This window comes from Cibotium barometz, chromosome 10 (assembly GCF_041138505.1).
Source record: "Cibotium barometz isolate CiBa-2024 chromosome 10, ASM4113850v1, whole genome shotgun sequence".
NCBI lineage: Eukaryota > Viridiplantae > Streptophyta > Polypodiopsida > Cyatheales > Cibotiaceae > Cibotium > Cibotium barometz.
This window is the reverse complement of record NC_141055.1, coordinates 46,589,076-46,661,164: the sequence shown is the minus strand read 5'-3', so window position 1 is coordinate 46,661,164 and position 72,089 is coordinate 46,589,076. Positions and strand designations below refer to the sequence as shown.

Sequence of the window (72,089 nt, the reverse complement as noted above, 5' to 3'; positions counted from 1 at the left end):
AACCAGCCAGGCCTACGCAGGCGCCCCAGCCAGGCCTACGCAGCCTAGCGCAGGCGGCCCAGGCCAGGCCGGCCAGCGCTCACGCCAGGCAGGCCAGCGCCTAGGCAGGCGCCCCAGCCACGCCATGTAGGCGGCCCAGCGTAAGTAACGCCTGGCGCACACGCAACCACAGGCGATGACGGCAGCAAGCTGACGGCGAAGGTGACGCCTGCAAACAGCACGCCGGCAGATTAATCCTGGAGGGGAAAAAAAAACACAAGGCAAGTACGTTTTTTTTAGCTTTCGTTTTTTTAGAGTTTAAAACTTTCAAAGTTTTAAAAGAATCCTCCAAGGTTTCAAAGGTTTCAAAGGTTTCAAGATGTTTATTTTTTTTAGAAAAGAGAATATATATATCCATATATATATATACATATATATATATATATACATATATATATATATACATATATATATATATACATATATATATATATATATATTCCCAAAAAAAAAAAACACAAAAGCTAAAGCAAAAGCTAAGCTTCGCTTTTGGAGATTTTTGGCTTTTGGGAAACCTTTATAAACACCCTAAAGTGGGCTTCTTGCCACACATCTCTCAAGTTCTCAAGTTTTCAAGCTCTCAAGCTCTCGAGTTCGCTCGCACTTTCGTTGTGCAAAGATCGAATTTTCTCTCCGCGTATACTCTTCACGATGTCGACCCAAGAATCGGAGTTGGAGCCCCTTGTGGAACGCGAAGGCTTGCCGGCTACGGAAGGTACTGATGCCGAGCTTTTTGACGATTTTGTGTCAAAATCAGATTTCCAAGAGTTCAAAGTAGCTCTCGAAGCTTCTTCGTCGGAACGTCAGGCACAAATCGACGCTCAAATGCAAGCTTTGCAGAACTCCATTGCTCTATTGACCACTACCCTCTCTACTTTCTCGGGTATGGATACCTTGGCTTCAGCTTTAGGCCCCAATATTACTCCGGAACCGTTCGGGGGCGAGCAAAAGCAGCGAACCAAGGAGATCGTGGACACGTGGCTACACAAGTGGCAAGTTCACTTTCAGTTTCATCCATATGATGATGGAAAGAAGATACAGTTAGCAGCAGGTTTCCTGTCCGGTAAAGCTTTGCTTTGGTGGAAGGAACTGAACCCTAAGCCAATGACTTGGGCACAATTTGAAGACATTTTCAAGAAAGAATTCCTCAAGAAAAGGGGAGTATGTCATGTGCACAGTGGGTATCTACCGTGTGCTATACGGATGCAAGACTAGTTTCGAGGCTTGGGGAAGCTTGGAACTAGGCAGGCTGATTGACGAGCTGAGTTAGGGAAATACTAACGGGCGGGCACCCAAGTATGGACGGGCGGGCGGCCAAGTGTGGACGCCCGATGACCGGCCAAGAGCCTATAAAAGGGTGGCCAAGGTTAGTTATTGTTTCATAGAGAGTCTCGCGAGTTTGTGAGAGCTCTATGGTCTTGGAGCCTGGATCTAGTGCAGACGTGCACCTGCTTTGTGCAGTCGAGGCCGGCAGCAATCTCGAGGCCTGGGAGGGCAGCTTCGTGGCGGTATGGGACGTTGCGAGGAGGAGATTGGTCGGTACATCATCCTAGTTAGCTCAGCTCGTGGCTCGGTGGGGACAGCCAAGACTGTGGGCTTGCCCACGGCTGTCATGGTTGGGAGGTGAGTCAGGCCTGCATCCCCTTGCTTGTTTGTTTGTTCGTTTGTTTGTAGGATTCGAGTTTCGAACCTAGATCGATCACGAGGGGATCCGTGGGGATTTGACAGCTGCACACAACCAGGCGGCTGAGGTCTATATAAGTGGCTGAATTTTCTCCACTACAAGCAACAGAGGCTGCAGACGACTTCTACAAACAAACCACGCCTCTGCTCTTCCACAGTCGGCTGCTCCTCTACGCCATCTCCAGCAGGCAGCAGGCGACTGTAAGTGGCTGCTCCTTCTGTCCAGCAGGCTGTAAGTGACTACACCACCTCCATCTTCTCTTTGTAGCCAAGGTGTTCATCTACAGCCAGGCGACTGTGTGTGAATTCTTACAGTCAGGCGGCTACATCCCTGGTATCCTCCACTAATAGCTGCACACAGACAGATATCTCGGGTATGGGTCTTCCATCTATCCACAAGTAAGTGAATTTTCATATTTAAATAAAGTACTTTGTGTTAAATCTGATAAGGGATTCATTCCCCTCGGTAACACCCGTTCGGTGCCGGGTAGTCCAAGCTCTATTGGAGAACCTCGGTCCAAAGGTGCTGAGATCTGGAGAGCCAGGCGTTAGTACGAGAGCGCCTGTTTGTGCGTGGTCTCAGAACACCAGTGAGGCGCTCTCCGCGGAGTCCAGTGAAAGCACAGGACCGTAGAGATTGGACCACGCTAGTGGTCGTTCTGCTTCGAGCATCTACATCGAATTTCGACTTCGAGCCTATTTGTTTGGTACTGTTTTCATATGTACATGGACATCATCTGGTTCTTGGAACCCATGGAGCATTGTATTTGTTAAATACTCCCAATAAATATATCATATATTGAGGGGGGGGGGGGGTCGGCCCGTTCCGGCCCCAGTGCTGGTGTCCATCTTTCCTTTTCATTTCATTTCAATTTCAAGTTGTATTAAGTTGTCCATTTCAAATTGTGGTTTTAAAGTTGTGCTATTAAGCGTGTGGGTGTCCAACGGAGTCTTCCCACTTGACGGGATTGGTTTCTACAGCCATACAAAGGCTGCATTTCCTGAATGTCTGCCTTTAGACTGTCCCTAGGGTTGTCCTACAGCCCCTCCATGGCTGGTGGGTTCAGCCAGGGCCAGGAAGGCCCTTATGGGTGTCACCAACCTGGACATTTCCAAGTATGAAAGGGGTCTGGTGGACTCTAGGATGTCTAAATATTTGGAAAGTACAAGCTTTGGGAATGGGGGATTATCCTAGAATACAAAGGACCACACTCCTAAAATTTAGGAGAGTTGCTATTTTTGGCCCGACTCCGATGGAAATTCTGTTTGCGTCATTACATCTGGAATTGAGTAGATACCAAGAGTTGGCAAAGTGCCTATGACAGAATGTCTACTAGTTGGGATATTTTTAGAGATAAAGTTTATGGAAGGACCCATCTCTTAGATTGGGACATGTGGCAAGAAAGTGGACCAAAGTGAGACAAGTGGCCTGACACTTGTTAGAAAGTGGATCAAAGTGAAACAAGTGGCCTCACACTTGTCACTTCAGCTATTGTGTGGCTCTCCACTTGTCATTGTAGCCTTCTCTTGCCATTTTAGCTCATGGGAGGCCCAAATCTATAAATTGGAGCCCTCTCTCTTCATTAATAGAGGCTCTCTTGCTGCACACTAGCCTCTACTACCGTTATAGGCTGCCCTAATGATGGCTACTCTCTTTCTCTCTCACTTGAAGGCTGCCCATGAAGAATACCGGCTGTTGGAGACTGTTTTGGAGGCTTCCATCGCGAAGAAATACTGAAGGCAAGGGTATTTAATCATTTATTATGATTTCTAGCCATTGTACTTGTTGTATCAGCCCTTGTACCGGTTGTACCAGCTTCTGTACTTGCTATACCACACATTGTACCGGCTGTATCAGCTTTTGTACTTGCTGTACCACCCATTGTACCGGCTGTACTAGCTTCTGTACTTGCTATACCAGCCACTGTATCTGTTGTACTAGTCACCGTACATGATGTACCAGCATTTGTACTTGCTATACCAACCATCGTACTGGTTGTACCAACCAATGTACTTGATGTACCACCCACTGTACCGGCTGTACCAGCCATTGTACCTGCTATACCAGCTGAATGGAGATTTGTACTTGCTGTACCAGCTCTATTGCATGAAGACCTGTGGTTTCTGGGGAAGAATCAGTGCCCACACAGAGGTATATGGATTATATTGTTGGCTCGGCATTTCTACAGCTTATGTTCCGGCTTGGTTGCCTCGTGTTGGGCTGTGTTATGGCATTTGTATATGGATAATCCGGCATCTCCCGTGGGGAGAGTAAGGCCCTCAAAGCTTGTACATGATATTATTCTCCTTGGGTAATAAAATACTCCAAGGGGGGGGGTTGGCCCATTCCGGCCTCTATGTGGTGTCACATGTGCAAGCTCCATTTTCAGCATTTGTGGACGTTTTGTCCAGCTTTTATCAACAAGTGTGTCAAAGGCCGTAGTCCCCCAGGCACCCGCCGCGAGTTACAATGGGGGTGGTTTCACACCATCCCCATGCCCACACTAAGACTTGGGGTGGCCCTATGGGCTGGCCCCTTGTTCTAAAAGCAAACCCTAACTAACTACTTAGTGATCTGGCATCCGGTACCATACCAGATACATAGAATCAGTGACATCATTCCAGAGGGAGACTTACAGCGCGGGCACTTCATGTGCAGGACAACGCACACTTGACCTTAGACTCCTGTGACCTTAGACTCCTGTGCAGGACAATGCACACCTGACCTCGGACAACTGAGATGGTGTAATATGCGGAAGCTTCGGAGAAGGATCGGTACTTCAAAACTCAGAAATCAGCACTCTTTTCGCGACGGAAATCAACGCACAAACTGAAAGGAGATGTGCAGAAAATAGAGAGAGAAGGGGGAGATGGAGAGGACACAGTATTGGGTCCCAATTACCCTCTGTAGGGCCCCCACCACGGATGGTGTATTTGCTTTATTAGAATGATGTAAATCTGAAAACAAATACAGAAAACTTGACCTTTTCTTGGCTGGAAAATCGTGCCCTTGACCTTCAGAAGTCCACCCCTTTGCTTGGCAATCTCCTTGGCTTGACTGGCCCTTGATTGGCTTGAGCACTTGGTGAAAACTGAGATGAATGATGGGATTATGGCCTCCACTATTTATACTCCTCCTGAGGAGCAGTCGGCCAGCTGAAAAAACAAGCTATGTCCCACGACTGGTGAAATTCAGCAATAAATGCTGAATTAAATCCCAAAAAATACTACCTTTTTTCCCTAACAGGCTGAAAGTGATGCGCCTGCTTCTGATTGGCTGGACACCACTTTTGTCCACAATCCCAAGGGTGGGCAGCCTGTATGGGCTGCCCCATACATGCCCTACAGCCATATAAAGGCTGTAATCTCCTGGAGATTGCCTTATCTGTGCCTTAGGGCTGTCCTACAGCCCCTCCATGGCTGGTGGGTTCAGCCTGGGCCTTCCTGGCCCTCATGGGGGTGGTTCTACACCATTCCCATGCCCACACTCAGATTCGGGGTAGTCCTATGGGCTGGCCCCGTCCTAAACATAATCTACTTAGTGATCTGGCATCCGGTACCATACCAGATACACAGAACCACTGACATCATTCTAGAGGGAGACTCACAGCGCGGACTGGCACTGTTTCATGTGCAGGACAATGCACACCTGACCTTGGACTCATGTGCAGGACAATGCACACCTGACCTCGGACGACTGAGATGGATCCCTGGCTGACTCGTCCCGGACTGGGCTCACATGGGATCAGTTCACCATCCCAGGTCCTGCACCTTCTGTACAGAAATGTCTACGTGGCATCCAAGTGCGGGATGCACGTGACATCCCCTTCTGCTTAACTTGACGGAAGCTGCATAGCCTCCAAATAATCCGTCAATAATGCCGGATAGTCTTCGAAAAATTCTTTGTCGAGCCATACCACTTCATGAGTTCCTCGGTCCTGAAACTTCGTGAGGAACTGTCGTAGTCTTCGGCCTGAGCCATGCTTGAAACGGTGCAGAAGGATCTGTTCTGGAACCATTACTTCTGCTTCATCAACAATGTCTGGTTCCGCTTCGTCTTTGACCTCTGAAGGGGGTGGACCTGCATATGGCTTTAACCAACTGACATGAAATACATCGTGCATACTCCAACTCGGAGGTAGCTTTAACTGCATAGACACCTCATTAATCTTTTTCCGGATGGGAAATGGTTCGAAGCTCCTGAAAGACAACTTTGGGCATCGCTTGCCCACCTGCTTCAATCTTTGCTTCATAATCTGAAGATACACCCAATCCCCTTCCGAAAACTTCATGTCCCTATTGGCCTGTCGAGTGTAGGCCTCTTGCGCTTTAGCCAATCTGTATTTAACGGACTCTAGGATCTCCTGGTAAGACTCCGTCACTCTGTTCGCCTCCGGTACTGAAGACGAAGTCCTGGTTAACAACGATTGGAAAGGCCTTCCAAACGCTGCCTCATATGGAGTCCTGCCAATAGCTGAAGAAAAAGAGTCATTCAAAACAGCTTGAACTAAAGGCAAAAACGATTCCCACTTACCTTGCTGATCGTGGACATAACACTTCAGCACATCAAAAGCCAACTGGTTGTATATCTCTGTCTGGCCATCTGTCTGTGGGTGGAATGCACTGGAAAAATTCAACTTAGTACCAAAATTATCAAACAATGCCCTCCAAAAATGACTGGTAAACTTGGCATCTCGGTCTGACACTATGGTTCTAGGAATCCCGCCAATCGGGTACCAATGCCGAATGAATAGCTGGGCAACATCCTCGGCGGTCACATTGGCCCTGCAAGGAATAAGCATAACAAATTTGCTGAACCTATCAACAATAGTTAAACACTGCGTATTACGCTTACTCGGACTGGGAGGCAGATTTGTGACAAAGTCCATCGAAATGTCTTGGAAAGGACCCTCAGGAATTGGCAAAGGCTGTAACAACCCTATCTTCTTTCCACGAGGAGCTTTCACCTTTTGACAAATGTCACAGCGTTGTACATATGTAAACACATCATGCCTCACATCTTTGGCCAATAGTATTGCCGTTCTAATTTCTCCAGAGTCGAATTCATGCCCCTATGACCACCTGTAATGGCGTCATGGGCATCATGGAGAAGAGCTGCCCGGAATGATTTCATGACACATAGTCGACCTTTGTAGAAAAGCCAACCATCGCGTATCAGAAAATGGCATGGTCCTGTGGCATCCAATGCCTGTTCCCACTGAGTACCGAATTCCTCGGAATCCACGTACGTGTGCTTTATGTCTTCTAGTCCTGTACCAACAAGGTCAAGTCTAGTGGTCTGAATCGTAGATACTTGTCCCTTCCTGCTCAAAGCATCGGCCACTGGATTGGCCTTTCCTGGAAGGTACTCAATCATACCACCGAACTGCTGGAATATCTGACTCCAGCGGTGTTGTCGATCACTCCATTGTGCACTTGGCATCGTTTGAATCCAGCGCAATGCCTGATGGTCAGTGCGAACCTCGAAGTCACGGCCATACAGGAAATGTTTCCAATGTTTCAAGGCCTGTATAACTGCTAGGAGTTCACGATCATAGACTGAGTAGTTCTTCTCGGCGGGCAGTAACTTACGAGACATGTAAGCTACTGGATGACCATTCTGTTGCAATACACCTCCAATTGCGATGTTACTCGCATCGGTGATCACTTGAAATGGTTCGTCCCACGAGGCAAGGGCTAAACAAGGCGCTTCTGACAAAGCTACCTTGAGGTTCTGGAATGCCTCCAACGCTCGTGGAGTCATTCGAATCTTTTGTCTTCTTGTTTTCACTCCCTTTAGCAGATCGGTGAGGTCTGCCGAGAGGTCGGAAAACTTGTCAATGTGGGTGGAATATGCCTGGCATATACCCACAAATGATCTAATGTCATAAGCTGTCTGTGGTACTTCCCAGTTAACAATCTCGACCACTTTAGCCGGATCCAGTCGAATGCATTCAGCACTAATTATATATCCCAAGTAATGTACCTGGAACAGATAAAATTCTGATTTCTTTTCATTGACGTAGAGCTCGTTGCTTTCCAGCAACTTAAGGACTTTCTCCACATCAATGTCATGCTGCTCAACTGTAGCTGAAAATATGAGTATGTCGTCCAGAAATATGAACACACACTCTCCAATCAACTCCCGGAAAATACGCATCATCATGCGGTTAAATGTAGTTGGGGCGTTCGTCAAACCAAATGGCATGACCACAAATTCATAGTGGCATTCTGTACGGAAGGCTGTTTTGGGGATGTCCCCCTCTACAATCCGTACCTGGTGGTACCCACTCTTTAAATCCAATTTAGAGAACACCTTAGCTCCATTCAGCCTCTCGAGAATATAGTCAATTCGAGGCATTGGGAATCTGCTCTTGATAGTCAGCTTGTTGAGTGCACGATAATCGACACACAACCGAGAAGACCCATCTTTCTTCTTGACAAACAAGATCGGTGCTGCAAATGGCGACACGCTGGGGCGGATGAAGCCAGCTTGCAACAATTCTTGGAGTTGGCGGTCCAACTCCGATTCCATTGCCTTAGAAAGGCGATACGGAAACTTGCTCGGGGGTTCCGAGCCTGGGAGGAGGTCAATCTTGTGATCCTCTGGTCTGGACGGGGGGAGCTGGGGAGGGAGACTGTCCCGGAGAAAAATCTTCTGGAACTTTTCATGGAGAACCGAGTACTTCTCGGAAGCACTGGCCACTGTCTGGGCTGTCTGGATGTAAATCATCGCACACTGTGCGCCTTTCCTGACTGCTCGCTTAGCGTGCAAGTGGCTTATGAGCGGAAAGTTTGGAATACCTGGCTCACACTTAATGGTCACCGGGGTGTTTGACACATTCCGATCGATCTGGAACGTGTGCTTGTCCCACTTGACATCAGGAAGAAACTTGTGAAACCACTGGATACCCAAAATTATGTCTGCTCCTACAAGAGGGGCAACCATAAAGTCACGCACAAACTCTATGCCCTGAATCACTAACTTAGGACCTCGAGCTTCATACTCGACGCTCGTTGTCATACCTATGCTAAAACCCTCAACCTGTTTGTCCACCGGAGTCAGCTCGAAACGGGCACGCCTAGCGGCCTGTTCCGTGACCACATCCTCCGTGCTGCCGCTGTCAAACAAGACAATGACTCTCTGGCCACCTATGTAGCCAAAGGATTTGAGCAATTCGTTAGCGCTCATACTCCTGGTCATGGGCGCCCTTCTGCTTATCTTTGAGCTCCCGGCTAATAATTGCTCCAACTGAAGCACCGGGGGTTGAAGAACTAGGGGTAGCCGCTGGGGTCTGTGTGGGAGCTGTGCTCACCACGGAAGCTGTGGAGGCGGCGGCGGCTTTTGGAGGCTTCTTCGGACAATCCCGAGAAGTATGTCCTTTTGTGTGACAAAAGAAACATCTACCCTCCTCCTTGTACTGAGAAAGCTCCTCAGCACTCAACTTGCCACCTGTCTTGCCTGCCTCCGCTTTCTGGTCTGAAGTAAGCTTAGACGCATTTTTCGAGTTCTTGGAGCCAGAGGCTCCCAGGCTCTGACCTGGGGAAGACCCCGTCTGGTTCTGGCTTTTGCCCCCCGAGGTGTTAGCCTTGGGAGAAGCCGGCTGGGAAGTCTTGGGCTTGCCACCATTGTGTTTCATTTCTGCACTCTGCGCAAGCGAGAGTGCGTCCTCAAAGGTGGCTGGCCTAAACATACGCACCTTCCATTGGATTTGCGTGTCCAAGCCATACAAAAACTGCCCTTCCTTGTCCGAATCAGATAAGCCTAATTGCAGACACAAGGTCGAAACAAGCTGAAGGACTGGTTGCGCGTTCTGACGCGCTCCCCTGAACTCGTCTTCGAGTCGCTCAAGGTAGTGGGGCGGTAGAAACCGCTGCTTCAGGTCGCGGACGAACTCGTCCCATACATAAGCTGCCATACCTGCTCTGGTGTGGGCATGAGCCCACTGAGTCCACCAAGGAATGGCCTCACCTTCCAAGTACCAACTAGCTAAGATCACTTTGTCAGTATCTGTTTTCCTAACTGCGGCAAAGTAAGCTTCAAATTGATGTAACCATGAATAAAGAGTTGTGGGATCGAGTTTACCATTATACTTACTGAAATTCATTTTCTCGGGAAAATGATTCGAGGGCGCCGCCGGTGTCAATCTGGCGTCCAAAGCTCTGAGAGGTAACGCTCGTGTTCCACGCGTCGCATGGCGTCGTCTTCTCGTTGTCTAATCTCCAATGCACGCATCTGCAACTCAAGCAAGGAGCTTGGCTGCGGCTGTGACCCCGCGAGAGGGTCCCTGTGTGACGAGGATCTGGTATCTGGGATACGGAAGGAGAAGGAGGAGGAGATGGAAAACGCGACGCTGGAGAGCGAGAACGCTTTTCCAGAGCCAAGATCCGCGCCTTCTGCTCATCCAACTTGGCTGTCTGGTCTGCGATTGCTCGCATCATCTGCTGGAACATGTCTGTGACACTCAAGCCGGGTGCCCTAGCTGGGCTGCCTGGTGCACTCTGGTCCCATGGTTCTGGTTCTCTCTCGTCGCCGAAACTCGCCATAGCGGGAAAATGCAATTCCTTTCCGGAACGCAATCTGACCATCCACTATCTGTGTGGGAGACTTCCGGAGGCTTCCGGAGGCTAAAAACCAACTGTCCTTCGAGGGACAGGAGTCACTCCGAAAGGGGTAGTCCACCGGTGTCTAAAAACCAACCACACGAGTGAAAAAATTTTCTGGTTTTCTTTGCTGAATCTTTGTCGTTGAAGTAGGCTCTGATACCACTGTAATATGCGGAAGCTTCGGAGAAGGATCGGTACTTCAAAACTCAGAAATCAGCACTCTTTTCGCGACGGAAATCAACGCACAAACTGAAAGGAGATGTGCAGAAAATAGAGAGAGAAGGGGGAGATGGAGAGGACACAGTATTGGGTCCCAATTACCCTCTGTAGGGCCCCCACCACCACGGATGGTGTATTTGCTTTATTAGAATGATGTAAATCTGAAAACAAATACAGAAAACTTGACCTTTTCTTGGCTGGAAAATCGTGCCCTTGACCTTCAGAAGTCCACCCCTTTGCTTGGCAATCTCCTTGGCTTGACTGGCCCTTGATTGGCTTGAGCACTTGGTGAAAACTGAGATGAATGATGGGATTATGGCCTCCACTATTTATACTCCTCCTGAGGAGCAGTCGGCCAGCTGAAAAAACAAGCTATGTCCCACGACTGGTGAAATTCAGCAATAAATGCTGAATTAAATCCCAAAAAATACTACCTTTTTTCCCTAACAGGCTGAAAGTGATGCGCCTGCTCCCGACTTCAGTGCCCATATTCTCTACCATTGGCTCTATGTTCTACCAAACAAGGTAGCAACATCTTCAAGAGCACATAGGACAAGGGAAATACTACACAGGGCGGCTAAACAAGGAGTCCTGCCCTTCTACTGAATAAGTAATGACAACACGTTGTCCAATTAGCTTACCAGTCTTCATAGGAGTTGTTGCAAGCGGAAGCCTTCGCGTTGGAAGCTTTTGGAGTATTGATATCTTCGATTTGCCGCAATCCTTCGCGACAAAAGTCTTCAAGAGGATGAAGGGAACCCCGGGAAAGCTTCCCCTATGGTTCAACTTGAGAAAGGAAGGCTGAAATTAGGGTTTTCAGCAAAAAGACCAGAAATTACAGCAAAAATGAGAGCTGTTTTGCTGAATTTCAGTCATTGGGAGTGAGTAGGAGAGTGATTAGCACTTGGAAACACTCTTGGAAGCTTGGAAAACACCCTAGCAAGTTGGGTATGGCTATGGAGAGCTTGGAAATGGAGAGAAATGGTGAGAAAACAGAGTTTTTAGCCTCCAAAAATCTTCATGAAGAGAAAACACGGATTTTCTCTTAATAAGTAAGTGAATTGGGGTCCAATCAGGTGAAGGGACATGGGGAGATGCCCATTTATGAGTAAAAGGGGAGGATCAGGTCCTGGACATTGAGTCTTGTCCGCCTCGGGACTTCAGTGAGTGTGAACTTGGAAGCGGTCATAATTTATAAGTGACTTTTGGGCGCCCAAACTTTATTGAAGTGGGAACGCACTCACTTATAAATATTGGCTAAGTCCTAAGGACTATTTGAGCCTAGATTGGGTAATACTTACCACCTGTTCACATGCCACATAACCATGTCAGCAGACAGTTTCACACGCACGGTTCACGGGCGGGCATCCCCTAGCCTGGAACTACACATAGGTCAAGCAAGCATGAAAACAGCATGCAATTTTAATTGCAAGCAAGCACATAAAGATGCTATGCAATGCAACATTGGCATGAGCAATTTCTGTTCATGAAACCATATAAGACCAGGCGTTTCCAGGCAAGTATATGCAATACCAGACCCAGTGGAAAGCCAATCCTCCAGGCGTTTCCGGGCATGTACACAAAGACACAAGTCCCAGCGGAAAGCCAAGTCCTCCAGATATTCCGGGCATGATAACATCAAGTCCCAGCGGAATATCATATCCAACTATAAAGCATGACACGTGTCAATCACATGCATAGGCACATTCCATAAGCCATGGACACCAATCCAATATGTACATAGTGTGAAAGCAAGAGTGAACCATTCGGGTGGCCAAATGGTGACAGGTTTTCACTGACTCATGTGCCCGATATAAAAATGGTAAAAAAAAATGAAGGGAGAGGCAGATCCCTCTCTCAATGACCGGAGGGTGATGGTGGTGGACCGATGCCAATGTGATTGCGAAGACGCTTGAGAATGGGGCGGTTGATGAACTTCGTAAGGATGTCTGCTTGGTTGTCTGCCGTAGAAATGTACTGGAGTCAGATGGTACCAATCTGTTAAAGTGAAAATGGACACCCACATGCTTGGTACGGTTAGAAAAAATAGGGTTGCCAACAAGGGCAATCGCACTCTGACTGTCAACGATGATGGTAGAGGCGGTGTCGATGGAGACGCGCATGTAAGAAAGAAGTTGACGAAGATACATAACCTCAGTGGTGGCATCATAGAGGGCCCGGTATTCGGCCTTTGCTGAAGAACGTGCAAACGGTGTCCTGCTTTTTGCTAGAATGAGAAGCAGAGCTCTCCAGTTGAGGCTGAATACCTGGGTCCAATACTGGCACACTGGCTGTGGGCATGTATCCTCCTCTGGAAGTAATGGCTGATAAGCTCGGAGAAGAAAAACCATATGCCAAGGGTGTAGAGGGTGAGTGGGTAAAAAAAGTCTGGTCGTCTCCCAATGAAAGACCTTGAACAGGGCTCTCCAGTGAATGAGGAGTTCCATCCTCCGTGTGATCTATATCAGAATAAGGGGAGTCAGTATCTGGTATGAAAAGTTGATCCTCCGGAATCGAGGGTAGACGATCCATGTTGTGTACTTTCGAGGTCTTCAATCCCTTTGCTCACGATAGCTCTGATACCATGTGAGGGCAAAAGAGACCAAAGGACCAAATATATGAAAGATCAGAGTAAAACACACAGCATGCAATGGTGATGTGAATATAAAAGATGAAGTCTAGTACAGGAGCTCTATGTGAGACTCCGAATAAGCAGAGAGAGCTGCTGTCCCATAAAACGCAGTTAACAGAGCTGGAGTGACCCTGATGAAAGCGCTGATATGGGCCTGATGTAGGCGATGTAAACGCTGCTGTGAGCCTGATGTAGGCGATGAAGTCTAGCAGCAGTAGGCGAACCTGAAGTGGGCTGCGAAAACACTGATGTGAGGCTAATATAGGCGGCCAGTTCAGCAGCAGTTGACGCAGCAGATGTGCCTGTAGTAAGGCGGCGTATTCTGACCAGCAGGAGGTGGTGGTGCACACCGTGAGGCGCAGTCCACGAATAGTCCAGCAGGTGATGAAACGCAGAAGAGAAACACAGCCTGAGGTGCAGGGCGCCAAAGTCCATGTGGATGTTGTGCTGAGTTAGGCGACCAGTCCACAGGCGTTGAAATGCTGATGTGAGGCGACCAGGCCAGCAAGCGATGAAACGCTGATGTGAGGAAAAACACAGATGTGCCCAGTCCACGTAGGTTGGTGGTGATGAACATGAGAAGAGCCTATTTATATGAGAGTTTGAGCGGCCAGCATAGAAGTCGGCCCTTTTTGGGCTGAATAAATGCCTGTTTTGGGTATATTTTCACACAGATTCCACTGCCTCTTCCAAGAGGGATTCGGACCACTCACACGGGTGATAAGAGTTTGAGGATCAGAGGTGCTTGGGCATGTACTTGATGGGGCTCAGTCGACACAGGGATGTAGTGTTGAGGCAGCATGCTGAGAGACATCCCCGGCTCCGACAGGACACCTCACAGAGAGCCATCACAGATTTCTTTGTGGTACACACATCCACATCGGAATCCATTGCCCACAATAGTTCCTCTACTATGACATCAGAGCCCACCACCCATACCCATGCTCCAGCCCCACGCCCCAGAGGAGTTCTTAGCGAGAGAGCTCGATCCATTCTACGAGCCAGACGTCCCCGGCCCAGAGCATCAGGACCCTCCACCACACAGAGATAGATTCGTGAGGTTCTTTGTCGACATAACATGCTTCCATCAAAGAGGCCTGACATTCACTCCACCATCAGATTGGTTCTGGTAGAGGTGGGTATCGTCATTAGCTGCTCACAACATATCTCACTCTACACAGGATCATCTGTTGATCACATGTACTGTCAGATGTTTTCATTTTACTTTTTCTTTTAGTTTTCCATGGCTCAGTATATCCATGGTACCATTGTATTACTTTTGGTCTCATAGGCCCTTGGGGTCTTCTGTAGACGTTAATATAACTTTCTCTCTCTCTCGTTTTTCTGTGTGCCTCCACGATGACCCAATCCTTCTTGTCAACATTCCTACCACCAACAATTTAGATGCATTTGGAAATTTTGGGGCCAAGAGCTACATTTGGAAAAGATGTTACAAGACGGATCTGTGGCTCTGAAATCAATGACAAAAAAAATATGAAAATGTGAGGGGAATGCACAAGAGTAGTTGCAGAATGCACAGCCTATGGAAGTGTGGGAAAGGAACGAAACAAGTCAATGCAGCACACAAAGGCCAGCCATCTAAAAGACACAGCAACCTGCACAGTTTGAAGAGATGAGGAGCTTGAAGATTAAAGATGATCGATTTATTGCATAACTTGCTTAGGCTAGTAGGGTGCAGAAGGTGGTGCCCTATGAACATCCACCATGTCCCTCTTAGATTTTACAACTACAAAGGCCTTTACATGGACAGTTTCACAAATTAGATGCACAAGTGATAATATCAATTTGCGGGCTGTTTATATAGTGCATGCATGTAATCATGCACATGCATGCACACACTTGTAGCGAAAGAACCAGTTTGAATACTACTGAATGGAATTAAGCATTGCTGCTAATATGCCAGAGGAACAGGGGGCATCATGGTGATGCAAATAGATAGGTAGTCACTTGTTTTTCTTACTGTAGGAATGATGGCAATTTGAAGAGGTGCTCAAGATTTAGGGCAGATGTTGCATGGATGGTCCACAAGGGTCATGGATAATGTTGTCGTGCTTTTATATTGTGATGCCATACAGTGGGTATTTCAAGTCTCTTCCTATGCTCTCCTTGGAAAATGTGACACTCTTTCTAAGAAAACTTTGCTTTGCAGGTCTTTTGAAAGGAAACTACAATGCTTGCGAAACTTGTTCAAAGAGATGTAAGCAATTTATGTAGATTGGTTGTAGCCACATCAAATTGCAAGCCTCTTCAGAAAGGTCAGTGGGGAGCTTGGCATGCCTCTTGAAGAAAGTACATTTTGTTGCTCTGTAGTCTGTGATGTACTCTGGGTGTATTATTTGTAAACATCCATATCCTTGGCATTGCCATAGCAGGCCCTATTGTTGATCCTTATATCCCTAGTCATGGACTTACAATATTTGGACTTCTCTATACAAGAGTAATAAAAAATCCCTTGGCACGTGTGTGTGTGTGTGTGTGTGTGTGTGTGTGATACACCACTACAGATGAAGATAACAACTGAGCTGAAGCTACCTGAAGTAAGATCCTAGGACGTACACAGTGTGTGGAGGCCAAACATTGCAATGGAGGCATCTCCTGGTCAAAAAGAGATTGAGAATAAGCAAGAGACACCAAAAGCAGTATACATGATGCGACACTTTGTAAAGGACAACCTCAAAGAATAAATAATGATAGCACCGGAAAATTTCAATGTATGCTGAACAATGGTGTGAAGCATGTTCCTCTGTCCCCACCTCTTGTGTGCTCCATACAATGCATATTCGGAGCTCCATACCATGCATATTTGGAGCTCTCCAGGCTCCCATCTTGGCCTCTCTACATGCAACCTATGTGATAAAACAGGGAGCTTCCACACAAAAATCCTCAATGCGTCTCCGGAAAAGAAAATCCTCACTGCATCTGAAATGTGAATCCCCAAGTATTTGGGCATATCAATAGCTTCCTCCTCTGTCAGTGTGAGAAAGTGGTCTCTATATAGATTCATTTTGGATGGGAGTATATCAGATTGAACCCATCTCATGTGGATGTACAGCTCCCAAAGGTCATCTCTACCAACTATGTTTCACTCTTGTTTGGTCAGTATGGCTGCTTTTGATTGTGTATGTTGGAAAGGCGGTAATGCATCCATAAAAAGTCCATGAAATGTCACCCAATGTGCAGTCCATGCATACCACCATTCAGTTTCACCTCGAGCATAGAGGAAGGTAAGGCCAGACACGGTAGCATAGTAGCAGGGGAACGCCGTTTCCACCCCTTGGGAACGGTGGAACGCGTTCCCCCAAGGCTGAGATGCCTAAACCGGGTGGAACGTGCATGGGGGAACGATTTGGGATGGGAACGGCTAGGGGAATGTGGGGGAATGGTTTCATGGAACGTTTGGCTGCCGTTCCCCCTTTGGGGAACGTTTTTTATGTTTGGCCAAGAAAAAAAAAAAAGGAGAAAAAGTGTACCTGTTGTTGCGAGCTGCCTGTGGGTATCCTTGAAAGACGTACCCTATTGTCGCCTGCCCGCATACTTCCTAGGCCCGTGCGGCGTGCGTACTTGACAGCTCTGAGTCATGAGTGGGCTCCTCTCTCTCGAGTCTCTTTAGACTTTGACTCCTACTTTCCAAGGCAAGGCAGCAAGGCTACTTACTTTTCCCTCTCTCTTTCTCTCTCGTTCCCCCTTACCATTCCCCCTCGTTCTCGTTCCCCTTGTGGCCCGTGCCCTTCCCTTGATGGGGCTTTCGTTCCATTCCCATTCCTGTTCTGTTGCTACTATGCACGGTAGACTTTTTTGCCCCTCCTTTGTCTTGCTAATTCTCTCATGAGAGAGAGAGAGAGAAAGAAAGAAAGAAATAAAGTTATATGAAACGTCTTCAAAAGACCTCGTGTGTCTATGAGACGAAAAGTGATACAGTAGTGTCCGTGTAATCTCATCAGGTACAAAAGCAAACAAAGACTAGAGCTATGAGCTGAGAATGTCAAATCAGAGCCATATGATACAAAGTGGCACCATCATCATCATACAACCTATGGAGCTAACCCCCAAGTAGGGGGAGGGGGCCATCAAGGATATCGAGCATGGGGTTAGCCTGTAGAAGGCTTTGCAGATCCACCAGGTGTGGGAAGGTGGCTCGTCCTCGAGATTGGTCATATACTATGGTGGAAGAAAACGGGCCTTGAGGTCAGCCACAAAAGCAGCCCAATCAAACTGATATTGGCAAGAGAGAAGGAAAGAAAGATATATTAAGCATCTACTAAAGACCCAATGGGCCTATGAGACCAAAATGACAGTAATGTCCATGGCATATCTCATCATGGAATGGAAAATAAAACAGAAACAAAACATGAACATAGCTATCTCACTAAGGTAATACCAAACTGTCCATGGAAATTTATCATGGAATACTAGGAACATAGAAACCCTTCGTCCTGGGCTCTTGGAAATGTGCCTGGAAGCACTGCTGCTCAAGTAAGCTCAAGGCTGCATGTCCCCATGTCACTCTTGCATGTGCTGCGGGAAGTATGGGCCACTGAACGTGGCACCAAGGTAGACATAGGATGAGACAATCTCCACAGGATCCCCTTTGTATGTGAAGCTCAATCTGGATGTGAAGAGGCGGGAAGTATTGAAGACCATCACCTTGGTTTTACCACGGTTAATAGAGAGGCCCCGCTGAGTACAGAAGTCCTGTAAAGCATCCAATTGTCTCTGAAGCCCCTTGGCTGAATCTGAGAGGAGGACGATGTCGTCTACATAAAGTAGTATGGGGATCAATACGACTGCCAGCGTGGGACCAGTCCCACCTAATCCGTTAATGAAGCTTGAGATCTCATCAATGTAGAGGCCAAAAAGAGTGGGTGATAGAGGGCAGCCCTGTTTCACCCCAATAATGCTGGAAATCTCCTGTGACTTACCTCCTAGGGCTCTCACTCATCCGGTGACAGATTCATAGAGGGCGATGATGCTCCAAACCATGTTAGATGGGACTCCTATCTCTTGTAGACGGTGTAGGAGGCGGGCTTGGGGTACAATATCAAAAGCTTTGCAAAAATCCACAAAGCAGCAGTAAATCCTCTGATGTTCCTCTGATGTCGTGCTCTACCCTCCTTGATGATGGCACAGAGGGTGAAGATGTGGTCAAGGGTAGAGTAGCTCATCCGAAAGCCTACGTGTCCTGAGGCTCCGCATCCCTATCTCTTTGCAAATGAATTGAGCTCCACCTCTAGCACCGATCCATAGAGTTTGGCCAATATGTGGCCAATCTTGAACGTCCTGTAATTATTAGGATCAAGTGGATCTCTAGCTTTAAGGATAGAGGTGATGGTGTTGGTCGACCAAGAGGGTGGAAATCCTTCCCAAAGGGCCCTATTGAACGTGTAGGCTAGTAGGGACGCCAGGGTATCATCGGCATGCGAGATGTACTTGGCAGTGAGTGCCTGATGATCTTGGTCTCGCCCATTACGTAGTCTACGAATGGCCTTGAGGACCATGCTCTTTGTGAAGAAGGTGGACGTGGTAGGGCGGGGATCTGGTGGTGAGGGTAGGGGTGGTTGGTGGGGGATATGATAGAGTGCATAGGAGTGCCATGTGTCCGGGTAGGTGATAGGTGTGGGGGGGGGGGGGGGGGGGGCGATGTTCTGGGAGTTTCCTGGGCCTCTTTGCAATTCGGCCCTAAGAAAAGTCGGTATAACTCATCCTATTGCCAAGCATAGAACTCCCATTTCTTGCGTTGGGTGAGCCGTTGACAAATCTGTTGCGCTTGGCGCTTCGTGATTTGCCCAATCCGTACCTCATGCTTAAGATGGGAGCGAGTGGTCAGCATTTGTCACCATACCAACAGTTGTGGGGCATGGAACTGCGAAGTGCCTTGGCGGTAAACCGCCACATGCAGATGAAAGAAGTGGTGGCGGATCTGTGGAGTATGGTGGTGAGCTGTGATGTGAGGGTCGGTAGGGGGATAGTGGGTTCCACATCCTAGAGTTGGCGGTGATGTGTTGGGGGAGTGTGCTTCTATAACTCGTCTGAACACACCACTGTAGGGAGGGCTCTATAAACTAGCTCCACAACACCAGCAAAACACATCCAGAGTACCAATCTACTCAGTTGATATGACACCTTGCTGACCTGAAACAACCCTCAACTGACATTGACTACCATCCAGCCCACAATCTATCAGCCTGACTTTCGACTATTCTCAGATTGTCAGACCAAACCTCACAAATGTCAAACAAGACAAAAATATACCCTTCAACAACATCAACTAACTAACCTTGATATACAATGGACTCCAACCGACTCGGCCAGATACTACTGACTCAAAATTTAGGCTTACTGACTTAGACTTGATTCTGCAAACCTCGGATCCTCACTCACACATGAATTCTCTCAACAATCTCAAATCAACCAACATATACTAGAACATAAACAACTCTTCAATCAAAACCATAGGGAACCTTCTGCATATAGATGATAAAAGAGCTTGTCACAACAACCGTGAGACCTGGGGTTTAAGTAGAAAAGAAAGATTATCAAGAACAAGAGGGATCCTCCACAAGTATATCCCAGCAAAGCTCATCAAGAACAAGAGGGATCCTCCACAAGTATATCCCAGCAAAGCTCTTCAAGCCTTTTTCTTCAATTTCACAAGAACTAGCAACAAAGGGATCTGCAGCCACACTCTGCAGACTTCCACCATCAAACACAACAAAGAATTGTTGAGCAAAGCTTTGGTCTGGTCCAGGTTCTAATAGAGTTGCTATTCCTAGAGGTCCTAGGGCACCACCACCTCCTACAAGACCCTCTATCACCTTCGCACCCTTTGCTTTGGCTGACCCAAACCTCTTCAATCTATTCCCACGTCTTCTTCCCAAACACTGAATTCACAAGCAAGCTTCCACATTAGCTTCTACACAATCCCAGCAATCGTCTCTTCTCCTGGCTCTTACACAAAGAAGGGAAGAAGGCACATTATAGGGATGGTCACATCTACATTGATGGGAAGAGGGTCGAATAGCGCCATCTGGCCTATGAGACACGGAGGAAACAACATGAAGACAAAGAGATACACATAGCAATCTGGAACTGTAATGGAGTCCTATGGACACATCCAGGGAGACTTGAGGAGGTGATGGAGGGCCGGGATATCATCTTGATGACAGAGACACATGAGAGCCCGGAAGGGGCTTACCACGGGTTGAGGGTTATCAGTGGGAGTCAGCTCACCGACAGGGGATGAGACAGGCCACTTCCTGAGGTTCAGGAGGTATTGCAGTGCTTTTCAGGCATGGGTTACATGAGCATGTTCGAGTCGTGGCACGAGACTCGGAGGCGAGATACATGTGGATTAGCTTACGCCTCTCGGAGACCAGATGGATTTATATCGCCCTTTGCTACTTTCCTCCGAAGGGGTCGCGGTTTGCCACCACCGAGGAGCCGGGTGGAGGAGAGGCTAGTGAGTCTCCATACTCTGTCTTATCTGAGGAGATCCTACACTATTCGACACTGGGAGAAGTCTTCTTGATGGGGGACTTCAATGCACGGACTCAGTGCAGGAAGTGCGAGATCTATGACTTTGAGGATGCCTTGAGACTAGAGCCGCTAGCTACAGAGGATACAGGGACCACTCGGATCTCCGCTGTGACGGAGGAGCTGACAGCACTGGATATGGGCAACATTTGCTGGAGCTTGGGGCCCGACACCGTCTCGTTATTTATAACGGGATGACTCAGTGGCCAGATTCAGGTGGGTTGACTTGCTTTCCAGTGGGAGGCGGCAATAGTACAGTGGATTATGTGATGGGATCCCGGGAGGCAGTAGATATGGTGTCTCACTTCACCGTACCACCATGTCCCATTGGGGCGGATCATACATACCTATCCCTCACTTTCAGGAGCTTATTGGAGACCCACCCACCCATCATACAGCCACGACGCACTATTTTTCACTTCACTCAGGACCTAGCTGAGGTGTATGACTATCATGTTCATGATCAGCTATTTGCCTTAGATCCATCGGCACCCATGGCCATGCTCACCTCCCAGCTCTCACATGTACTGCACTCCGCAGCCGCGAGGAGTTTCCCATACCACATATAGACAGGACGGCCACCTACATCTGGGAGCATGCCCAGAACCGATGGTATGATGATGAGTGCAGAAACCTTTACCGCAGTCTCCGAGTGCAGAGGGCTCGCGGGGAGATCACCCAGAGGCAGGCAGGTAGGAGGATGCATACTCTCACCCGCCGTAAGCGGCGAGCTTATGAGAGGAGGCTCAGTACTGGGACACATATCACATGCTCATGAGCAGAGATGCTGCTACTGCTTGGAGGAGACTCAGAGAGCCCCGTCCTCCCACACCTATTGCCGATCCTCAGACCTGGCAGACATATGCAGAGAGACTTTATGATGTGCCTGCACAGCCCCCTATACCACAGCTCACAGAGCCATGCTCCACAGTCTCCACCTTCTTCACTCCACCTATGGTTAGGAGGGCCATATGCCGACTCCAACATGGACGGGCGACAGATCATACAGGATTACAGGGAGAGCATCTCATCTATGCTATTGATACATTGGCACCATTTCTTGCTCATCTCTTCAACAGAGCTCTGTCAGAGGGGTTTCCGGCTGAGTGGATGATGCACACTATTGTGCCGATCCATAAAGCGGGAGATGTACTAGACCGCGGGAACTACAGGACCATCATGATTGGCCATATATTGGCCAAACTATACGGGGCAGTTTTGGAGGCAGAGCTGAGCACTCATGCAGAGGTTGGGGGATTGAGAGCAGCAGGCCAGGCAGCGAGCCTTCTCGACCATCGACCACATTTTTACATTGAGGTGCCTGATTGATCAGGCCAAGGCACGGAGGCAACGGCTCTATTGTTGCTTTGTGGATTTCCGCAAGGCATTTGATACTGTGCCCAGAGAGCGCCTCTTTCGGCGACTATAGACACTAGGCATACCTTCAGACATGATGTGGGGCATATACAGGCTATATGAGCAGGTCTTTGGGAGAGTCCGATGCCCAGGAGGCTTGTCCGACACAGTTGCTAGCACCATTGATGTGAAGCAGGGGTGCCCGCTCTCCCCCACGCTCTTTGGGCTATATATTGATGAGGTGGTCGATTACATCACACAGGGAGGAGGCTCTGGGGTTGAGCTATCAGGTATTACTGTCAATGTTATGCTTTATGCTGATGACATCGTCTTGGTATCTGACACGCAGGTTGGGCTTCAAAGACACCTTGTGGCTCTTGATGACTTCTGCGCGCAGCAAGGGCTCACAGTGAACCTTGGGAAAACCAAGGTTATGATCTTCCACACTTCACCCGCAGTCAAGAGCCACACTACTCTCACATTAGCAGGAGGGCGGGTCGAGGTGGTGAGCTCTTATGTTTACCTTGGCATCACATTTACTAGCTCAGCTGGACGCTTCTCCATGGCTCAGGCAGTCCGAGTTAGAGTGACCTGGGGGTATGCAGCTCTTGCTGGCCTTGAGCGTCAGTTTCATCAGGCACATTTTCAGGAACCCCGCACGAAGGGGTGGCTCTTTGATACATTAGTGACACCAGCCTTGATGTATGCAGCAGCGGTTTGGGCACCAGGGCTTGCAGCCTCCACATGGGTACAGCTGGAGAGACCACAGATGTTGATGCTCTCGAGGATGATACGCAGCAAACCATCCGTCCCGCACGACATTGTTCGAGCTGAGTTTGCTGCACCACCTATGGCAGTGGAGGCATTGTTCCAGACGATCTCCTTTATATACAGGATGAGGGAGATGCCCACGGAGAGATTATCCCGCCGAGCTTTTGAGGCATCCAGACAGCTGGCCGAGGCTGGACACACTGGATCTTGGTATGCACAGATGCTACAGTGGTTCTCACATCATGGGATAGACATTGAGCGGTTGCCACCTTTTCAGTATGATGAGTCTGCTCCACGGGGCTACCTCTTTCTCAATGAGAGGAACAGAGTGATGAGACAGGACATATGGCAGCACTACATACAGGAGACATGGACAGTACCAGAGAGCCCACTACCACCAAAGATGCTGTATTACAGAGACCACTTTATGAGCATCTCAGGGGATGGGTTTATACATTGACCGCGGTACATGGATGTATACATGCCACACAGCTCTCGCGTTGCTATTGGACAGCTACGAGTCTCATCACATCAGCTAGAGATAGAGGTTGGGAGAGCGGCACGGGTTCCCAAGAGCTGAGCGGATATGCAGATTGTGCCACGAGGAGGTGGAGACTGAGGATCACTTCGTATGTAGATGTAGAGCCCACCAGGGGGTCAGAGATAGATATGCAGGATTGTTTGAGGAGCACTCTTCACTACATCAGTTGATGGAGGCCTCGGACCTACTAGAGCTTCATAGTTCTCGAGAGAGACTCCTCCAGACACCCGCTCCCACTAGGGGTGGGAGACAGTCCCAGCTCACAGATTTCTTCCAGAGAGCTATGCCAGTGCCAGCTGATGTGCCACGTGGGGTGACCGCACAGAGAGCAGAGGAATTGAGAGCCAGGAGGAGACCTAGACATACTGGACATAGAGCGCCCCGACTCCGTCACCGAGAGATAGCAGCTATCCGAATGAGACACCAGATGGAGACACAGGAGAGGCTAGCTCGCTTTCATTCAGACTCAGGGTACATGTTCATGCCATTCACAGCCTCAGCATCGGCGATGTATGATATCTTATATCCCTCTTATGGCACTGGATGGAGTTAAGACATAGATATGCATAGCATGCTTGTACTACCCCTTCAGCATATAGAGATGCATCTTGCCTCAGCACTCCATCCACATCCCCACCCCCCCTTATATTGTTTGTATATAGGCTCCACCGATCCATGATGATTCACAGTTGTATCCAGACACATGCACACTTTTTCTTTTGTTTCTTTTCTTCCGATGACCGGAAGAACACAGTTGTATTATTTTTTGTCTCATAGGCCGACTTTGGCCTCTCGTAGACGTTAATATATCTTTCTTTCTTTCTTTCTTTCTCTCATTCAACCCCCTATCTCTCTCGATCCTTCGCTCCGTCCATGCAAAGCTCTTCTTTGTCAAATCCCCACGGATCTCCTCGTGATCGTTCCTGGTACGAGACTCGAATCCTGCAAACAAACGAACAAACAAACAAGGGGGTGCAGGCCTGACTCACCTCCCAACCATGACAGCCGTGGGCAAGCCCACAGACTTGGCTGTCCCCACCGAGCCACGAGCTGAGCTAACTAGGATGACGTACCGACCAATCTCCTCCTCGCGACGTCCCATACCGCCACGAAGCTGCTCTCGCGGGCCTCGAGATCGCTGCCGGCCTCGGTTGCATAATGCAGGTGCACGTCTGCACTAGATCCAGGCTCCAAAACCATAGAGCTCTCACAAACTCGTGAGACTCTCTATATCTCAATAACTAACCTTGGCCACTCTTTTATAGGCTCTTGGCCAGTCATTGGGCGTCCACACTTGGGCGCCCGCCCGTCCATACTTGGGTGCCCGCCCGTTAGTATATCCCTAACTCAGCTCGTCTCAGCCTGCCTAGTTCCAAGCTTCCCCAAGCCTCGAAACTAGTCTTGTGTGCGTGTAGCACACGGTAGATACACACTGTGCACATGATATACTCCCCTTCCTCTAAGAGCTCACTCCTAAGCTCACTAAAAAGCCAGGGTAATCTCTCTGAAGAGTAGTCAATGTCTCCCATGTAGCATCCTCCTCAACACGATCCTTCCACTTGATCTTGTATTCCGTGATATGCGTATTACGCAATCTTCTTTCACGAAATCCAAGAATCTTTTCAGGTTCGTGTGGAACAAATGTCATGTCCTCGACATCTATAATTTCTTGAGGAGTAACTAACTGATCTGCTCCACCCAATACTTCCTTAAGTCTACTGACATGAAATACAGGATGAACTTTCACATGAGAAGGCAAATCCAATTCATATGCAACTGAACCAATCCGTCGTGTAACATGAAATCGTTCACAGTATCTAGGGGATAATTTCGGAGATCGACCTGTCCGTAAAGTCTCGGAATCTTTCGGAACTCGCAAATACACCATCGTTCCTTCAGAGAACTCTCCGGGTGAACGATGTCTATTAGAATAAAACCTGTCTCGGTCTTGAGCACTTCTAATAGATTCCTTCGCAACTTGTAACATTTCCTGCATATCTTGCAAAAAATTACGTGCTGCATCATGCTGAAGTCCTAAGAATCCTAATGTAACAGGTGATCTAGGTTGAAAACCATACATAAGCATGAAAGGACTAAACCCTGTACTCGTATGCTTAGTACTGTTATATGCAAATTCTAACATAGGAAGATAATCCTCCCACGAACTGTGTCTTTTTGATACATATGCTTGAAGTATATCCTCCAAAATCTGATTCACTCTTTCAGTCTGGCCATCAGATTGAGGATGATTTGAGGAACTCAAATTCGAAGTTGTTTCCAACTTCTCAAAAACAAGTTTCCAAAAGTCACTCGTAAACTTAGAGTCCCTATCACTGACTATGTCCTGCAGTAACCCGTACAGTCTAAACAATTGCTCGATAAACTGCCGTGCTAATTGCGTAGCTGTAATAGTCTTCCGGGTCGGTAAAAATCTAGCCATTTTTGTCAAGCGATCTACCACAACTTATTACGTGGGATTTGCAAAGGATGCAACAGCCCAGCCTGTCTAAAGCGTTCAGCTTTATTTGCCTGACAAATTTGACACTTGAGAACATAATCTTCTACATACCCTTTCATCTTTGGCCAATAAAAAGCGTGTTTCACTAACGACAGTGTCCTGTGTACCCCAGGGTGTCCAGCAGAAGGGGCGTCGTGACACTCCTTAAGAATCTTGGACCTGATGTCCGGGATCTGTGGTACACAAATTTTGTCATTACGGAATAGTAAACCATTCCGAATCATCCACTGGCCTCCTGCAGCCTGAATAGTAGACTGCTCAGTCATGGAGTCTTGGTCAATCAATGAGCTCCCGTCCTGGATCTTCTGCCAAAATGGACCAAAATAACTATCAGTCCTGCAAAGCCCTCTCAGTGATGACTGAAATAAGTCAGTAGAAATCTCGGTGAACGACAAAGAATTCACGAATTCGACTAAGCACATCTGCAATACTATTCATGGACCCTTTTCGATAACGGATCTCAAAATCAAAATCTTGCATTAACTCCGCCCAACAAGCTTTCCTTCCTCTTAAATCATCCGCATCACACACATACTTGATTGACTGATGATCAGTCAATACCACAAACTTGGAGTCATATAAATAATGTCTCCAAACCTTGAGAGCGTGAATCACAGCATAAAGCTCCTTCTCAAGGGTTGGCCAACGAGATTGAGTGTCGTCTAGCTTTTTACTTTCAAAAGCAACCGGTCTACCATCTTGAAATAAAGCAGCCCCGATAGCATAGTCACAGGCATCAGTTTCAAGAACATAAGGCCGACTAGGATCAGGTAATGCTAAGATAGGTGCTTCCTTGACTTTATCTTTCAAAAGTCTGAAGGCCATATCCAAATCGTTATTCCAAGTGATAGGCTGATTTGACTTACGTCCACGACCTTTCAATAAGTCGGTCATCGATAGTGTGAGCTGAGAGTACTCCCGTACAGATTTCCGAAGAAAAATAACAAAACCGAGAAAAGAACGAAGTTGTTTCACTGTTCGTGGTATAGGCCAGTGCAGAACCTTCTGAACTCGGTCATAGTCAATGCTCAATCCATCTCTAGTGATCTTGTGTCCCAAGTAAATGTTCGGTCATAAAGAACTCACATTTACTTAACTTAGCATATAGTCGATTCTGTCTTAAAATAGATAAGACAATCGTGAGGTGTCTGACATGATTCTCAAGAGTACGACTATATATCAAAATATCATCCAGGAACACCACCACAAATTTTCCCAAATGTTCACGAAAAAGATCGTTCATCATTTGCTGGAAAGTGGCTGGAGCATTGGTTAACCCAAAAGGTAATACGAGAAACTCGTAATGGCCATACCTACTCCGAAAGGCGGTTCTTTCGACATGCCTTTCATGAATACGTATCTGGTGATAGCCAGTACGTAAATCTATCTTCGTGAAATATTTCGCTCCTGCTAACCGGTCAATCAGGTCATCTGATCTAGGGAGAGGATAACGGTTCTTAATGGTCAGCTTGTTCAATCTTTTGTAATCTATACACATTCTCCAAGTATTGTCCTTTCTCCTAAGCAACAGAGGTGCACTCCAAGGTGATTTACTTGGACGGATCTGGCCCACGGATCTGGTCCATCCTCAAATAATCTTCGAGTTGTTTAGCCAACTCATCTTCCTCGGCTTGGCTTATCCTGTAAGGTGGAATACTGACAGGATGAGCACCAGGGATCAAGTCAATACGATGATCTACTGCCCGTTCTGGTGGTAAATCCGATGGCAGTTCCTTAGGAAATACGTCTTGAAACGAATCAAGTATCTTCTGTAATTCCTTGCTTTCAAACACACTTAATTCATTTACATCCAAGGAAGGGATGAGAAAAGAAGAAAGTGGAATCAATACACAATGGAAAGCGGTATACAAAGAAGAATCCAGTATATTTCCAAAATCAATTGTATTTACAAGAGGTCCTTGAGAGGGATGAATACAATCACCTAAAATAGTATACTTGGTGTCCCTATGCTGAAAAGAAAAAATATGACTAGACCAATCTATCTGGACTTGAAGAGTCTTAAACCACTCAATCGCTAATAACAAGTCTACATTCTCTAGGTGCATTACATAGCATTCCAGAGTATCTTTGTAGTCCTGAATCTTGATTGGAAGCATCTCCACCTTTCGATCCTAAACTTGCCTTCCCGCAGGTAGGCATACCTCATAGGTATGGTCGCTGAGTGTCGTATCAAGACTCAATTTCTGCACAAGTTTGTAGTTAACAAAGTGGTGTGAGCTGCCAGGGTCTAAAAGAATGTGAATCTTATGGCCATTCACTTCTCCATAAACTCGGAGAAGATCATGCAAGCCAAATACTTTAGAATTGAACAGACAATTAGAACAAGTACTAGGGCGAGAAAGTACAGTAATTGACGTACCTGTCAAAGACAACTGATTAGCTGCCTTTGGCTTGGGTCCTGCGTTTGTCTTGGTACCCTTTTGCTTTGGGCACTCGTTACACATGTGTCCTTTTTCTTTGTAGATAAAACAACGTCCTTTCTTCTTGAGCTTTAAAGCCCTAAGGAGTCGTTTCTTCTTCGCTGGTGTCGAACTGGAATTCTTCGAAGGTTGGTCCGAAGACTTTCCTTCTGTCGTGTTAGCCATAGGTGCGGAGAACTTTCTTTTATGCTTGTTCCCCTGCTCGGTAACGGGTTTCGACTTGGAAGAGACCATTGTATCATCGTAGATACGAGTTGAATGAATGGCCTCATCTAATGTTTTACATTTGTGATTTTTAATCTGTAATCGGTATGAGTCTGGTAAACCAGCTACGAAAAACCCCAAAAGAGTAGCGAGATCCATCTTTGTAGCTTTCATCTGTAAGTCACGAAACTTCTGGAGGTAGACCTCATAAGTGAGGTGCTGCGAGGTCATGGCCAAAGCTGAAAACCGGGCAACAACATCATAATCATCCTCTTTCTTGAGGAATTCTTTCTTGAAGACGTCTTCGAATTGTGCCCAAGTCGTTGGCTTAGGGTTGAGTTCCTTCCACCAAAGCAAAGCTTTGCCGGACAGGAAACCTGCTGCTAACTGGATCTTCTTTCCGTCATCATATGGATGAAACTGAAAGTGAACTTGCCACTTATGTAGCCACATGTCCACGATCTCCTTGGTGCGCTGCTTTTGCTCGCCCCCAAACGGTTCCGGAGTGATGTTGGGGCCTAAAGCAGAGGCCAAGGTATCCATACCCGAGAAAGTAGAGAGGGTAGTGGTCAATAGAGCGCTGGAGTTCTGCAAAGCTTGCATCTGGGCTGCGATTTGTGCCTGACATTCCGACGAAGAAGCTTCGAGAGCTACTTTGAACTCTTGGAAATCTGATTTTGACACAAAATCGTCAAAAAAGATCGGCATCGGTACCTTTCGTAGCCGGCAAGCCTTCGCGTTTCACAAGGGGCTCCAACTCTGATCCTTGGGTCGACATCGTGAAGAGGGTAAGTGGAGAGAAAATTCGATCTTTGCCTAACAAAAGTGCAAGGGAACTTGAGAGCTTGAGAGCTTGAAAACTTGAGAGATGTGTGGCAAGAAGCCCACTTAAGAGGTTTATAAAGATAGCCCCAAAAGCTAAAAAATCTCCAAAAGCTAGGCTTAGCTTTTGCTTTGCTTTGTGTTATATATATATATATATATACATATATATATATATATATATATATATATATACTGTGTGCATGCTCATTGGTCCTTGTCTTCCTACGAGTACGACCAGCAAGAGGACCCTCTAAATGGCTGTCCTGTAATGTCCTTAAATACCATCTAGGTATGTGTCTGACCTGTGGTGCCTGCTGCCCCATATTTGGTTCAGCTTCTGGCTCATTTTGCTGCTGAATTTCTGCACCACCTACATCATTTGCTGGCTGTCCTGTACCCTCATTAGTTGGATCACCAACTGTGGAATGAAATTCCATAGGTAGTAGACCTTCAAACACATCATTTTCAGCCTGATTTGCCTCATAACCAGCCATGGATATTTCTGATTTTTCATCAAAAATCACATCCCGACTAGTGAATATCTTCTTGGATAGTGGGTCATATAACCTGTAGCCCTTGCTCTCACGGCTATACCCAACAAAAATGCATTTTGTGGCTTTATCATCCAGCTTCCTCCTCAATTCTTTGGGTATGTGTGCATATGCAAGACACCCAAAGATACGAAAATGCGATATAGAAGGCTTGCGGCCATGCCAAGCCTCAAAAGGAGTAATAGAAACCAATGCCTTTGTGGGACATCGATTCAAAATATGACAAGCACACATGACAGCTTCCACCCAAAAGATATGTGGTAGCCTTTTTGCCTTTAGCATACATCTGGCCATCTCCATGAGTGACCGATTCTTCCTTTCTGCAACCCCATTCTGCTGTGGAGTGTAAGGAGTAGTATACTGATGTTTTATACCTTTACTCCCAAGAAAGGAATTCAGCATATGTGACATATATTCCCCCCCTCGGTCAGAACGGAGAGTCTTGACCTTGCATCCTGACTCTGTCTCAGCAAGTGCTACAAAGGCCAAAAATGCATCATATACCTGTGATTTCTGTGTCAAAGGATAGACCCAGCATATACGAGAGAAGTCATCAATAAATGTTGCAAAATAAAAGCAACCACCTAATGACTTCGTCTGCATGGGACCACAAAGATCACTGTGTATAAGCTGCAACTTTGCAGTTGCTCTTAGAGCCTGATCACGTGGGAAGGAAAACCTGTGCATTTTCCCCAAAATACATCCTTCACAAATGTGATCTGGAGGCTTCTCCATGAGAGGTAGATCTGTAAACATATGTCGCTGCATAAGCATAAGACTACCAAAATTTACATGCCCCATGCGAGCATGCCATAACTCCGCATCAACCATAGCTGGAGTAAGAGTGAATGCATTATAAGCAGACTGATCCACTGGCTGAAATGCATCCAACTGATAAAGTCCATGTAGGATGATGATGAGCCTGATTCATTTGTGGATGCACGAGATAATGTGCATTGGAACAAAGCCATGCAGGATGAGCTTGATTCTATTAAAAGGAATCAAACATGGGATTTGGTTGATCTGCCCAAAGGCAAGAAAGCAATTGGTACTAAATGGGTCTATAAGTTGAAAAGACATGTAGATGGATCCATTGACAGGTACAAAGCCCGTCTAGTTGCAAAGGGCTATGCACAGAAGAAGGGCATTGATTATGAGGAGACATTTGCTCCTACATCCCGTATGTCGACACTTAGGTGTGTCATTGCATTGGCTGCACATCGTGGTTGGGTTGTTCACCAGTTGGACAAAGACTGCATTCCTACATGGGGACCTCGAGGAGGAAGTTTATGTATTTCAGCCCATGGGATTTGCAGAACATGGTCATGAGGGGAAAGTTTGCAGGCTGAAAAAGGCCTTGTATGGTTTGAAACAAGCTCCACGAGCTTGGTATGCAAAAATAGATGCTTTTCTACTCACTCAGGGATTTGTGAACAGTCCATCAGAAGCCACTCTGTATGTAAAGAAAGAAGAGACAGATCTACTGGTCATCAGTCTTTATGTGGATGATCTCTTGCTCATGGGAGTTTGTGCAGGATAACAGAGGCATTGGGTTGTTGCAATCACGTTATGTTGCTAAACTTCTGGAGAAGTTTAAATTTCAGGATTGCAAGCCTATTAGTACTCCTATGGAGCCTGGGATGAAACTGTCACTACAAGATGACAGTATTTCCTTTGATGCCACTACATATGCTCAGGCTGTTGGGTGCCTTATTTACTTGTGTAATACAAGGCCAGATATTCAGTATGCAGTCTCTCAGTTGAGCAGATTTATGCACAGCCCGCGGTTGTCACATTGGCAAGCTGTGAAGCGTGTATTCCGTTATTTGCAGGGTACCTTGTCTCTTGGATTGCTTTATCCTGAGGGGGGTGACATGCAGTTATACGCTTACAGTGATTCAGATTGGGCTGGTGATTTTGATACCAGACATTCCACTAGTGGAAATTGTTTCTTTCTTGGCTCTTCATGCATTTCTCGGCTAAGCAAGAAACAGACCACAGTGGCCACTTCGTCTTGTGAGGCAGAGTACAGAGCAGCCTACACTACTACTGTTGAGTGTGTTTGGCTGCGTCGTCTCATGACTGATATGGATATTTCAGTGGAGGAGCCTACACCTATCTATACTGATAGTCAGAGTGCCATTGCTGTGGCCAGGAATCCTGTGTTTCATGCTCGCACGAAACACATTGAGATTCACTATCATTTTGTTCGGGAGAGACTCCAGGCAGGAGATATCAGTCTGATCTACTGTCCTACAGATCAGAATGTGGCAGACATCTTCACCAAGGCATTACCACGTCCGAAATTTGAAGCATTCCGCAGTGCTTTGAATTTGTTTCCTTTTGGTGGATGATGTACAGTGATCACATATCACTCCAGGGGGGTTTGTTGGGTTTTATGCTGTGTATGCACCCAGAGGAGTGCTAGTGATCATCAGTAGATTATTGGGGCACTTTTTACTTCAGTTAGTGGAGGTTTTTTCCCCAGTTTAGCCTAGTTTCACTTAATATCAGGTTATAGGTGTTTTGATCCACCCGGCACGTTTTATGGCCGGACATGTGAACACATATCTTTAGGTCACTATTATGTGGCTATTGTACTTCACTTTTCATCAAGCATAATACTGAAGTCGTGTTCTCCCTCTCTGTTGGCTTCCACGCCTGTTTGAAGCTTCTCTAAACCCGAACCCTAACACCTCTGCTTCCTTCACCTCGCAAAGGTCTGGCCACAAGGCCACGTGGCCTGGGCGTGCTTGCCGTGCTTGGCCTGGGCGCCTGCTCGCCTGGCCTAGGTGCCTACGTGGGCCTTGCTTGGGCACCAGCCCGCCTGGCTGAAGCACTGCGTAGGCTTGGCTGCCTGGCCGCTTGGCTACGCAAGCCCATGCGCCCGCCTGCAGGGTCGCCTACAGAGGCCTGGCCGGCTGCCAGCCTCCGATAGCCAAACGTCAACACCCGCCAGAGCACAAACCTGCCAGCGTATCCACCTTCACACACGCTTGCTCTCATTAACTCGCTCTCGTTCGCGTTCAACGAAAAGCAACGAAGATGCTTGTTTCTGATTTCTCTCTCTACGTTCATGCGACTGCACAAACAAATCTCTCCTCTTCTTTGCAAAGCAAACGACCCTTCTTAGACTACCACCTCCCATCAACATGGGTTTCTTTGATGAAGAAAAACACATACTGAATCTGAAAACAGCAGTATGCACAGAAAAAACAGCAAGCTTTTTTAACACATACCTTTCTTCGACCTCATCTTCTCTACCTACCGACTTGCTCATGCACGAGGCATGTTCTGATACCAGTGTCAAATCCCCACGGATCTCCTGGTGATCGTTCCTGGTACGAGACTCGAATCTTGCAAACAAACGAATAAACAACAAGGGGGTGCAGGCCTGACTCAGGCCCGCAAGGGCAGCTTCGTGGCGGTATGGGACGTCGCGAGGAGGAGATTGGTCAGTACGTCAACCTAGTTAGCTCAGCTCGTGGCTCGGTGGGGACAGCCAAGACTGTGGGCTTGCCCACGGCTGTCATGGTTGGGAGGTGAGTCAGGCCTGCACCCCCTTGTTGTTTATTCATTTGTTTTGCAGGATTCGAGTCTCGTACCAGGAACGATCACGAGGAGATCCGTGGGGATTTGACAGCTGGCGAGGGAGGGGACGGGGTGGCTGGGGCCAAGGTTCTCTCAAGAGGGTGTCTCTGTGTCTGCGAGCTCAAGCAGGAAGAGGCCCAGGCAACGTTGGTCCTGGAAGTCAATGATCCTGGAGAGTGGACCGAATCCCTCACGAAATAGACAGTGATGGGCAGCGGCATATGTGATGCTCCTCCGTCTCAACTTCTGTGTGGCATAGTCGGCAGATCCTCTCCTCTCTGGGTCTCCGTATGAGCTTCCCGGCTCTGAAGATGCACTCAGCTCTACCTGTCTCCACTTTGAGGCGGTGGGATGAAACCTTTATCTGGCCAATCGCAATCCGCATGGCATGGAACATGTGAACACTCAAGTAGCTCGGCTGCTGGATGAATCCATCCTCAGTGAGAGTGAGGAAGTGATCTTTGTAGAAGTGCATCTTCGTGGGGAGCTCCGGAGGTGTGATCCATGTGCAATGTGTGTAGAGGTTGAGAAGATCTAACCGGATTTCTCGGTTGGTATCCTCGTGAGACAACTGGAGAAAAGCAAGCCTCGGGTACCTGTGGAGAGAGAGAGAGAGAAAGAAAGAAAGAAAGTTGTATTAATGTCTACAAAAGGCCAAAATGACCTATGAGACCAAAAGGTTACAACATGTCCATGAAATACATTATCATGGTAAAAAGTACTAAAAATAAAATCAATGAAAGTAACAAGAGCTGAAATGTCAGATCTGATCCCAAAAAAAAAAGTGTCCAGCTCTAATATCACCCCAAAAGACCCAGTGGGTCTATGAGACCAAAAGTGATACAATAGTGTCCATGTAATCTCCTCATGGTACAAAAGAAAACAAAGACTAGCTGGGAATGTCAAAACTAAGCCATATCATACAAAGTGAGACCATCATCATACAACGTATGGAGCTAACCCCCTGGTAGGAGGAGGGTCCCATCAAGGATATCGAGCATGGGGTTAGCCTTGTTACATGCACTGAGGTTGACTGTGGTAACATGCAACAAAGCCTTCTTTAAACCTTTACTTTGGTGAGATCTTTAGCGTCCATTCATTAAGTAGAGAGAGAGAAGAGAGAATGTAGACGACACAATATTGGGTCGTCCCAAATACCTATTGAAGGGCCTCCCCTTGCAAGCAGGAGTATTTGCTTTTATTACTTCTTTGGTGTAAAATGCTTGAGAACAAGAGTTATGATTGCCCAATGCAAGGACGTGGAAGACCATTCGTCGATTGAGAATCCACCAATCCAAGGGCACTGTAGAAGACTTTTCTGGGCCAGTGATGCAAGTCCAGGATAGTTGTAGGACTGCACATATGCTAGCTGAATGCTGAAGAGGGGCTTCAATGTTGTAGGCATATGCTCACTTATAGTAGTGCTACGTGTGAACAAGGCTAAACCAAGGGCACTTTTTCCAATGTGGTTTTTCCCCTTGGATATCAAGTGTGAAAGGACACTATCCATATAACTTTTGTACTTGTATATTATATGGATGTGACTCTCGTGCAAGGGTTGACTTGCATTTGTGATCACCACACTTAATGTCTCTCTCTCTCTCTCTCTCTCTCTCTCTCTCTCTCTCTCTCTAGGATCATTGACTTCCAAGACTAGCGTTGGCTAAGCCTCTTCTTGCTTGAGCTCCGCAGACATAGGGACACCTTCTTGAGAGAGCTTCGGTCCTAGCCACCCTGCCCCCTCCCTCGCCAGCCAACCATCACCAGTTTCTTCTGGACCCAGGAGGTGGAGGACACCGATAGAAGAGGATCTTGTGGACCCTCCACGAGCTGCTCTGGACCTACCTCGCCCAAGAGGAGTTACCTTGGATCGAGCCTCTGCACTCCAGCGTGCCTGCCACCCCCCCCCCGCGTCGACCTAGATCACCTCATCAGCTCCAGATCCAGGACATCCTCCACCGCCATCGAGTTACCTTTCCACGGGACATAACTGAGGGAGACCTCTTGGCCATACTCAGAGCTGATGCTGCTCTCATGTTTCTATGTTCTTAGTATTTTCATGATAAGTTTCCATGGACAGTTTTGTATCACCCAAGTGAGATAGCTATGTTTATGTTTTCTTTCTGTTTTATTTTCCATTCCATGATGAGATATGCCATGGACATTATTGTATCACTTTGGTCTCATAGGCCCATTGGGTCTTTAGTAGATGCTTAATATATCTTTCTTTCTTTCTTTCTTTCTCTGTGTGAGCTTCCTATTTCTGCAGCTAACCCTAATCTGTGTGTGAGTGTGAGTCCCAACATTTGGTATCCGAGCTTGCTGTTCTGGCTCTGCCTCTCTGTCTGTCGGACGCTTAGCAGTCTCCATCGACAGCCCCGTCCATCGCTCGACCTCCGTCCACAACTGCTGTTTCTAGCTATCGGTCCGCTGCTGGTGCTCTACACGCCTGCCTCTTGTGTGCCGCCCAGCTGGCGCTCTTCAGCCCGTTTCTACCTCCGCCCGGCCACTTGGTGATGCTAACACCGTAGCGGGCGGCCCTCGGCGGAGCTTAGCCACACTTGTGGCTTAGGTGGCATCGGACAGAATTTGTGAAATTTTGGGTCTTTCAGTTCATCTCCACTTCACCGTCGGCACGCGTGTAGCTCGTCTCACTGTTGTCGAACCCAAAGTGCTGTTCGCTGTTGTTGTCCAACCCCGTCGCCAGCCGAAGTTGTGCCGGAGAGTACCAGCTGTTTGCAGCTCGCACAAGGATTGCAGCTACCTTGCCACCGTCTCTGTCACGAGCTTGTGTTGCCTTGCCTGCAGCTGTCCGCTGTTGATCTCGCCGCTGAAGCCTAGCCGTCTGCCGCCTGCACCTCCGTTGCCCTGCAGCTCTGACGCGCTGGCAGTTTGCTCACCGTTGCTGTCTCCAGCGCACCACCGTCTTTAGCCCGCCGTCTCTTTCTGTACGTCGCTGTCTGCTTCCCACTGCGAAGGAGGTCACTGTCTGCAGCTACCTGCAGGTCAACTACTGCAGGTTATTAAAAGAAACAAAAAACATTTGTTGCACACACATCAGTTTGCAGACATTCTAGTATAGGGTTCAGAGAATTTTGAGGGATTTCTCAATTTGATGCCAAATCGGAAAAAATGAACATGTTGCTTTTCTTAGAATTTGGGGGTTTTTCAAATTGAGGTCAAAATCAACAAATTGAGCTTCTTCCAGTTGCAAAAATTTAGGGCTTTTGTGAAAATTGGGCAATTAACTGCACATTGAAGCAATTGCAGTGCATAAACATTGGGGCTTTTTAGTTTGGAGCATGTAACAGGGGATTACAACAGTGATTTGTCACATATGCATACACATTGAGTATACTTGGACAATTTGGTGCAGGTTTACACTTGCTTGAAGTTGCAGGCAAAAGTTTGCACAGGACATTTGGTTGCCTGGCAGTGCACATTGGTGCTTGGTTTGCTTGCAGGTGTATTTTGTCTACATGGCTCAAAATGCAACAGATGTATTTGGTGTGCTCACCCAGGAGGATAAGTTGGATGGATCAAACTACTCCCTATGGAGTGTCATGATCCGTAATTTGCTGGTAGCCAAAGGGCTTTGGGGCATCATGTGTGGTGACGACACATGCCCACTTACCATATAGCCAACAACGCCTCAAAGGGGAGGTGCTCAAAGAGCTCCTGAAGTAGAACCTACTCCCACACAAGAGCAAAAGAGATGGGACTCCAGGGATGCACATGCCATGTCCTTGATAGCCCTTTCAGTGAAAAGGTCTATTATTCCACACTTTCGGTCCTGTAAGACATCGAAGCTTGCATGGGACACTTTGGAAGCAATGTATCAGATGCGCAAGGAGGCAGGAGTTGCCTACTTGAAGAGGCAATTGGATCTTCTTTCTATGGATGAGGGTGACTCCATGTCAGATCACCTCACCAAAGTGAAAGATGTGTGGGAACAATTGCTCAACATTGATGAGGTTATCCCAGACAGTCAGCTGGTCACCAACACTCTTAATTCTTTACCTCCTTCCTATTTTGGCTTTCACACCTCTCTCAATCTCTCTATGAGAGGAGGTGCTAATCCCGTCACTTTTGAAGAGCTGGTGGGTTTGCTCTTGTCACAAGAGCAAACCTATCTCGCAATCGTGGTGGAGACAAAGCATTTACAGCCAAGGATAAGGGTAAAGTAAAGAGCTTTAAGCATGGGGGACACCAGTCTAGTAAGGCTGGTCATGGACAGCCCTCTTCTGGTGGTTAAAAGTCAGTTGAAGGGGATGCAAACAAGCCTAAAAAGAAGGGAAAATGTCACTATTGCCATAAGCGTCACTACTGCAATGAGCGTGGCCACTACATCAATGCATGTAGAAAGCGGATTGCAAAAGAGAAGAAGAAAGATGTAGGCAATGCAGTAGCAGACTCTTCTGATGACAATGCAGAGCAATAGGCTAATGTAATTTAGGAAGAGTACACTTTTTTGGTGACATGCACTAGTGACACACCAAGCGCTTCAGGGAATGATATGTCTTGCATTGCATCTAATAGACAGGATGTATCATGGTATTTTGATAGTGGTGCTTCGAGCCACATCACTTCATGCAAAGATGTATTTCAGCACTTGGTTTATACTTCTAATGGCCGCACTGTATCATGTGCAGATCATACCACTTATTCAGTAAAGGGAATTGGCAATATCATACTTGTTGTAACCAATGGTGCAAATATATGTATGACAAAAGTGTTGTATATTCCAGGGATAAAGAAAAATCTGCTCTCCGTCTCAGCCATAAACGACCAAGATTTAAAGGTTGAATTTGAAGACGGAAAGTGTTTGGTGAAAGATGAAAGAGTGCACAGAGCGGAAGCAAAAGGGCACTAGAGTGTACTGAATAGAGAGTGCAAGAGAGAGAGAGATATGGAGCAACAATGCTGAATATACTGAAGCAAAACAGTCCCAAGCAAGAGACACAAGCAGTCTCATAAGTGAGGGAGCAAAAGATATACAAGACAAGATACAAAAGTGAGAGGCCAGCCCCACCTATTTATAGGTGGGAAGAGCTGGCCGAGTGGAGCTGAATAAGCTGGTTGACTGGAGCTGAATAGCTGGCCGATTGGGAAAATACCATACGGGGTGGGAAAAATCCCAGAAAAATATGTAAAATAGGGGTGGCCAACCCACAATCAAGGGCCATGTAAAAGGGACCAAAAGAACACCAGAAATGGGCAGAAACTGGGGATGAATGTGCTAACACCCCCTCTCAACACCAGATGCTGAACAAACTCCGAGAAGCCGAAGAAGTCGTCCTCTGTCAAAGACAAAAGAATGCAGCAACAACAGGTACCAGGAGAGCTCGACAAGCAATCTCCACAGCAACTCAACTACAAAAGCAACAGAACAAGCTGCCAGGTACACTACTCCACTAGAAGAAAACAACCATGTAGGTTGCGTCGTGTTGCTCCAAATATCGGTGCCAAACCCAAATATAAACACAGTGCCACAGAGATCCCTAGAAGCTTGTAGCTCCAAGAAGATGATACCTTCAAAAGAAATAGAGTCCATCTGCCCCAACTCTGTACCAAGAGTTTCCAAATGTTGTACAATAGCACCCTCCTCGAAGGTTGGCATCGCCAAATGCAAGAACTCAACTGCCGCCTTTGAAAACTGATGTCGAGACTCCACAAGCCCAACCAAATCCATATCCAAATCCCAATCCTTCAATCCCTGGAACACTGTGCCCCAGGCACGGTCACGGACACACCTCACCACAATCCAGAATCCTCACACAGAGTAAGGGAAATAGGAACATTCATAGTAGTGGTAACTGAAGTAGTAGTAGCCTCCTCAATAGCATCACACAGCGTAGAAGCAGGCTCCTCCATAGAAGGCAAAGGGACCAGCAACACATCCTGGTCACTGGCTGTCGAAGAAAGAGTTGGGAGGCGAAGCAATAGGAGACAAATCCCCCTCAGAAGCTGTGAGCAAGGATAGCCCACTATCTTCCTCAAAAACATTACTAGATATATCATCCTGGTGCACAGAAACTGAAGGCAAGGTAATAGAAGAAACAAACTCCTCAGATGCAGTGAACAAAACTAGCCCACTATCCTTTGCTGAAAGAACATCTCCAAAAGAAGTATCCACAAGATCACTGGCTGCATAGCACTCAGAAGCAGAAACCATTTGCCGATAAAACTGGCGTCACCATACAGGTCACAAAGCAACTGCCACACATAGAAAGTAGAAGCATCGTCAGGAGCATAGATGAAGTGTCGAAGAACCGAATCCTGACAATTCAGGAGGAGAAAGCCATAGATCTGTCCGTCAGTCTTCCTCCACCGACACACATCCTCCGCAGAGGCAAGGTTCGGCAAGCACCGATTCTTGTACGAGAGAAACTCCATCAAACCATACTCCCTGAGAATAGAAGTAACCTGCAACTTCCATGACTGAAAGTTACCACCATCCAACTTGTCTGCCTCATCTAGGAAATAACAAGAAAGTGGTACGGGAGCCAAATCTGAAGCTGTCATCATTGATCCAACCAACAGGACCAAACCTCATAAGATAAAAAACTGTCCAAATTAGAAAATGCTGATGTAGATCCCTTCCTCCCACCAAAACGCAGTCCTAAGAGACTGGACAGCACCCGAAAATCATCCAATAGCAAAAAATGTAGAAGCTTCCGTCTACTGTACCTCCAACCTTGAGGCCACCAGAAGAGGGAAGCAAAAAATGTGGATTTGATATAGAGAGGAAAGGCAGCCACACAGGGCCTGGGAACATGGTGTAAGAGGATGCAAGAGGGAAAGGTATCAACAAGGACTGTAGCTTGGGCTCTCCTCAAGAAAAAAACGCACAATCTCAGAAGAAGTAGTGTCCTCCACAGGTACCAAGGGTGCCACCAAAGCCTAAAACACCACAAACCCCCTCTGCAAAAGGGAATGTCCACCGGAGAGGAAAACGCAGCCAAAAAGGGGCTGCTGTCCTGGAAAAACAGGCCGCCTAGATCCAAACTCCAAGTAGAAAAGTTACCTTTTGGCTGCAAGCGATGAAGCCAAAGTGAAGGAGATCCAACCAGCAAAAGCTGTCCACAAAACGCAGCAAGAAGAAGGCTGCAAATCTGTGAAAAACTCAGAGGATAAGGGGCTGGAAATAGGGCTAAATCTGGGGCAGCAGATGGAATCGCTGAACCGGGGGCGATGATACCATGAAAGAGTGCACAAAGCGGAAGCAAAAGGGCACTAGAGTGTGCTGAATAGAGAGTGCAAGAGAGAGAGAGAGATATGGAGCAACTATGCTGAATATACTGAAGCAAAACAGTCCCAAGCAAGAGACACAAGCAGTCTCATAAGTGAGGGAGCAAAAGATATACAAGACAAGATACAAAAGTGAGAGGCCAGCCCCACCTATTTATAGGTGGGGAGAGCTGGCCGAGTGGAGCTGAATAGCTGGCCGACTGGGAAAATACCATACAGGGTGGGAAAATCCCAAAAAAATATGTAAAATAGGGGTGGCCAGCCCACAATCAAGGGCCATGCAAAAGGGACCAAAAGGACACCAGAAATGGGCAGAAACTGGGGATGAATGTGCTAACAAAAGACCCATCAAAGGGTTATGCAATAGTCACTTCCTAAACACGATACAAAGGCTTGTATAAAATAGACTGCTAAAAAAGAACTCCCAAAAAAAAAAAAATAGTCTGAGTGTCATGGATCAAGTCTGGGAGGGAAGGCTGAAGTCGCCTGCTAATGGCCTTCGCCAAAATCTTGTAGGCCGTGCCTAGAAGAGTGATGGGTCTCCACTGCCAGATCTCCAATCTATCACCACCCTCCTTGGGAATCAAATGTATCAAGCTCTCTGTGAGCCTCTCTGGCATGGCACTTGTGAGCATAATCTCATTGAAGGCAGTGCGAAGGCCACCTTCCATGAGGTCCCAATGGCGAAGAAAGAAGCAGGAAGCCCATTGCCCCTGGGTAATGCCTTCACCGCCTCCGCCAGCTCCTTTGCAGTGAAAGGAGTCAATAAGAAAGACCAAAGGGAGGGGGGAACCACCTCTCTCGTGTGTCTCCAGACTTTGTCACGTGCATCCATCACCTGGGGGGATAATGGGGCACCAGTGAGAAGAGACCGGAAGAAATCCGTGGCGATGGCTCTCACCTACGGGGGATCGGATGGAGTTGTGCCAAGTGGGCGTGGATCCTGCCCTCCATGTACTGCCACTTTACCCAAGCGCAAGAGTATGCATACTCCGTGCTCCATCGATCACAATGGAGGTATCTGTAAGAAGGGGGGAAAGGTATTGTGAGAGAGGTATGCATGAACACGAAAAGCAGCACCTGCAGGCTGGAGGTCACCATCTCCCCTCCCTGGTCTTTGTGGGCAGATCCACCAAGCTCCATCCTGGCCAAAGGCTATGATAGATGAGTAAGAACATCGGTGATCCGAAGATCCTGTAGATGATGCGATAGCTCAATTGCTTGATCCTGTATGGTAGCGGCCACCGACTCTGGATCCCGCTTTGTGCGCTCAAGGGGAAAGAGAAGATCATCGCGCCATTCTCTGGCGTAGAGGGTCTGGAGTGGTGGAAGACCACACATACCCGAATAGGGGATATGGTCTCCTCAAACCTGTCCCTTCCGTCGGAAGACACCGGAAGAAACTATAATCCACAGGCTGCCCAAGATCCTGGGGGCCCCGCCTAGGGACTCAGGTGGGAGAGCCCTCACTAGTGAGGCCGCAATGGTCATCTCCACTGACTCTGAGAAACGATGAATCAGGTGGCGAACTGTACTCTCGAGAGGTCAAGGGCTGCAGGGGGCCGACGGGAATGCTCTGGAGAGGCGGAGGGGGAAGGGATTGTAGGCACGGAGAAAGAGGAAGGGGCAAATGGAGTGACTGAGGGAAGAGTCGGAGGTGAGGGTGGGGGAGGGGGGGAGGCAGAGGGGGAGTGGGAAGGCGGAGAGGCTGGAGAGGGATGCTACTGAGAGGTATCCATCGGAGAGGAAGGCTGCTGGGAAAGGCTCGACAAAGCGAGGGTGGGGTCAACCTGCCCCACTGGGCATTGGAGGCCAGAGGAGAAGTCGCGAGCGACGAGGAATCGGCCGCCACCTAAGGGGGGGGGGGAGGGGGGGCCCTTCTCCGTGACTAGAGGGGGCCCGCCATTTGCGGGTGGGTGCTGTGACAAGTGCTCGAAATGGTTCTCTGACAGAACCGAATCCTCCTGCATGTTGCCAGCCTGGTGCACACGGTCCGATGCTCAGCTCTGGTGCTCGGCCGGCAGCCGGGACAGGGGCCAACCGTCTGCCACTGTCCGACTGACGGGTCATCCATGGTTGGAACCTGGTGCTCCCTGGCTTGGGAACCTGCTCCTCCCTCGGCCCCTTGATGAGGATTTGAGTGGGAAGTAGGAGGGGGAACCACTGGGGACGGTCGCCTAGTCTGACGCTGAGAGCAGACTCTCGCCAGATGACCCATGTGTCTGCAAATAAAGCATTGGCCTAGAAGGCCTAAATACTCCACTCGTTGCATAATGGGATCGCCCCGAAGACTGGGAATAGATATCATGTGAGGCACAAAATCCGGTGAGGCAATACAAATGGGGAGAGATGGAATCCCCGCTGCTCGTGCGAGGGCCAAGGCAGCAGTGGGGGGGGATTCCATCACTCTCCCGATGGCACCACTAATCACTGGGAGAAGAGGAAGGTATTTCTTCCTGAGGCGTGGAAAGCAGACTGTCATGGGAAAGCCTGAAACTCTAGCTAATGGGTCAGATGTCAGGTCGAAGCCGTGTTGCCACCATGCAAAGAAGGCCTGGGCCGTACGTAGTGCAATGGGGCTCAGTTGCTCAGTACACAACCTGGTAGTAGCCACGCCCCAAAGGATGAATATCTGCGATCTTTGCTGGCGCACCTAGGAGGCTAGCCTGAAGAAGATCTCTTAGTTGGCCATGCGCCGGGCGGCTACCGACAATCTTGCATACCAGAGTGGAGGCCTTTAGGGATGCGACAGTCGTAGCGAGAAGCTGTAGGTCCGCTTCGGAAAACGAAAGGCAGGTAACGGCAACCTTGGTTTGGGGAGACGGAGCGGCTGCCATGGAGTCCTCCTGGGGACGAAGACCAGAAGAGCCCGAAACTTGCCAAGACAATGAAGAAATAACCACAACTTGAGGGTGCTGCCGGAGAGACGACGAGACGGGCTAGAGATGGCGGAGAAGAGAGGAAAGGAAGGGGGAGGGCGCAGAAAGGAAAAGAAAAGAAAAGAAAAGGGGAAAAAAAAAGAAGAGAAAGAAAAAGAAAAGAAAAGAAGAAGAAGAAGAAGGAAAGAAAGAAAGAAAGAAAAGAAAAAAAAAGAAAGAAAGAAAGAAAGAGAGAAAAAAAAAGAAAAAAGAAAAAAGAAAGAAAGAAAGAAAAAAAAAGAAAAAAGAAAGAAAGAAAGAAAGAAAAAAGAAAAAGAAAAGAAAGGAAAAAAAGAAAAAAGAAAAAACGGCTACGGGAGGGGGGGGGGGTGCGTGCACACGGAGAGGGGGAGGGAAGCGAACGGAGGAGAGGCTACCGGAGAGGGGGGGGGGGTTTCTGGCGGGAAAGAGGAACGGAAGGTGCAGAGAGGGGGGGGGTTGTGGGGTAGGCGTAGCTGTGAAGAAGGAAGGGGGGGGGAGAGGCGCAGGCAGCACCACAGGAGGGGGGGAGACAACAGGTCGCGCTATGGGGTTGCACACACAAGGGTTGTCTCCTACTCTATTTCGTCTATACATTGACATGATCTCGGATTACATAGACAGATAGGGAGGACTAGGAGCACATTTAGCAGGAGTCCTCATAGCGATCCTCTTGTATGCAGTTGATATTGTTCTTATTTTTGATTTACCAGATGGGCTGTAGAGGCATTTGGATGCATTACGGGCCTTTTGCGAGGACCGGGACCTCACTGTGAACCTTGGAAAGACCAAGGTCATGACCTTTAACACCTCCTCACATTGGATAAGTAGATTTGCAGTATAGTTTACATACTGTGGAGAGCTTGTGGAGTATGTTACCTCATATGTATACCTTGGGATCACTTTTGCTGGACCTCAATTCTCGATGCGGAAGGCGGCCGAAGCTAGATTGATGAGGGGATATGCAGCCCTTGGCTCGCTAGAGAGGCAATGCTCACAGATACAATTTTAGGAGCCAAGGACAAAGCTTTGGCTATTTGATACTTTAGTTACACCTGCACTACTGTATGTTGCCCCCATCTGGGGTCCGAGCTTATACCATAGGAGGAGATAGAGGGGAGAGCCAGACGAGACAGATACAGAGGAGGTATATGATGGGTGGAAGCCGATGGAGAGGCCCCTAGTGGCAATGATCTCGTGCATAATTAGGAGTAAGTCATCAGTGCCAGATGAGATTCCTGCTTATCATCAAATACCATTGGTGGCACCAGATTCAAAGCTGGCAATAGCTGAACGGCATTAGAGGTTGACGGTGGAGGTGTGGAAGTGGATGCCACGGTCGCTACTGTAGAAGTGGGTGTCTTGGGATACCTTTCGGCTTGCCGCTTAGTGAAATCCTTCTTCCTGTGTTCCACAGTGTGGCAGAAGAAACAATGGTTCTCTGCCTTGTACCATGACTGCTCATCCGACTGAGATAACCTCCAGAGATGCCCTCTGATTTTTCCTTGCGTTTTTTCTGGGGCGTGGAATATTTCTTATTGTCTGATGGACCCTGATAATTTTTCTTTTGGTCCTTCTAGTATTTGCTATTCTGAGCCCCCTTACCCTGGTTGGATGACTGCTGGGGTAGAGGGCTACTGGGGCTTAGGACTAGACTGTACCTTCTTGGGCTTACCTCCATTTAGCACCAATTCTTGATTTTGAGCGAGGGTCAATGCCTGTGCATGAGTCTGAGGTTCAAAGTTTCGGACTGGGTACCTAATGTTTATGTCTAAACCTCTAGCTTCTTATTCCTTTGCTCCTCCGCACGTCTCGTTTCTTCTTTCTTTTTTTCTTTTTCGTCTTTTCTTCTTCCTTCTTGATGTCTTTCTTCGTCTTTTCTTCTTTGCTCCTCTAGACCAAAGAACATTCTTGCCAAATCGGATAAACCTTCTTTGGGCTTCTCTTTTTCTACTGGTGCAAGCTGCATCTTCAATGAATTGATTTGCTCCATCATTATCTCGAGGACCTCTTATGTGCTTGGCGGAAGCGTATTTTTTTTTGGGTGTGTTGCTTTGGAGGCTTCGTACCTCCACTGTAGCATGCACCGAGCTAGGACCGTGTGAAACAACGAAGCCTTTCTTTAAACTTGAGTTTAGTGAGTCTCTAGTAGTCCTTTAAAACAACATACATGAATATGAAAGAGATGTAGTAGAGACGACATCAGACGGGGTCCTGAATTACCCACTGTTCCCCCCCCCCCCCACGCGCAAGCAAGAGTATTTGCTTTATTTCTTCTTCTGGAGAACTGTATACAAGCTGAACTGTGTCCACAAGACTGAGCGGACAAATTGATTGACTGACCGCCAAACGCAAGGACAAAGCGACCAAATGCTGGGCAGAACTGTGCATAAAGTGTAGGCTACTGTGAAGCTTTCTTTGAGAGAATACACTGGCCCGAGATTGAGGGTTGGTGTGCTGAATACTCCTGAAGAGATTGAGCTTCTTTGCCTTGGGCTGAAAGCACAGGAGTGGCTGTAGGTATGCAAAGGCTGGAGCCTACGCATACATGCTCGACTTTGCTTGATAATCTCTGATTTTACCTGCTGATTTCTGGGACTGAACAGGTCTTGCCTTTTTATATGGCTACTGGGTGCTGGTCGGCTGCCTGAGGATGCTGTTGGCCTGCAGGAAAAGCCCACGACTAGCATTTAATGCTGGTCGGGCTGGTCGGCTGCTGGCCGGCTGGGTGGGCTGGTCGGCATGACCTGGCTGACTGCTTCTTAGCCACCCCAATAGGCGGCCGACTGGTCCTATATGCATGGCTAGGGGCGTTGGCCACCCCTTGCAAGGTTTGCCCATCTTTGGGGCTGCCTTGTGGTTTGGCCTTAAGGCTGGCCCCTTCTATATGCAATGCAACTAAATGCTTACCATTCATCCTATTGCTATGGCTGACATCTACTTGCACCTATATGATGAACACTTGCTGAATTCTCCACAGTGGGTTAAGAGGATTGACTTGACACTGACCTCTATGGCTGGGAGGTTGACCTATGTAGCTTGTGCCTGACATGCCCCGGACTGGGGCTCACAAAGGGGTCACGACATATGACAAAATATCCTAAAAGGTACTACTTCTGTACATGATTCTTGCATTGTTGATGAGCCAATTTGTCACTATGTACCACAGTGCATGGGTACACGTGACATGCCCTCCTGCTTAGCTTGGCGGCAGGTTCATAGGCTTGAGATAGTCTGCCAATAACCGTGGATAGTCGAGGAAGAATTCTTCATCTAGCCAAACGGCTTCATGGGTCCCTCGATCTTTGAACTTTGTATAAAATTGGCAAAGACGTCGTCGAGAACCATGCTTCCAGGGATGTAGAAGGATCTGCTTAGGCTCTAACACCTTTGCTTCATCAACCATTTCTGGCTGCTGCTCTTCTAGAACATTCTGCAATGAAGGTCCAATATAAGGCTTTAACCAAGAGATGTGGAAGACGTTGCGCATCGTCCAACTGTCTGGCAATCTGAGTTGCATGGCGACATCGCTTATCTTCTTGATGATGGGAAAAGGACCAAAACTTCTGAATGACAACTTTGGACAGCTTGCCCACTTGCTTGAGTCTTTGCTTTATAATCCTTAAATATACCCATTCACCTTCTTTGAAATTGACGTCTCTCCGTGACTTGTTTGCCTCTCTAGTGGAAGCCTCTTGAGCTTTGGTAAGACTCTCTTTGACTGACTCAATGATGGTGGCTAAAAAAGTTTCTCTCCTCTTGTTGGCTTCCAAGGAAGGAGAGATCATCCTCGTGAGAAGGGATGAAAATCTTCGACCAAAGGCTGCCTCGTACGGAGTTCTGCCAACACTGGATGGGTGAGTGTCATTGAGATCGCCTGTACCAATGGGAGGTGAAGCTCCCACTTTGAGTGGTGATCATGGCAGTACGCTTTAAGCACATTGAAAGCCAATTGATTGTTGTAAATCTCGGTTTGGCCATCGGTCTGGGGATGGAATGCGCTGGACAATTGTGATTTGGTACCAAAGTTGTTGAACAGAGCTCGCCAGAAATGAGATGTAAACTTTGGATCCCGATCTCAAGTAATGGTCCGTGGCAAACCACAAACTGGAGTCTGGATACGAATGTCAGAGAAAAAGCCGGGCTATATGTTCTGCTGTGGCCGTCTTCTTGCATGGTATAAGCATACAAAATTTATTGAATCTGTCAACTATCGTCATACATTGTATTCCAAGATTCAATAGATGCGGGAAGGGGTCCAACAAAATCCATGAACATGTCGTGAAACGGACCCTCAGGACGGGCAATGGTTGAAGCAACCCTGCCTGCTTGGTATGAGGTACTTTAACTTTTTGACATATGGAACATGCGGAAAAATAGTTTCACACATCCCTGCGCATCTTCGGCTAATAAAACAATCGTTCTAACTTCTCCAAGGTACTGTTGATTCCGCGATGACCACCAACAAGTGAATCATGGGCATCATGGAGGAGTGCCGGTCTTTTCTCTTTGAGAACACAGAGTCAATCCTTGTAAAAGAGCCAACCGTCCTGAATGGTATAATGACCCGTTTTTGAACAAAGGGCCATACTATAAGGAGTTCCAAATTCTGGATAATCTATATGCTGTGTCTTCATACTATCTAAATCTTTTCCTTGTATCTCCAACATAGTGGACTCCTGTATTGTCTGAATACTTCCTTTGCGACTTAGAGTGTTTGCCACATGGTTGTGCTTAGCTAGTACATACTCAATCATTTCGCCAGACTGTTGGAACAACTGACTCCATCGGTGGTGTCTATCACTCCACTGGGCACTTGGCATAGTTTGCAACTACTTCAAGGATTGGTGGTGCGTCTTCACAGTAAATTCCCTTCCATTAAAAAAAGGTTTCCACTGTTTTTCAAGACTGCGTAACCCCTAGCAACTCTTTGTCATAGACATAATAATTTTTTTTTGCATCATTTAACTTTCTGCTATAATACACCATGGGTCTGTCTTCTTGTTGCAAAACTGCTCCTATGGCGAGATTACTGGCATTGGTGATCACCTTGAAGGGATCATCCCATGATGCGAGTTTAAGGATGGGTGCTTCAGAAGCCGCCTTTTGCAGAGCAAAGACCTCCTCCAAAGCCTTACCTGTGACTAAAACTTTCTGTCTTCTAATCTTCACTCCCTTGAGAAAATCGGTCAATGGTGCTGCAAGGTTAGAAGACTGATCCATATGTGAGCTATATGCTTGGCACAAGCCCACGAAGGAACATATCTCTTGGGCTGTCTTCGGAACGTCGCAATCGAGAATTGCATTTATCTTCTCAGGGTCAAGGTGAATTCCGTCGGAACTGATCACATAGCCCAGGTATTGGACTTCTTGAACTCCAAATATGCTCTTCTTTGCATTAATGTAGAGTTCGTTGTCTTGCAAAAGCTGCAAGACCTTCTGCACATCTTTCACGTACTGTTCTGCAGTGGCAGGAAAAAATAAGAATGTCATCCAAAAAATGAATAGACATATACCGATGAGTACGGCGAAGACTCGAGACATCATCTTGTTGAATGTCGCCGGTGCATTGGACAAACCAAAAGGCATGACCACAAACTCATAATGACCTCGTTTGTTCGAAAGGCGGTCTTTGGGATATCGGCCTCGAAAATTTTGACTTAATAGCCACTTTTGAGGTCGATCTTGGTGAAGTACTTAGCACCATTGAGTCTTTCAAGGATGTACTCTTATCCTTGGCATGGGGAACTTATTCTTGATTGTCAACTTGTTCAAGGCTCGATAATCCACACAAAGACGTGTAGTCTTATCTTTCTTATACACACAAAAAATCGGTGCAGTAAATGGAGAGAATGAAGGCCTTCCAATTTTTCACTGTTTTTGCTTAGAGATGGCGGAACCAGCAAGAGGGCTTCCAATTTTTCACTGTTATGATATGTGCCTTTAAAAACAGGCGCCGATCGCAAGGTGTAATTAAAAGCTACTTAAGGAGGATTAACATCCTAAAGCTAATCAAGAATCTAATGAAGAGCTAAATCTAAACTAATACCCTAAGCTTTGTGCTTGTGTAATCGAATGTTTGGATCACATTCTTTTGCTATGTGGGGAGGAGGTAAGGATTGTCTTTGAAAATTACATGTAAGTTTTTGGTTGTGCTGCATCAACAGATTGTGCCTCGTTGCCTGACATTAATGTGTTGCTGTGGCAGCAGGCACCTTCTCTCACTTTTGTTCAAGAAGCACAACAGATCAACCTGAGAGTTCTGAGAGAAACATACAGGCCAGTGCCACTCCTCTAGATGAGCACTTGAACACCAATGGCTCCCGTGAAGCCTTTGCAAGCTCCAAGGAAACCAGAGAAGGGATGGATCAAGATGATTCTCAAGGAGAGGCTTCTGACGAAGATTACATGAAGCCTCAGCCGAGAAGAGAACGTATCAGGAAATGCCTGGCGAAGCTGAAGAAAGGACCTGATGGGCGTTTTATCAATGTTCTGGAGGTGGCCTCAGATGTGAATATGCTCATAGCTGCATATCAAAGCTTGAAAGCCCAATCGAGGCCAACTTACCTCATAGAGAAATCTGATGATGAAGACTCTATGGAAGGCATTGATGTTCAGCGGTTCAAGAAACTTCAGAAGCGACTTCGGAGTGGAACATATAGGTTTGGAACTGGTAAAGAACCAGATGAAAAGTAATGGCAGAAAGAGAGAGAGAGAGAGAGAGAGAGATTAAATTGGTGGATCCTGTGCACCGTTGTGCGAACCGAGTTTGAAAAAGTAAGGCATCTTAATTTTTGCTTTTAAAAAATGAATATAAAAAACCAATAATCAATAAAAATTTTGTTTTCAACTTAGGTCTCGTTTTCTCTCTCTAGCATAAGAAATAATTTTTATGCCGACCTTCTTGGATGCACCCTCTCAGAGTTGTCTTTCTAGTAGATGCTCCCTCGCACTCATCATAAAAGAGAATTAGATAGGCTTCAGGAAGGCCAAAGGGACACGTTAACCACATTGGCTAACATTATTACTTCACGTGTGGCAACTTCTTCAAGCCATATTTCTTGTACTGCACAATGCGCTTCATGTAAAACGATTATGGAAAATCTCCGATCTTACGACTTGTGTAATGTTGGAAGAAAGTCAAACATTGAGCTTACGACTTGCATAATGTCGGCTAGAAAATCAGCCTAGACTAGCGTATTGGGTCCCCAGACATTAGTTGGGTGGCTTGGCAATGTACAAGTCTGTAAGAGATTAGTATGATACAAAAAATCAGGGCAGACTTGGTGTATGCTTTCCCTGAGCAGATAAACATGTATTCCATGGTCTCTCTCTCTTGCATGTCATGTATGGTGTTGAATCTGTTCTCTGCATCTGCCTTTACTCAAGCTCCCACCTCACTCCATGTCTGAAGTGTGGCTGTTGGTGAGCCCTCGTGGAAGTGTCTTGGTAGTTGTGGTTGATGTGTGTACAGTAGTGTCAGATTTTCACAATTTTCCATTGTGCAGTTTCTTAGTTTCCAAGTGCAAGTCCAGTGACCATTCTGCATCCCCTCAGAACCTATCCGTATGTAAGCAACTTGTTTTTCATGGTTTGAAGCTCATTCCCATGATATTCTGCAGTTCCTTAGTTTCCAAATGCAAGTCTGATAAACATCCTGCATCACCTCAGAACCGATCCATATGTGAGCAACTTGCTTTTCATGGTTTGAAGCTCATTCCCGTGCAAATCTCAATATTCTGCCATTGGATAAAGCTTTACTTTTGTCCACAATGAATGGTTCATTGGTTCCAAGGTACATAGTTTCCCAATGCCATGATTCTAGTGCCCATGAAGAGATTGGAGGATGGAGCAGTGATCTTAACCCCTATGTGAATGGGTCCATGAAGTGATAAAATAAAAAAACATGATTAAAAAAACCCAACTAGAGCTGAGAGAGATTATATTACGACCTTTTTGAGTCTAGTGCGACCTAAGCAAGCTTGTTCGATTGATTGATTGGGTGTTAATGCTTTGTGTTGAGTTGATGAGTACCTCAAACCAATCTTTGTTCTGATTTAACTCAAGTTTAATATTGTCTTTTTGTTGTTGTTGGTCGGACTGACTTTCTAACTTTGATGCAGGCACAGCCTGCTGCCTCTGCTTCTTCTGAATCTACTACTAGACCTGATCTCGAATTCCTTTCTGTTCCTTTCAATTTATTGGTCCCTTTGCTTTGGATCTATAGATAGCCATGACTTCAACATCATGAACTGGCATGCCTTCATCAGAAAGCCACTCCTCCTTGTCTTCTTGCTTGTGCTGCTCCTGAGTTGGTTGACCAACAGCGTTATATTCTTTCTGATATGAGAGATCAACCAAAAATACATTAGCTTGAGCTGGTTGCTGATTCTGTTGTTGTTGCTGCTAAGGACACCATGCCTCTGGAAAAGCACAGTGGACCCCCCACCCCTAGATGTTCCATGAAACAATCCATATAGCTAAGATTGGAGGAAAGCAGAACTGTTGGAACTGCCCTCCACTCAAAGAGTCTTGGGTGTGGGTTTTGATGGAGAATAGTCACTGTTAGTCTTGGGGCAAAGCCGCACCGTGTCAGATGGGCTTGGCCTCCATGTGGACCCACTCTGTAGTACGAGCCCTCTAGTATGCATACTTTGGACTCCATCTATCATTGTGCAGGTATCTGTAGGAGGGTACTGCCCACTAAAACATGAAGAAATACAAAAAGTAGTAAAAAGCAACACCTCCAAGCTAGAGGACATTGTCTCCCCTGCCTAATCTTTGAGGTTAGAGAGTCCCTACTCCATCCTAGCCAAGGGCCAAAGGTGAGTAAGCACATCAATAATGTGTAGGTCATGCACATGATGCAAAAGCTCAATGGGTTGCCCCTGTATAGTGGTGGGATAACCAACTTTGTGCTCTAGTCTGTCCCCTGTGCTGCACTCAAGAAGGAGAAGATCATCGCTCCACTCTTTGGGGTGGATAGCTTGGAGTGGTATAACACAGCACAAATAAAGATGGGAGCCACCGTCTCCTTGAACATGCGAGCTCCCTTAATGGGGAGGCATTATAAAAAATTATAGTCGACTGGTTGTCCCAACACCTTGGGGGGCCACTTGGCGACTCGGAAGGGAGAGCCCCAATTGGAGAGGCAACGATGGTCATCTCTATCGGCTCTAAAAATGATGAATTAACCGGTAGGGCAGGCAGGGATGAAGCTGGCTGGCCTCTCTAGATCAGACACATCCAAAGGGCGGCAGGAGTGATTTGGAGAGGCTGAGGATGGGAGGGAGGGGGTTCTTGTACCGCCGGAGTAGAGGGAGATGGGAAGGCGAGTCAGAGCAGAAGGATGGGAGGAGATAGTTGGCCGGTCTTGCTGCATGCTCTGCCTCGTTAGCAATTCCCACGGGGGGTGTTAACCACACTCGTTAACATCATTTTTCAAACGTGTTCACGTTTCTTGTAATCCATCATTATATAACCGCACTAAGCGCTTATTGAGAAAAGATATATGGGATGACCGAGCTTACGATATGCCGGTCGTAGGAATGAGCTAGATGTACATAGAGCTAGGAAGCCAATTTTTGGCCCCCAATTGTAAATGGATGGCACATTGTAAAAAGTGAGTTCATTAGTATAAATGATTTATGGAATACGAAAAGACACAATCCCATTTGTCCGATTGAGTCTTGCCTTCTCTCCCTCTCACTCTCTTGTGTTTATGTTTGTAAGCTTGTGTTTGTGAATACTTTGCTTGCTTGATTGTTGTGGTGTATGCATGGAGTGGATGGTGTTAGTCTAATCTTCCCCTCTCTTCTCCCTTCTCTTGTCTCCCTCTCAAGATCCCTCTTGCATGCACATTGGCATTGATTGGAGGTAGAGCTCTCCATGGCTCCCTTCTTCCTTGCTCACTACCTAGTGAGCCCCTAGCGGCCTCACATAGGGGAGTTAACCCTCATTAGGGTTGGCTAAATGCAAGTCTCCAAATTGACCCTTGCATGGCATCATTCTCTTCTTCTCTCCCTCTCATGTGCAAGGTAGTATGTTTTGGTTAACATCTTTGGTGCCGCCTGCGGGGGATCGACAAATCCGGGTCACCCGTGTGATAGGCGGGAATACTCACCGCTTGTGTAATGTCAGTCTTAGGAATGAGCTAGATGTACATAGAGCTAGTAAGCCAATTTTGGGCCCCCAATTGTAAATGGGAGGCTAGCCATTGTAAAAAGTGAGCTCATGTATATAAATGATTTATGGAATATGAAAAGACACAATCCCATTTATCACAATTGAGTCTTGCCTTCTCTCCCTCTCTCACTCTTTTGTGTTTATGGTTGTAAGCTTGCGTTTGTGAATGCTTACTTGCTTGATTGTGGTGTATGCATGGAGTGGATGGTGTAAGTCTAATCTTCTTCTCTCTTCTCCCTTCTCTTGTCTCCCTCTCAAGATTCCTCTTGCATGCACATTGGCATTGAGTGGAGGTAGAGCTCTCCATAGCTCTCTTCTTCCTTGCTCACTACCTAGCTTCTAGATCTCCATTTGAGTGACACAAGTGGAGGTGGAGTGAGTCCCTAGCGGCCTCACATAGAGGAGTTAACCCTCATTAGGGTTGGCTAAATGCAAGTCTCTGAATCTGTGAGATCCCTCTGTCCCCTCCGTGCACCGGATTCCGGATAGCTGATAGCGGAAGCAGCCCCCTCATGCGCGGGGCAGGGTTTCTCACTCGGGGTGTCCGGGCACGAGACTAGGCCGGTGGTCACTCCGAAAACCGAAACCAAGAAAAATTCCCATGCCCGGAAAGCGGGGACGATTCCACCTTTTTGAATTTTTCTTAACGAGTTTTCTAACGAGATCAAAATCTAAACTATCCTCCACCTGAATAAACCAGATAGAAGGAAACTTTCACTGATATAATTTGATCATCCGAACAATTCAACGCTTTTTTCCTAATCAAGATTAGGCACAGCCGTTGACCCACTCAATCGAGAATTTTATCAGGGAATTAACTATCTACTCGAATCCTAGCATAATCCTAAGATTTTTTAGTTTGATTATTAAAACTCCACTGATTCCAGCCTAATCCCATCCGGCCCAGGGGTTAGGTCCACGGGTTAGCCACCACCCTGCCACACTGGAATCAGTAGATCCAAACAAGTACTCACCCACCCATAATTGAAATGCCTTTCTTAACTTTAGCTTTAGAAAACAGATACGCACACACTCCTCTTTAAAACTTAAAAAAAAATCCATTGACAAACAATTTACTAGTTACACATGTCATACTTTAAAATTTCCATTGAGTCTTTGTTTCTCACAAAACAGTATCACTTTGGACTCTCCGTTGAGACCAGCAAGTCAATAACGAGATCCAGTGATATATTACAATAACATTGGTCTGTCATACAATATCTTCCTTGACATACGTATGGGTGTCCTCGGCACCGCGAGCCCGTGCATCGCGTGGTCAGAACCCTCCAGGATCCTCCTTAGGTGTCCTGGCACTTCACTTAGGGACCGCTTCGTCGGCCCTCGCCCATTGTACCGGAAGCGCACCATTTTAACCATACCGAGGCTGGTCAAGACCTCGGTAGGCTTTGCCGCGTGAGCTGTCCCTCGAACACTTCCCGCCAGCTGTTGCAACCGAACTTTCCTTAGATAAACATATATGCCAAATGCTCCCTCCAGCATTCTGGTGTAAGACAGTCTTTTAAGAAAACAGGGTTTCTATGCAAGTTTATAGTTTTAGTTTTGTTTGAATACCATGAATAAATCTTAAATCCGTATCCCAATACTTCTAGATCCAGGTCTGAATTACAAACAGAATTCCTCGAATTCTGTTAACTTGACCCTCAGATCAAAATCAAAAGTCTTAACTTAGTTTCAGATTCGGTGGGTGATTTGAGTACATTTTCCCTGAACTGGGCACATCGTCTCATTGATTGAAACTGACGAAGGAATTAGGTCTTGATCAATAGTCTGAATCAGAAGTTTGGGTCTAGAAAGGTTCTTCCTAAACTATCTTTCTCGAAAGGTACTATTTCAATTTCTCTTTTTCTAAATTTCATTCGACGAATATTTGCTTACAGATTTCTAAAACATGAATTTCTTATGAGGAATAAAATAATCATTTATCTCAATCTTCGACTTCGAAAGTTTAATTGAATTTTCTCATTACCATCTTAGTGAATATGAAACGGTAGCATTTCTTCTATTCATTTTTTTAATTTTTGTAAAAATTAAACAGAGGATTAAGGAGAACCCTTATTTAACTATAAAGATTCTATATGCATCTAATTATGCATAAAATTTGATTATGATGAAAGTCATACTTTTATCATCATAAAAATCATTTATGAAAATCACTCTTTTAACATGAAAGAATTTCTTTTATGCATATGTTTATGTATACAAATCATTTATGATGAAAATCACACTTTTAATATAAAAAAAATATCTTTTATGCACCCATTTATGCATAAAAATCATTTATGATAAAAATCACACTTTTAATATAAAAAAATATCTTTTATGCACCCATTTATGCATAAAAATCATTTATGATAAAAATCACACTTTTAATTATAAAAAAATATCTTTTATGCATTCTTCTATGTATGAAAATCAAATATGATAAAAGTAAGACTTTTATAATAAGAAAAAATCTTTTATGCATACTTCTATGCATGAAATTCAAATATGATAAAAGTAACACTTTTATAATTAAAAAATAATAATGCATTCTTCTATGTATGAAAATTAAATATGATAAAAGTAACACTTTATAATAATAAAAAATAATCTTTTATGCATACTTCTATGCATGAAATTCAAATATGATAAAAGTAACACTTTTATAATAAAAAAATATCTTTTATGCATACTTTTATGCATAAAAATCAAATATGATAAAAGTAACACTTTTATAATAAAAAATAATCTTTTATGCATACTCTATGCAAGAAATTCAAATATGATAAAAGTAACACTTTTATAGTAATAAAAATATCTTATATGCATTCTTCTATGCATGAAAATCAAATATGATAAAAGTAACACTTTTAATTAAAAAAATCTTTTATGGATACTTCTATGCATGAAATTCAAATATAATAAAAGTAACACTTTTATAATTAAAAAAATATCTTTTATGCATAAAAATTAAATATGATAAAAGTAACACTTTTATAATAAAAAAATAATCTTTTATGCATATTTCTATGCATGAAATTCAAATATGATAAAAGTAACACTTTTATAATTAAAAAATATCTTTTATGCATAAAAATTAAATATAATAAAAATAACACTTTTATAATAAAAAATGATCTTTTATGCATACTTCTATGCATGAAATTCAAATATGATAAAAGTAACACTTTTATAATAAAACTAAATTTCTTTATACAAATAATCAAAATGCATCTTCTATGCATGAAAATGATACTTTAGAATATAGAAGCCATATGGATTACTCTTTTAGAATAATAAAAGATGAAATTTATTTCACTAATTTTTAAAAATATTACCATAATCTCCTTTGTATGGTTGATCATATTTTAAATTTTAAGTCTCTAAAATTAATTAAAAGTGCACCAAGAGTTTGAAATTATTCTAAGGTAAATATTTTTCTACTTATTTAAGACAAACATTATAAAAACTTGACTTTATTCATTAAACATTCAACTAGGATAAAGAATGGTTGGATTTACTAGAGAAGAGGGGGAATGCCTTTTAGTAATGAGGCATATCATCATTTTTAATTTAGAGAAGATAAAAATCATTAAAAACCATAAAAATAAATGGAAAAGAGAAGGATCTCTAACTTACTAAGGAATTTGAGAGCTTTCCTTTGGCTTGATGGTTTGAGGGTTCAACTCTTGTTTGAGACAAGAGTGGCCACCAATCTTGTGGAAGAGGGAAGGTCAAAAACTAATGAATTATGAGTAAATTCACTGTTTTTGGCACTTGGGAGAGGCAGGGTAACAGTGCAAAACACTATTGAGTTTCAACAAAGAGGAGGGCTTCTATTTATAGGAAAAAGTGAGCTTCTAACCAAGCCAACTGATTCTAGAATTTTTCAGATCAGTTTGGTTAATTTTTGACCATTTTTAGGTCAGTTTTGCTCACTTTTTGGATCTAGTTGAAACAGAAGAGAGGAGAGATAAAAATATCCCATTATTTGGGAGTTTAAAACTCATTCAAGCATGTGAAATAGGCGCCTCCTTCATGAGGAAAATTTCTCCATGCAGAGGTGTAAAAAATGCATCATTTTATCCAAATATCTCTCTTTTTTAACTATTAACCTTGTCCTTAGTCAACTCTTCATCTTATGGGAGTATTTACTTATTTTTGGGAGATTTTTCTTTTATTCCTCTATTTATCTCCTTCCTACATTTGGATGAATCTTATTGGTCCATAGGAACCTTAATTTAAAATTTCAAAAAAAATCTTCACTCTCGGGATAATGCCTCTTGAACAGATTATACTTAATTTCTAATGCATCTTCTGAAAATCTTTTTGAACTTCTGTTTCAGGGAAACTTATTTTAATAAGATGAGATATTTTTCTATCCAAAAATATTTAAAATCTGAATATTATCTCTCTAGAATATTTTCTCTCTCTAGGTCAAAATTGGTAGAAACAAGATCTTTTATATTTCTGAAGAAGGATTTGATTATAGGAGAAGATGCTGGACATCTTGAGAGGCTGGGGAGGAATCTTCCACTTGAAAAACGCGAGATGCCCTTATCTCGCAAACTGGGGATAATCCCGCAAAACTGGGGATAATCCCGCAAAAACGGATCGGTTTCATTCTCCTAGGTGGCATCTTCAAAAGGATAGAACTTCCATTTTACTAATAATTCTCTGAGAATTTTGTTCCTGAGAATCTTTTCTCGAACATCAAGAATTTCTTCAGGTTGGAGTTCCATCTGCCCTTGGGTTGAAGAGGTTAGGATTTCATCATCAAGCACATGATTTGGGCTTGGCACATATTTCTTTAGAAGGCTTACATGAAATACATTATAAACTTTGAGATGAGGAGACAGAAGAAGCTCGTAGGTTAAATCACCTACTTTCTTTGAAATCAGATATGACCCACAATATTTGGGGGATAACTTCTTGTACTTCCCAAGAGATAAAGAACTTCTTCTGGATCGTACTCGAATGAAGACCATATCTGCTTCTTTGAATTCTCTATTTGTCCTCTTCTTATCTGCATATTGCTTCTGTCTATCCTGGGCAGCTTTTATATCTTTACGAATTGCCTGTATCTGCTGCTCCATGTCGTCAAGCATCTGTCTAGACATCTCGACCCTAATCAATGGGTCGGACCAAGTTAATGGAGTTAAGCAATCTTGTCCATACAGAGCTTTAAAAGGGCTCATCCCGATACTTCGGTGATAAGAAGCATTGTAGGCGAACTCGACTGCTTAGCCATTTCTTGGGTTCCCTGCCCACAGCATGACCGAAGCATATCTTCGATTACTTGGTTTACCCTTTCAGTTTGACCATTGGTCTCAGGGTGATAAGCTATGCTGAAATCTAAGAAAGTTCCCACTGCTTCAAAAAATGCAGTCCAGAACCTTGAAGTAAACTTGGGATCTCGATCACTTACTATTCTCCTGGGGTAGGCTATGCAATCTGAAGATTTCTTTGAGAAACACTCTGGCCACATCCACTGCAGTGTAGGTTTCTTTTACTGGAATCAGATGGGCAACTTTGGTTAGTCTGTCAACTACCACAAAAATGGAGTTGTAACCAGATTGCATTGAAGGTAATCCAGTAATAAAGTCCATACTGATACATTCCCACTTCATCTGGGGGATGTCCAATGGATGTAACTTCCCAGGTATTTTTACTCTCTCAGCTTTGACTTTCTGGCATGTCAGACATTGACGTACATGATTCAGTACATCCTTTTTCAGACCAGGCCAAAAGAAGCTTTTCTTTACAGACATGTAGGTTTTGATGAAACCTGGATGTCCTGCTATAAGGCTGTCATGGGCTTCATTCAAAATTTGACCCTTGGTTCCCTCATCATTGGGAATGCATAGCCTGCGATTATAATACATAATGCCATCATCCAGGCTGCTGTACCCTTGAACTCTGTTCAACTCTGAGGAGTGTTGCTTTCCTGCATAAGTAGGGTAGCAATAGGGCCAAAGAATCTGTCCTGCATGATCTTCTCTCTTGCTTCAATAATCAAGGGATTTGATACTACAGTAATTGCAAGCAAGGAGGCTTTTCTGCTGAGGGCATCTGCTACCACATTCTCTTTGCTTGGGTGGTACTTGATTTCAAAATCAAATTCCTGCAAGGTTTGCATCCACCTTCTTTGGCGCATGTTGAGGTCCTTCTGAGTAAAAATCCACTTTAAACTCTGATGATCTGTCATCAAAGTGAATCTTTTTTCCAGTAGGTAATGTCTCCACAACTTTAAGACATAGACTACTGAAAGTAATTCCAAGTCGTGGGGACAGCATAATTCCTCTCAGGTGTTCTGAGCTTTCGGGATTCATAGGCCACTGCATGACCTTCCTGCATAAGTGCTCCTCCCAGGGCAAAACCACTTGCATCAGTTAGTACCTCAAAGGGTAGAGAAAAATCTGGCAGCTTCAGAACGGGACTGGTTACCAAGGCGGTCTTCAGCTTATCAAAAGCACTCTGGCACCTGGCAGACCACTGAAATGGGGTATTCTTTTTGAGAAGGTTAGTCAAGGGAGAAGCTATGAGAGCATATTTTGGTATAAAAATTCTATACCAACCAGTCAATCCCAAGAATCCTCTGACTTCTTTCGCTGTCTTTGGTTCAAGCCACTGCTTGGACTTTTTGCGAAATCTGGAGAAATTCCATCTTTTGATACTAGAAAGCCCAAGTATTCAACGTGATCGGCAGAGAAAGTGCATTTTCTCTTTTTGGCAAAGAGTTGATGCTTCCTTAGAATCTTAAGAATCATCCAAGTATTCTCTGAGGATATCTTGCATTAGGCGATTGAATGTAGCTGGGGCATTAGTTAATCCGAACGGCATGACAGTAAATTCATAATGCCCATAATAGCGAGTATTGATGACTGTCTTTGGGATATCTTGCTCATTAATCCTGATCTGGTAATACCTAGATTTGAGATCTATCTTTGTGAAGATCTGGGCTCCACTTAGCCTGTCCAGAAGCTCATCAATTCTTGGGATAGGATACTTATTCTTAACTATCACAGCTGATTCAGACCTCTGTAGTCCACACAGAGTCTAAGCGTTCCATCTTTCTTTTTTTGAAAGAGAACTACCCCAAGGTGAAACACTGGGTCTTACAAACCCTTGTTCTAACAGCTATCTAAGCTGTTTCTTGAGTTCAATGGCTTCAGGAACTGGCATTTTGTACATGCGCAGGGCTACTGGCTGAGCTCCGAGGGTCAATTCACGAGGGTCAATTCAATCACATGATCTACTTCTCGGATTGGAGGCATTTCAGTTAGCTCTGCTGGGAATAGATCATCAAAATCACTTAACCATTCTGGTTCTTTAGCCTTAAGCTTTGAGTCTACTAGGTTCATTTTGACAACATAAATTTGCTGCTTCTTCCTAAGTCCTTTCAGCAACCTGGAAGCTTTTACTAAATGAAGGTCTGGGATCCGAAAACTCCAGTTCCTTGAACTTTGTTCCCGTGAAGGTCATGGAAGGAAATGGTTCCATTGTGACAGTGTATGTCAGCTTGATTTTTGTGGAGCCAATCCATTCCAAGGATCCCGTCAAAAACTCCCAGAGGTAAGACTTTAAACTGACAATCGGTTACATTACCATCTAGATTGAACTGGATAAGATCTGTCTCATGGTGAGTGAAAAGAGTCTTCCCACTGGCCAATTCAACTTGCATAGGTTTCCCTGATTTCTGTTCTAAGACTAGCTTACGCAAGCATCCAGGGGAAATGAATGAATGAGAACTGCCAGAATCAATCAAAAGCTTAAAAGGCTTACCCTGATACTCTGCTGGAGTATGAATGACGGAGAACTGCTGGTTAGGCCCTTGATTTTCAATGGCAGCATAGATCTGCCCTCTTTCCTCTTCTACTACATCTGAAATTGTGACTGCTCTGGCTGCTACAGCCTGAGGTGGAACTCTTTCTCTTTGGTTGGCCCAGTTCTAGGAAGGAGTTCTGAGGTTACTCTGGACAGAGGCAGATGACTGAGCTGGAGTTCTTCTGGGGTTACCCTGGCTTGGGCGAGACGGACCCTGATTAGATTGGTATGAAGGGGTTGGTCTCTGAACTCGGGGTCCTTGACTTCCATGTCCCCTGACATGGCAGGAGTCGGGCAGTCTTTCAGCTGGTGACCAAAACCTTGGCATCCAAAACATCGATTTTTACCTCTGAGCTCATCCCTCTGATTTCTTGAAAGAGGTGGGGCTCTTGAGAAAGTACTATGGGAGAAGGGTCTTCCTTCACTTCTGAATCTTCCTGCATCCTGATTCTGATTCGGGCCTTGCTGCCTCTTTGGGGGTGGAAAGTTTGAAGTACTTCCCTGGGCTTGGAATCTTTTAAAGTTAGAGGGTGCAGGCTTTGGCGGGACCTTTACTACAAAGGCTTTGGCAAAATCCTTTGCCATTCTTACTGCTTCAACCATGGACACTGGCTTGGCATTTTTGACCAGTGTGTCTAAGGGTTCGTTCATTCCCCGAATGAACCTGGCCATGAGTTGCTCTTCATCTAGAGGTGGTGAATATTTGAGTAGAAGAGCAAAGGCTGTTGGGGTAAAGGCACTATGCCCACCCTTATAGTGTGTACAAGCCCATAAGTTATAGTACATAGTACACTTAGTACTTTTAATGTACTAAGTGCACTATGTGTACTAGTGCAATATACATGTGTGATAGGGGAGTCACACACTCACACTTGGTGAGTTGACTTATCCCCACAACTCTCTCTCTCTCTCTCTCTCCCCTGCTTCTCTCTGTGTATGTCTCCCACATGAACTCTAACCCTAATTATCTCTCCCATTCAACTGGTATCAGAGCCAGCATGCAGCTCTCTACATGTGCAGTTTACTTCCAACATGATGGTGGAACCAGGCGCCTACAACAGTGTGTGTGTTCGTTGAGATATCAGGTCGACTAGGGGTTGACAATCAGAGCTACGCGTAGGCAGCCAGTAGCGTGGGCTGCCCAGCAGCCACGAGGACTGCCCAGCCATTCAGGCACAGCCAATCAAACACAGTAGCGCGAAGGCGAGACAGGCTGCGGACCAGAACCAGGTGCATATTCAGGCGGACACGTAAGCCAAGGACAGGAGGTCCAGTCGGCTGCAACGCCTACGTGGTGGTGGTCCGCGTAAGTAGGCGAAGGCGATACGCCTACGTGGTGGTGGTCCGGCGAACACACAAGGCGTGACAAAGCACTCACGCGGGCTACAGGTAGCCAACAGCCAGGCAGAAACGGCGAAGGCACACCGCAGTGGGCAGATTCGCTACAAGCTGTGCATCGTTTTTTTTCTTAAAAGCGATCCTCCTTTGTGTAGCGTAACAAGGAGACTGAAGCAGCTCCTTCAATTGTCCGTACCTGCACAGCAGCAGGCACATCAGCAAGAAGCGCCCCTTTCTGCATCAGCAATAGCACACGTGCAGCACCCTTCTCAGCAGCAGCAGCACCAAATTCATCAACCCCTTTTTCTTGCAACAAAAACAAAAAATCAGAAATTACAAGGTATTCTGCTTCATTTTTTTTTGGGATTTGCAATTGAGCAAGTACAATCATCAATTGAGCAGGTATAGGTGCCGAATTGCTCAATTTTTGAGTAAAATTGGCAAAATTGGGTGACATTGGTCACAATTAGGATCAATTTGCAAGAAATTGGATGTCAAAATTTGGGGCTTTTGATGTAATTGTGTAATTAAGCATTCATACATGCTGTATGATGTGAGAAATCGCACATTCGGGCAAAATTGTAGCAAATTGCAGTGCAAATCAAGGGGCTTTTGTGCTGATTGGATTGATTTGCATGCAGGCACTCGCATTTGATGCTTTGGGCAATGTGTTGATGCCTGTCAAGCACTCAATGTGCCTGTAAATCAAGGGGCTTTCATGTATTGAATGTATATGTGGCCAGGGGGAAGCATCGCGAAGACTCTGGGATGCCTTCATGTGCGCTAATGTACCATGTATGATCAGCCAATTGATCTTAAATCAAGGGGCTTTTCAAGATTTTATGCTTGTTAAGCTTGGCAAAGCAGCAGGCAAGACTTTTATGCCTTGAATGCTCAGAAATCAGCTTGCAGTCAAGGGGCTTTTGCCCAATTTCTGTTCGGAACTGTTGTATGCAGTGTTCGGGACTGTAAAAGTCCGATTTTCACTCATTTGGACAGCCAGGAGAGCATTTATTGCTACTGTACCTGTTGGTACAGATTTGGTACAACTTTGTACAAGTTTTGGCATGGCTGTACACTGATTTGAGTGAGGAAAAGGTTCAATTTCAGCTGTTGAACTTGTCGGTACAGGTTTGGTACATCACAGGTGAGCACTTGGTACTGTTGTACAGTACTTTGGAAGGGGAACAGAGCACATTTAAGGTGCTGTCCTAAATCTGCAGCAACCAGATTTTGGTGATTTCATCACATACAGTGGGAGTAGAGTTGCATTTGTGCTTCCGCAGTGGGAGATAAAGCTTGGGAGAACAACTGTGAGCACTTTGTGTGCTTTTGGTGCAGTGTTTGCACATTTTGCAGGGAGTCAGGCATTGACAGGTTGCATATTGCTATGGCAACCACAGGTGAGAGCTCTTCATTGCTTCACATCAAGAAGCTTGAAGGCTCACATAACTATGATATTTGGCAAACCCAGTGCTATAATGTGTTGCTCCAGAAGAAGCAGCACAAGCCTATCAAAGAAAGGGGTGTAAAGCCCGCTTCTCTTACTGCTGAAGAGTGGGAAGATATGGATGAGCTGGCAAGATCTACTATCATGTTGTCTGTGTCAGACTCTTTACTTTTCAGCATTCGTGAAGAGAAGACAGCTTGGGGAATGTGGCAGAGATTGCAGGACTTGTATGCCCAGCAAAGTGCCTCAAGCAAAGTGTATTGGTTGAAGGAACTCCTAGGTCTTCAGATGAAGGAAGGGGCGTCTATGACAGCCCATCTAAATGAGTTTAATGGTATTGTCAGCCAGGTCATTAATCAAAAGTTGGCAATGGACGATGAGTTCAAAGCCACTTTTCTCTTATGCACTTTGCCAGAGAGTTGGGACACATTCAGGACAGCCACTAGCAATTCGAATGCTATGCTGTCATATGCAGATGTTGAGGGTGCTCTTCTTCAAGAAGAGATGAACAGGAAAAACAACTCTGTTGGAAAGTCCAATGCAATGAATGCACGTGGGAGATCCCAGCAAAGGGGTAAAAGCCAAGAACAGGGAAGGAGCAAGTCCCGTTCCAAAAAGGACTTGGAATGCCATTATTGTGGCAAGAAGGGACACATCAAAAAGCAATGCTACAAATGGAAAAATGATCAAAAAGAAAAGGGAAAAGGCAAAGACAAAGACAAAGATGAAGCCAAAGATGCAAAGCAAAAGGGCAAAGGTGGAGTCAAGATTGAAGAAATCAATGTGTCACATGCAGTGACAGTGAGGATGAGGTCCTATTTACGTCTTCACTTGATGCCCATTCACTTCTTATAGGAGATGGTCATGGTATGCACTCATGGATCATTGATTCAGGTGCCTCCTTTCATGTCACAGGTTGCAGAGACTTGTTTGTCAGGTATACTGCTGGCAATGAAGGAGTAGTTTATTTGGGTGATAACCATGCATGCAAGATTCTTGGCAGAGGTGATGTGAGGCTTGTGTTTTCAGATGGCTCACAGCTTATGCTCCATGATGTCAGGCATTTGCCTGAGATTAAGAAGAACCTGCTTTCTACTGGACAGCTTGATGATGCTGATTATGTTACCACATTTGGTCATGGAAAGTGAAAAATTAGTAAGGGCTCACTGGTTGTTGCCAGAGGCTCTAAGGTGGACACTCTTTGCTTCATGCATGCAGGTGTTTGTCACCATGCTAATATAAATGCAACCGAGCTGTCGGAAATCTCTATGTGGCATAGCCGGTTGGGACACATGAGTGTCAAAGGAATGGAGCAATTGTCTCGTTTTGGTTACTTGCCTTCTCTAAAGTTTTCAAGTTTTTAGTTTTGTGAGCATTGTATATATGGTAGGCAACTACAGTGCCCCCACAAGAAAGCTCTTGGACAGAAAGATGCTCAATTAGAGCTTGTGCATACAGATGTATGTGAGATGCCTCAGCTTTCTTTGGGAGGGGCAAAATATATTGTCTTTTATTGATGATGCCACACGCAAGGTGTGGGTTTATCCTCTTCGTTTGAAGAGTGATACATTCTCAGTGTGTTTGAGAAGTTTGTTGCTCTTGGCCACATATCACGCAAGATCTCACCAACCATGCAGTGGTGTAAGTGTGGGGCCTATCCCCTAGGCGGGTCATCAGTGTCCACCGCCTCACTAGACGAGCTTGATATCACTCTTCGTTTGAAGAGTGATACATTCTCAGTGTGTTTGAGAAGTTTGTTGCTCTTGGCCACATATCACGCAAAATCTCACCAACCATGCAGTGGTGTAAGTGTGGGGCCTATCCCCTAGGCGGGTCATCAGTGTCCACCGCCTCACTAGACGAGCTTGATATCTCAACAAAAAATTGGGTCTTATGCTTGGGCACCGACTCTGACGAGTAGCTTCTCAGCACTATCTACCACGGGGTCTTAAAGACCTTTGTTCTTTGGCATCAATGGATGGCATTGATCTAAATCGCGATGCCTTTTTGGCACCGTTGGATGAAGTAAACTCGACCGAGTAAACTGTAAAAATTCCATCTTAATTTACTTCCTAATTTACTTGACAAATCATAGTTTACTTCATAGTTTACATAATCAAGTAACTACATCATGGGATGAGGGTGACTTTGGGTTTGGGACTTAGAAAAATTTAGAGCAAGATGTTATGTGCAAAAGAGGATTTAAACTCAAGGACTTGGATTTCCAATGGAAACATCTTACCACTAAACTATACCTTCAATTTGAATGTGACGTACCCATATTCTAGCCATATATTAATCGTACAACTTAATCTAAGCAAACATTGAAACTCACTTAATCATGCTATTTCTACATAGCAATACAATCAAATCAACCTTCTCAAATAACAAACAAGTATGCATGCAATATGCATGATTCTTATCATAATCATGTAATCTCAAACAAACATAATCTAAAACAAACATTCACATAATATAAATCTCTATCAATTAATGCATAGCATCTCAATCAATCAACCATGTATGTATCTATCTCAAAGATTCTATCATTATCACCATGCTCGACAACATGGTTAGTCATAATGACCAAAATCTAGCCAAATCTAGGGCTTCCTCCAATGCCCATCCACCCAACCTCCACACTGGACATCGCGGCTATCCCAGGTATGGCTCTTTCTAAATCTCGTCCTCTTTGGGTTCTACCACATGGCTCCTAGAGGGCATAAATCTCGTTCTCTATTTGGCGTTCCTTGTCTAAGGATGGCCCAGCCCGAATCTCACAATCTCATGTCGAGTCTCATCATACACAGCCAATCTAGGGCTTTCTCCGATGCCCGTCCACCCAACCTCCACACTGAACATCGCGGCTATCCCAGGTATGCCTCTTTCTGAATCTCGTCCTCTCTGAGTTCTACTACATGGCTCCCAGAGGGCATAAATCTCATTCTCTGTCCGACTTTCCTTGTCTAAGGATGACCGGCCGGAATCTCAAAATCTCATGTCGAGTCCCATCATACACGTGCATATCATTCATTCATTTCAAAACAAAGCAATCACAAGTCTTGCTTATCATCTTACAAATCTCTAGTCCACAATCTTTCAAGAGAATCAACCTCAATTATAGAAACAAGATTTTAATCCAAACTATCCTTAACTTCTCTTAGTATTTTTAATTCTTTCAAGTCATACATAAGTCTTTATTCTTAAGATAATTAATTACCATGTTCTAACCAGTAAGATCATAGCTTGTTGCTATAGCTAAGTCATAACTATGCTTACATATTAGTTCATCCAGTCTATCTAGACAAGTAGTCAATCTTAATAGCAATTTCTAAGGCAAAGCCTGACAACTGGTCTCTTTGGGAGATTAATATCTTCCAATATATTTGGAATTAGAGAAAAGTCAAAACTACAAAGTTTTAGGACTTCTAAATCTCTATAAAACATATCCCAGTGATGGTTCTCTAAAAATGAGTTCTAAGGTCTCTTTGAGAGCATTCAAAATGGCCAAAGTTGTGTTTTTTCAACATAAAACTATTAAAAACAGCCGAGTGCCCCACTTTGCACTCGATTAACTCAAAAACGAAAGGGATTTGGCTTTCTAGTGTCTCATACACTCTTGTAGAGTTTTTTGCCGTCTAAAACTTTTGTCTTTATGTCAAAATCTGATTCTAAACATACAGAAAGATAAATGCTTCGCAAAACAGTCCCTAATGAAGGTTATACCTAAAATTTAGTCATAAACTAGTCAAATATTCTATCTTATAATTCTTTATCCTACCAAAAGTGTTTATTCTATGAGTCTCATAGACCAAGATGATCATGTATAATTAAGAAAGTTAAGAATTACTCATCATTAAGCATGCCCTATCTCGACTCCGATTCTGTCGTATACACGTATCGATTTATTTATTTCATATCAAAAGAATTTGAAAAATAATAATAAAAAGAGAGTTTGTGTGCTTCCTTGATATATTTGAAGATGTCTTGATCGATTGGGAATCCATGTCTACTCTCCAGAAGTTGTGGAAGAGCTGTTTGTAGATTTGGCAAACCTCTTAGATCTGCTGTCAGGGCTGCACTCTGCAACCGGTATAACTTCGTGCATAGGTATTAAAAACTAGTCATGTGGGTACTTAAAATTACCAAAACGTATGTGGTCTACAACCTAGCGCAGGAGGAATCGCCAAAATCAGCTGTATGTGAAAGTCAACTCCAAAAATAGATCACGTTTTCTTTTTCTTTAAGAAAAAATCAAATTTCGATTTGCATGTCGATATAAACACTTAAAGGCTTTCTTTGAGCATGCTAACTAATTGAAAACTCAATCTTGAATTTTTACTTAATTTTAACACTTAGAATGTTTACTTGCTTTGAAAAACTGCTAAAAACTTGCTGAAATTCATTACTGAAATCTGTAACATCCAAAACTTAAGATTATCTTTAATCATAACTTGGTTAATCTCGAAGGTATATTACATTCTCTCCTTGTTAAGAAATCATCGTCCTTGACGATAAAAACATTTTATCGTCAATCATTAGCCCTTGAGAAATATTTTTTTCTTATTCAACTATTATACTTGATATAGTACTTGAGAAGTCGTATACCTTTGAATTTCAAGAAAAATATATTTTCGTCCTATGATTTCTTTAAGCAGCCTTGGAACGAACGACTTGCTTGTCTAAGATCTTATCTTGATATAAAAGCTCTTAACTTGATTCTTCATTTCTTACCTATGTCGGATAAAATCAACATACTTGGTATTCACTGCATTTATTAGACTTTAAATATTATAGCATTCTTTTCTCTCAGTATTGTGCTCTCTCTTTCAATCATACCTCTAATAGATCTTATCTTGGATAAAGGATTTTATGTGTTAAGCCTAGTTATGTATATGCTAGAGTTTAGTAGGTTTCCTAAACTTGTCGTAATTCCATAAAATTTAACTCCAAATAAGAAACTAGATAAATCTTGATCCATTACACAAAGTATCTTGATCTTGTAAAATTAGTCACTATCCATGTCATAAACAAGCCTTCTTGGAATCACAACTTAATAAATAATAATAAATCTAATGAAAAACATTATCGTCATATTGTCTTAAACTTCAAGGTAATCAATCAATTTGTACTCTTATTTTCACTTTGCTTGTAGCTTTAGACTTAGTAAAATTTCTTCAACAAGAGAGTGATCCTCTATTCTTTCTTCAATTAAGGATCTTAAAAAGAAAAACACTTTCAAACTTTACGAACAAATGTGGTTACATAATCTTTCTATTGATGGACTTGAAACCTCCACAATAGATATAGATTTTCCAACCTTTACTTCATGATGATAATTTACTACTTAATAAGAAAGTAGTATACTACATGAAATCCTTTTCTTGCTCATTCTAAATTCTATATCAGATCTTTGACCCTGTAAAGCAATAATCTTTACCATCATCTCCAATCATGCAAACCCGCTTCTCATGACACAATATCTTGGCCTTTCTAGGCACACTAACCAATCTATCCCTAATATAAAATCATATCTTCCCAAAGCCAACACATGGAAATCAACTTTTGACTTGAGGTTACAAAAAAGACATATTCTTGACTACTCTTTACATGTCTGTTGATTTTCCAAAGCAAGCTCTACCATAAGATTCTTTTGGTAAAATTAAGTTATTTCTAACTGTTTTACCACGTGGGGTAATTGAAAACTATGGGTGCTTCCCGAGTAAATCAATACTTGAAATACACTATTCATAATCTTGATAGGAATTTTAATAATTGAAGCTTAGTCTTATCTACTTGAACAACAACATGGACGTGTGCATATTCTTCAATCTCCTCGACTGTAGTTGTAGGTTCGAAAATAATCTTCAAGATGCTCAATCCCAGCTTCCGCTTCTTCACTCCTCTTTCCCTTCCCATTAAAGGTTGGTAATGACCTTTTCTTCATAACTTGTTTGGGGGAAAAATCATCTACATGACATGTGCCCGTAGCAATTTTCATAGTGTGAACTGTATCCTACAACTCCTTAATAGCTTAACGTATTGAAAGATCTAACCCAACCTATGCAACAACTGTTGGTTGTAGGCTTATGGAAACTTCACCAGGTTCTTCTTATTGCTCGTCATAGTGGTGAAGGTTTCGACAAAGGTAGGCTTTGAGAGTTGGCATGTCGGGGGTATTCTGGTGATGAGAGCTGGCGGGGAAGATGATGATGAGGCTGTTGCACGTACAATTCGATTGAAGGAAGGTACGTCTGTTTTTGTTTCCCCGATGCTTTTGCCCCACGGGTTGTACCTTGGGTCTCCACGGGTTGTACCTTGGGTCTCCACACCTGTTCAAGAGTTTTTCGTGTGGGTTTGGTGCTCGGAGATTGCAGGTGCGTGGTTGTGGATACAGGGGGTACTTGGTGTGGGCTCTTGGGTAACCATAGCTACGTGTTCCCTTTGTAGTATCCTTGCTTCACAAGCAGCTCTTTAGGTATCGTTGCGTAACAGCGGGACTCTGGCATGCACTCTTGGGTGTCGAGGTTCTTGGAAACTGTGTGTTCTTTTTGGCCTTGGGTCCCTTCCTGGCTTGTTTGGGAAGCCAAAGTGACATGTTACCTTCATAGTAGCCCTAGGTTGTGAGTAGACTGTCGTCCACCCACTATGTACTGGCGTTTTCATGTGGTGGAGCTGGCTTTGCTGGGTCTTCCTGCTTTCCTTGATCTACTGGCTTTTTGACTTGTCTAAGGGGTCTCTTGGGATCCATAGTTCTGCAGCCCCTTCACATTAGCCTTCTGCCTCGAGATTCTTCTTGGGCACCCAACACCGGTTATGTTCTGATTGAGGGTTTCCTTGTGTGCATTGCGTGAGTGACCTGGTTAGTGGTTATGTTAGCTTGGTTAACTTGTTTTCTAGAGAGGAGTTAGTGCTTTTTTATGGGGAGAGGTCTGCCTCGGGTTGTGTCTTTTCTGACGTAGAGCTGGTTAAGTTTTGACCTTCCCAGCTTGAGAAGCGGTATTGGCCTTTTTTTGGGTGGTACTGTTAGAGTATGGCATTGGTCACGGAAGAGCTTTCTTTGAAGATAGTTATTGCAGTTGAGGGTCTCTCCACGGGCCCTTCCTGTATCTCTCAGCTGGTTCTTCGTCGGTCATAAGCACTGTGACATGCCCAGCCACACTACTAATTGGAGGGTGGCTGTTCGGGAGTGCCAATCGGTTTGGCAATGGTTGTGGCCCATCCAGCCTTATCCTAGGAGGACGTCTTCCTTCATTGGAGGGTAGCTGTTTAGGACTGCCAATCCATTTGGCAACTGTTGCGGCCCATTCAGCCTCATCTTAGGAGGGTGTCTTCCTTCATCATGCCTGCAGGCATTATGTAAAACTTCCCTTCTAGGGGAGTAATTCCTATGTGGAAGATGATCTTCAAAGCACCTAAACATGCATTTTCAGTAGAGAAAGCAAGCCACTTGCCCAACCATCAATAAACGTGGAAGAAAAATAGCTTTCCCTCTACAAATGTGGGTGCAACTTTCATGCGCTAGTCTATACTACGTGCCTGCAACCAGTTGGTTATACAACAAAAAAACAAAATTCAATCTCCTTTGGAGGAAAACTAGTTGGCCAGCTAC

General features: G+C 45.3%; 1 protein-coding gene across 3 annotated transcripts; it reads left to right on the top strand.

Moving 5' to 3' along the window:
* Positions 1-13,722: 13,722 nt before the first annotated feature.
* Positions 13,723-50,754, top strand: LOC147634978 (uncharacterized). 3 transcript variants are annotated; one of them, XR_015266737.1, is made up of 3 exons: positions 13,723-15,456; positions 49,886-50,454; positions 50,602-50,754. XR_015266737.1 is itself a non-coding variant. In XM_086803453.1 (2 exons), exons 1-2 carry the CDS (start codon positions 15,372-15,374, stop codon positions 50,371-50,373), a joined length of 573 nt encoding a protein of 190 aa, XP_086659579.1. In that variant the 5' UTR covers positions 13,724-15,371; the 3' UTR covers positions 50,374-50,527. The 3 variants fall into 3 exon arrangements, 2 of the variants coding, with proteins under 2 accessions (XP_086659579.1, XP_086659580.1); XM_086803453.1 differs by lacking the exon at positions 50,602-50,754 and having other exon boundaries at positions 13,724-15,456; positions 49,886-50,527; XM_086803454.1 differs by lacking the exon at positions 50,602-50,754 and having other exon boundaries at positions 14,343-15,456; positions 49,889-50,527.
* The last annotated feature ends 21,335 nt before the right edge of the window (positions 50,755-72,089 follow it).

Bases quoted from the DNA above. Each gene is read 5' to 3' on its own strand.
- LOC147634978 (XM_086803453.1), top strand. From the start codon at position 15,372: ATGCTTGCGAAACTTGTTCAAAGAGATGTAAGCAATTTATGTAGATTG. The intron at 15,457-49,885 runs GTCAGTGGGGAG...TTGCTGTGGCAG, and splicing joins TTGCAAGCCTCTTCAGAAAG to CAGGCACCTTCTCTCACTTT.